The sequence below is a fragment of the Photinus pyralis genome, unplaced genomic scaffold (assembly GCF_008802855.1).
Source record: "Photinus pyralis isolate 1611_PpyrPB1 unplaced genomic scaffold, Ppyr1.3 Ppyr1.4_LG7, whole genome shotgun sequence".
Taxonomy (NCBI): Eukaryota; Metazoa; Arthropoda; class Insecta; order Coleoptera; family Lampyridae; genus Photinus; species Photinus pyralis.
This window is the reverse complement of record NW_022170738.1, coordinates 24,256,329-24,315,295: the sequence shown is the minus strand read 5'-3', so window position 1 is coordinate 24,315,295 and position 58,967 is coordinate 24,256,329. Positions and strand designations below refer to the sequence as shown.

Below are 58,967 nucleotides of genomic sequence, written 5' to 3'. Positions count from 1 at the left end.
TTGAAGGTAGTTTTGAGGTTTTTCGAATATATCTCCAATACTCATGGGAAAAAAGTTTCTTATCAAAATCGGAAGCTCATACATATTTCTACAACTTTGTTTCTATACATTTTTCCAAAACACGCATCGTTTTCCAGCTACGGGCTCTTAAAGGTGAGCAAATTTCAAAAAAGCTCCTTCAGACCACACTAGGATTTCAATCGCGGTTAATTTGCAATAGGTAGGTATAATGTTTTGAACAGTTTAGCAAATTTTGATTTTTTAGCATCATTCAGATCGAGGGGTTCCTATGAAAAAAGAAATCGACTATAACCACATTTGAGAGGTCAAAGAATCCTTATATAAAAAATAAATTTGGATAATTACCCTAAACAAAACAAAAAGTTTTGTAATTAGCCATTGCAATACTCACAAAGAATGTGGTGAGCCTGTACTGCATCCTCGACAGGAGGGTGCTTCGGCCAATCCTATGCGCAAACAAGTACCTACGCTCCATTTTAAAGGATTTGTTCAAAGTTCAAGAAATAGACATTTCAGATTCTTAATTCTTTAAATTAAAAGAAATGGTACTGCTTACCTTTGGGAACGAAAGGACCGAAACATAATATTTGCACAGGACGCAGAGGATCCTAAATCCGACTGACTCAAATAACTTTATTATGTATCCTTTTCGGTAAGTCTTTAACCGATAAGTTCGGCTTAAAATAAAAAGTAACAAGTATATGTAAACGCGATTACATCAGGAGATTAAACCTTAGAAACGCTAAATTTTATTGAAAACACAAATTGTCTCATAATCAGTAGCAAAATTTTTGCCAATCACTACAACGCTATCTTGTATTCCATAGATCAGAAACCCTCTGTTTTTTTTTCATGCGTGCAGTATTCACTTCAGAGTATAATCGGATTAGAAGGAAGACTGGCGCCTAACCTCTTTTTTCTAGAATCCTTCAGTCAATACTCAATATGTAAATGTAACGTTATATCGAATGTTGTCATTAAAATCGCTATGTTTCTATGGATCTTTAAACAATATCCTAGTTTTAGCTATTTATTGATTGCTATTTATTGATTGCACACATCTAATATTCGTTAATAAAGGCTTGCAAGACGAGCGGGAGTAGCCTGCGCGGGTCGCGCTTATTAAGAAGTGGACATAGGATTTTCCTGTATTGTTTTTTCCTATGTCTACTTCTAAGTGACAAAATCTTTTCTGAAGGGTGCCTAATTTTACGCATCCAGAATAATTTATAAAAAATAAAGATCTGCTTGTCATATTAATTAATTTGAATATTATTGCTTTGGCTTCCATAGATATTCTTATTTTCGTTCGTGTGCGATGTATCAACTGATGAAAAAGTTGAAATTGTCAGCTGGTAATGTGTCTATCTCCCTGCTCCTTGCCCTTGGCAAAATATTTAAGAGAGTACTTCAAGCCCGCCTGCAGCCTCTCCTGGATCTGCGGATCGAGCAGTTCGAGTTCCGAAAAGGAACCACACACTAAGTCATAAGGTTCGTGGACGCAGTGGCGGAAAGCTACAACCTGGTACAACCCGCCATCGCACCATCATTCGATAACCAGAAGGCCTGAAGATTTGTGCGTCAGAACTTATCGTCAAATTGTCAATATCGCCTAACGTTCCTGTCTTCCACGTTCACCGCATCTTCAGAGGGTAGGGGAGAAGCTATCCACCCCCACCAGAGCGATGGCAGGAATACCGAAGAAAGTGTCTGTCACTAAGCCTGTTTAGTGTTTAGATCAATGACATTCCGGTCGAACAAGGAGCCCAGACAGCGCTATAGGCCGAAGATCTTCTTATCTACAGCAGTCACAAGCCACCGGACATTAGAATAAGAAGGATGCAGGCATCCATCGACGCCACCATGCAATGGGCGAGTCGCTGGCGACTCAGGTTTAGTCCCTCGAAAACACACACGAGTAAACAGATCGACCGACTAAAGAGCTTCGCATCTTCGGGCAGGATATCGACTTGGCTGGTTAACTTCGATACCTTGGGGTTAAAATATACCGCAACAAACCAAGAAGAAGCGGCCCAGGAAGGTGCTGCAACAAGACACAAGCTTCAGCAATCCCGTCAGCATGGAGGACGCTATCCGATGGATTCCGTGCCTACAAAATCCAACGGGCGGTGACTGGAGTCGGAAAATCGCATCGCTCCAAGAACAAAATACACACTCTCTCAACCCCAATAAGCAATAAGCAAAATCAAGCCCATCGCTACAAGGGTCAGAAAAGAAGACAGCCAAAATCGACAAATAGTAGAACCACATGGCTAGAGCTGTTAAAGAATGGCTCATACCCCAGATCAACGCGCGTATTGGAAAAGCGCCATTCGTAAAACGGCGGTACGCAGTGCAAAATCTGCGCCAGTCGTTGCTACAAAACTTAGCGTGCAACTTTGAACCATTCGGTTCATTAGGTGGATCCCGAAGAAAGAAATCAAGCCAAGCGCGAGCAATCATCTCGTCGTAGTGTAATAAATACCAGCTTATTGAGGATAACTTATGCCCGTACTAATAGTATTGATCCGAGATCGAAGTAATTCTCGGATTGACAATGTGATGTTGAAAACGAGAATTAATCTTCGATCTCGGATACGACTATTATTAGTGCGGGCCCAAATGCTCAAGCGCTATTTAATGTTGTGTACTTATGTAAAGGTGATTTTACCACCTACCTACATACTTCCGTTTTATATCAAGTTGGTGTTTCGAGAAGTAGTGCAGGTAGAATTAGAGATGCACCTGAAAGTTCTTAACATATTAACGTATTGTAATTTCCTTTATTTTTATTATACAGGGTGTTCACAAAAATATAATTAATTTTCTTTTACCACCTGACGCTCATTCATTACACATTGAGTTTGGTTCACATATAAATAAAATTGAATATTTCCTATCAATGCGAAGTATGTTTTTGCGAATGAATGTTTCTTAACTATTTGCTTTACGGGATTGTTCCGCCTCAAACCACGATTTACTAAAATAAAAACATATTGCAGCAAAGGTAAGATGAAGAAGAAGAATTAATTTGTAACATCCGTTGCCAGATGACACCCAGAAATAGTAGGGCTTTAAAGTTAGGGCCTTTACAGTACTACCTTTTCCCAACGAAATTGATGAATAAATATTTTATTTTATATTTGACTGTACGAGATCGGTACAACACTTCGTTAATGATGAGCATAGAGAAGATCTATTTCTCAGTACCACCCACGTAATTAATGCACAAATGAAGAGTTTGCAATACCAACCCAAGCAAGAAGAAAAAAAGATAGAGAAAAGTACAAAAATGAAGTTCCTGTACTGAAGTACAATGTTTTATGCTGATTGTTTAACGAAATGTGTCAATTTTTATAAGTCTCATAGAATAAAGTGAAATAATTATTCTTAAAAAATCACACTGTATAATATAATCATTGAATAAAAAGGTTTTTTATTCAATGATATAATGTAAAGTTAGAAAACTTAGTAGTAGTTTATGCTCCTGCTATAAGAACAACAGCTTGGTGATTTACCATTCTTACAAACGACCTTCGAAGTATTGATTCCATCTCAGTCAATTAATATACCTACTCCCTAATAAAAAGATTATGCAATTTTGCGGCACGTCTCAATAGTCCGTTGACATATGACTGATGATCACTACAATTATTCCTATGAATATACTGAATCATGCCGAGGGAAAAATTACAATAATTGAATATGTACGCGTTGTATAGATATTGTAGATGTTACGTCAGTCAACTAAATAATAGTACTAGGTAAGTACATCGCATTTAATTGACATGCACTGCAAGATTTGAATATCCAAGATATTTGCGTGATCGATGTATCAATGGGAGCGTTTGCTTTGTTATGGATTTTCCGCCCAAAGTTCCCCTAAAATCAAAAAGCAATTCACTTACGATCAATTACAGCAAACTGTGAGTGGGTACGTAACATAAATTGTGATCGCCAATTTAATAGTGGTCGTCGCGTGTTTCGGAAACCTTAATCTATTCGCTCTAATGCATATGGAATATCTGGACCTATCAGTCGGTTTGGAACACGTGGAAATTCCTCAACATTTCTATTGATTTAAGCAATACCATCCCAAGTAAGCTCGTTTAGATTATCCGGTTTCACTTTTTAATACGATGACATATAAGTGTAACTTGAAAGTTTAAAAACTATTGCAACAGACTCAAGCTGGTGGCATCGAAAGCACGTTGTACGATAGTGGTTTTTCTTAACGTTTTCCTTCGCCAGAACTAAGTAAGTAGATCTTTGTTATTCTTTTAACTCTTTTGTTGTTGACTATGGTCTATTAATGTTATATGGACCACTTCCACTGCGGGCTTTTTTGCACAATTAATTATACGCTTATTATTTATTATACTCATCTAACAATGGGGGAAGAGGGCAGTACCATATCAATTTGCATAAATTCTATATTTTTCACTAGTCGAGGTTATCCTGTAAACAAAATTAGATGAACACAAATAACAATGAATATCTAGTCTCAGAAATACAAAATCTGCATTATAATATTATTTTGCATATTTATATAAGGGATTGGAATGACTGCGTATGGATGCCCAAGAAGCAGATTTAAAATGCTATGGTGCATTACAAACGCAAAACCTTGAATGTACTATCGCTTTCATTGTAATGCAATGATTGATTTATCACAAAATTGTAATGCAATACATTTCTTTATTTGTTCATTGTTCATCCCAAAGTCGGTACCTACCTAGTTTTTCGAATCAAGTGAAACATTGTTAAAATTCTGCAGGGCAGTGGACTTTCAAAGGTGGCCACGCAAGATAAAAAGACCATGCGTTGGATTTTCAGTTTCGATTCTACATGGACACTATCTTTAGATTCATATTGCAATTGCTGCAGTTATACACAATGGAGTCAACCCCTCACAAAACCATCATCAGTAATGAGCTATAGAAGAAGGGATGGTGTTCATTCAGTTTTAAAATCCCATAAAGTGTCTTAGGAATAAGTTTTAAGTCTTGAATAGTTTAACCCGAGGTTTAACCTAATGACCCTTTGCACCTCCGTTGATGAGCGATGCATAGATCTCTAACTAATCAGAATAATTGCTATCAGTAATTATGATTTCATAGATGACTTGTTGATGCATTATTTATACTTATACATACATACTGAAAATAGAACTACAATTAGAACCGATCCTCTCGTAGCCTCTTGAAAGAATCCACTTTCAAAATAGTACGATCCTCTGAACTGTGGTAGCTATAACTGCATTTACCTGTTTAGAAGATACACGGAAAACCATCTTTCAATTTTCTCACGTTTCCTCAGTGGAATCCATGCAGCAAGCCACCCCTGTGCTAGATTTTAGTAAACAAAATTCTAATTCCACTTATAATTTCCCGATCGGACCATACAAATTTGCTTTTGTACCCCTTTTTTTTATTGCAACCATACATAACTATCAATATTATCCACGTTAAGGCTGAGCAAGGAGTTTTCTGTACAGGGTGAGTCAACGATTGCGCGGAGTAACTTAATGGCTTAAAGATAAGATTTTTCGGTAGAGTGCTTTTGTATTATGATGTAGTTGAATATTCTCTGCATTTTAAAAATATTTGGAATTATACAGGGTGCGCCCATAAAGTAGGGCGCCAAAATGGTACATTTTTTAAATAGAACCCCCTGTATTTGATTGTATTTTTGAATTTTACGTGTAATGGTACGTCTTTTCTATTATATGGTTAATATCCGAACAACTAGTAGTTTTAAAGATAATTCGATTTGTAGGAAAAATAGGGCATTTGCAAGCGTCAGTGTATTGTCAAAATTCTTACTTCAATTTTGATTCCAGTTTTATGTCTTTTATTCTGGGTTAAGTAAAAGTCAAATAAATACATCTACTATGAAACATTAAAAAATAGCGTACAGGGTGTTTTTTTGTAGATCCAAAGTTGAAAAACTTCATATTAAAAAATCTCACTTTTTTTTAATGAAACACCCTATTTATTTTTTTGTCATCTTTTAGGTCCTCCAAAAACCTTCAACTTTTGATAATAATGTCCTATACCTATCTCTGATAGTTTTCGAAATATCTTGGTTTTCTTGGTTTTTATTTTCTAATCTTAAATAAGTTATAATACGTAATTTACATAATAACGAGGTGGCCATGCAAAAAAAGACAATTTTTATCTGCCTCGTCCAAAGCTAAAATCATATTTATTCATTCATTTTTCGAATAAGTCATTTAAGTCTAAAAACTGGAGACTAAATTTGATAGTAAAAACATAAACAAATACCTTGGTTTTCCTAGTTTATATATTTTAATCTGAAATAAGTTCTAATTTACATAATAACGAGGTGAATAGGAAATAAAAAAGGAAACTAATATCAATGACAGGATGACATTAGGAGTAAAATTAAATTTGCTTTGTAGTAAAATGTGTTCACTTATTCTCCAGTTTTTGAACTTAAAATTAATTGTTTGAAAAATAAATTAATCGATATGATGTTAGTTTTGCACGAGATAGATACAAATTGCCTTTTTTTCCATGGCAACGTCACTATTATGTAAATTACAAATACTTATTTAAGATTAGAATATAAAAACCAGGAAAACCAAGATATTTCGAAAACTATCACAGATAGGTATAGGACATTATTATCAAAAGTTGAAGGTTTTTGGAGGAAATAAAAGATGACAGAAAAATATACAGGGTGTTCCATTTAAAAAAAGTCAGATTTTTTAATATGAAATTTACGACTTTGGACCTACCAAAAAAACACCCTGTAAGCTATTTTTTTAATGTTTCATAGCAGATGTATTTATTTGACTTTTACTTAACCCAGGATGAAAGATATAAAACCTGGAATCAACATTTAAATAATAATTTTGACAATATACTGACGCTTGCAAATGCCCAATTTTTCTTACAAATCGAGTTATCTTTAAAACTACTAGTTTATCGGATTTTACCCATATAATAAAATAGACGTACAATTACACGTAGAATTCAAAAATGCATTCAAATACAGGGGGTTCTATTTTTAAAAAATGTACCATTTTGGCGGTCTACTTTGTGGGCGCACCCTATATAATTCCAAATATTTTTAAAATGTGGAGAAAATTCAACCATATCATAATACAAAAGCACTCTATCGAAAATCTTATCTTCAAGGCATTAAGTTACTCCGCGCATTCGTTGACTCACCCTGTACAACAGCTATCACTTGCGTTTCATTCCCATCCACGACCTTTTATAGATTTTCCAGGATTTCTTCAATCGCCCCCAATGACTTTGTCACGTCTTCTGTCATAATGTCTTTTACAAAATTTTTTACCACACAAAATTACGTGCACATCTATCCAACGCCTGATGTTAGATTTTGGCCCGTTTTCGAGTCTATGTCAAGCAGTGACTGCAATGGGCGTTACGTCGTTCCTTTCTCTTGACTCACGTATGCTAAGTCCCCATTCGTGAGAGACCGAATTGATAATAATCAGCGCTTAATTTAAATATCTGAAATAGAGTCTAACAAATAATTAAATCCAGGGTCAGTAATAAGTAAACCTTTAATGTCTCTTTGCGGAAAGTTGGTTCTGTATTTCCCTTTATTATCTGATACTCTGTTTTGATCGCTCTCAAATAAATACTCATATAAATAAAACTAAAATAAAAACACGGATTTTCTCCCTTTGGATGGTTGAAGATTTGAATCAGGAACAAGGAAGAATTTACCAATCTTTCGCAGTATGAAAATGCCAATTTTCCATTTGTATACTTAAGGTTTTAACAGCTAGTAAACGCACTAATTAATTGCTTTAAACATTTTACTGGTTTAATCCAAGAAATATCCCACATGAACAAGAGAAATGCACAATTTTGGTTATCAAAACTTGAAAGCGCACACACACGAGAACAAACCCAAACGCATTGGCATTGGTTTAATTCAACTTTCGCGATAAGAATCGCACGTACGATTACGCGGGTGTTTAAATCTTCCTATACCTCGATTATACGAATTCGTCTTGAAAATACATGTTACGCGATCTAAAATGCCGCTATTAACTTACATAGATTCGCTTTGAAGTTCAGCGAAGAATCTAATATTACGCGATCTAAGATGTCGTACACGACTTGCATATGACCGCCTGGAAGAATCTTTCTCTCTCACTCAATTTTTCCTAATGTCGGCAATCCCAAAGACCGCAACGGATCCGACGCAAGGCAAGCTTTGGACACATTTTTTATACAGGTAATGAGTATAGCAGTTAATCCATCCCTCATGATCCGTAAGAACGATTTTTTAGAACCGGCAACACTGTGGCGTTTTTGATCTTATCTGCTTGCACACTCGATTATTATCGCACATCGCTTCATTCTGTTGCATTTTAGTTCCGTTCCTTTTTACTATGAAGCGGTATACGTACGAAATTTCTTATATTGGCAAATTTGTAAATTCGAAACCATATCTTTCTAACCTAAAGCGATCACCTGTTACAGTTTAGATTGCTGTGTGAACCACTTGATCACCCAGTATGACCCACACAAAAATACTAGACGCTAAAATATCACGCAGAACTTCAGGGCACACACTCGGTTTGCCTAAATTACACGACCCTAAAACACACATGGCAACAGTGCACTTAATTAGAAGAAATGTCGACCTTCAAATTTGATAACGACGAATTTGACTGACTCGAGACTGTACCGGTTCTACACAAAACTGCGACGACTTACATTTCAAAAACTACTAACCTAAAGAAAGAATATTAGAGCGCGAAATTTAAATTTGATCACGCGGGTGCCAATCTTTAGTGAAAGCATTGTATTGTACTACAAGATACAAAACCAATTAATACCGCAGCCATTAATTTATCTTCATTTTATCACTAAAATGTCACACAGGAACCTTGCCGTTTCATTTGCAGGATGTATAGGATACCTGTTTAAAAACGTGGAAATGTTTTTGTTTTGTTAAATGTAATAGGTATCCAAAAATGCTGGAAACGGTTTCGGCAATATACAGAGAGTAGCAAATGATTCATCATCAAGCGCGACCACATCAAAGCATTGAAGATCTCACGGCATCTATGACTTTGCGCAATTCTTCCTTATTCTTTTAAGTGCCGATTTATCGCATATTTCTAGAAAATTTGTGAATAGATTGCTGTGAAATTTAATTACAAAACCACTTCTTGTTTAAAGAGATGTCCCTTGTATGATGCAACCGAATTTATTCTAAAATTTTATTTTGGAGACATATTTCAGTAAAAGCAAGTTAGTTTCTTTCCTAAACAGACAGAAGGTTAATTGGTTTGATCAAAGCGTAGGCTGAACTGATTGAAGAAACCGTAGCGGCAAGACGCTTAATCAATTTAAGGACAATTCAAAGGACCTACATCGATTTAGTGGTAATTTTAATAAATATCTTAATTGGGTTCTGCGATTACACAGTCAGACTATTTGTACCTGGTATCTTGCCTTTGGAAATTTTACCTACTAACTTGGCATGCGAGTATGTTAAATGTACGGTTTTTGAATTTGAAATGTTCAATATGGGTTAATTTGGTTTGTATGTTAAAGAACTTATAGCTTTACAATTTGTTGTTATTTATGAACTTCAAACGTCTTAATTTTTATAGTAAAACTATTTGCATGTTCACAAATCTTTCCGAAAAGTGAGTAGGTACACATTATATACGTAATAGTTATTTACCTAACAAGTTCGGTAAGTTAATTTTTCCGCATGAGCACTTTGTTTGCAGCACGACCGTAGGGAGTGCTGCATTTAGTGCGAATGCGGGAAAATTCTTTCCGAAAGAGTTAGGTACAATATTTTTTGTAACGAATTGCGTAAAAAAGGTCAAAATTAATAAAGTTTTGTAAATTAGTTTTTTTTTAAATCATGAGTTGGTAACACAATAATATGTTTGGTTGGTAACATAGTTTTGTAACTACCCACTTTTCATCGCACTGGTCACATTTAAAACTTTCAGATCTTTGGTTAATACATATTTTGCCTTTGCAATGAGTGCTACTACTGGTCACGGAATTGCATCGTTTGCACTGCATATCCTTGGAAGTCTTCAGTGTTAACAAATATGCTTTGAAAAGAGTGCTTTTATTGATCGCGTAAGTGTACTGATCGTATTTAATATTCCTAGAAGACGTGTGAACAAATGTGATCTCAAATTTGATTTATCTTGAGTTGCGTAAATACACTCGTTACATTTATAATCCTTGGAAGCTTTGTGTGTGCTAATATGTGCTTTCTTAAGCTGCATATGCCAATAGTTGCGGATATCACTGGTCACATTTTAAGACGTTTTAACAATAATTTACTTTTTCTTGAGTTCCACTTCTGAAAAATAATTTGATTGCGTTATAAGTTCTTGTTTATATATTTACGTAAAACTTAGTGTACGTCTGTTTCCGATTAATCGCACTAAATACCCTCAACGAACGGTTTAGGTAATTGATTTTACAGCAGATGACAGTTAACCATGACATGACGTTCGTTGACTTCAATAAGTACTACCAACTGAAGAACGCGCATAACCCCTTCTCTCCAGCGGAAACTAAAAAACACCGCGATGCGGGAAAGTCGTTTTCCCGTGCATCGAGGATGCTTGGAAACATTATCTTTCCATTCAATGAGTACAAAAAGGTATTAAATAATTACGCAAACTGTGCACACAAAGTCAAGGTAAGGTAAATCTTTCTATTTTATTTCTTCTACTTCTGTATTGTGGGAAGAAAAACAAGTTTTTTTTAAGAAACCTTGTACCTATAACGTCCATACTTGCGCGTACATATTTCGCAATAAGCTATACACTCGGATTTTTGTTCTTGCACTTGAAGTCCTTGTTTTTATGCCCGAAGTTCAATGGTATTTCCTTCTTAAAATGTCCATTTGTTACCTACCATCGCATATAAATAGTTATACCATGGTTATATCGCCAGTTCTGTTAAACTCAAAGCGAGATTCGAGAAATTGTAAGTAGTTAGCTTAATCATTGATGCATAATTATTTTTTATTATTAATTTTTTTAATTGTTATTCTATTGCCTAAATTATAAATATAATTGGTTTAGGTACCTATTTAATGTAAATCCTTTCCGGTTCGTGCTTCCATTCACACTGACAAATAGATAAATTATTCCAGTGAATAACATATTTATAGCAGAGATTTTAGGCACTGTAGCATTTTTCTGTGTAGCGACGTAGAGTGCACCCTTGAAGTTTGAAGAACGGTTAGCAGGAAACATTGCAGGTATTTTAGTATGTAAAAGTCACCTTTAAATGTACTTATTTCATGACTTTTTTATCACCTTCGGTCAGTTCAATTATGTGGTTTAGTTGTGCTGGTCAAATGCTGGGCCAGAATCTTGTCATCCCAAGTAGGAATTGAAAAAAATTTTAAGAAAAAATTTTAGACTGTACAGGGTGGTTCAAATTCGTGCCTCACCATTGGCAGCTCCGTAACGGTGTAACAGTTAGTTAAATTTCAAAATCTAATCTAATAGATCATGGATGAATTTGATTTTGAAATGATTCTTGTATAGTATAGAGTGTGACATTATTTTCCTTTTTTTGCCGTAAAAATCAAATATGGCGTCCATAAGAAATAAGAAAGTAATAGCGGGTAGCTTCTAAGTCTAAGCGTGAATTAGAAAAACTAATAACAGCATAAGGTTCTCTGTAAAAAGTGCACAGGGATGCCCAATTTAGTTATTTTCAAAGATTTTAAAATAGTTATTTACATAGAAGTCAGGAAAATTACACATTACTGGCGAGGAAATAAAATAAAAAATTCAAGATTCTGTAACAATCTTTCCTACCGATTGGTAATTCCGCTTAAGTAACCTTTGACTTGTGCTCTTATTCAATATTTTTACGCTATCTTCTTTTTGTAATCCACTATTTTTAGAAGTAAATTAGTTACTGTAGTAAATTTGTTAGTATATTAGTATAGATTTCTTATTAACAATAATTCTTTGTTTTGCCGTTAGAAACCCTTCTAGTGTTAGAGACTTCTTTTACTTAGTTCTTTGTCTTGTTGCTTTGTACCTTTCTGCACTTAATGCCATCCCTTCCCCTACAATTTGGTCTTACGCATTCGTTGTACCCCTTCCTCTTCGGCAAAGGTTCTGCTTTCGCGTTAATTAGATGCAAACCTTTTTTTTTGGTACGCCATTAAATTTTCTGATTTCGCGGGTTTATGAGATTTCGAGATACTTCCTATAATCGCAAGTAGTAACGGACCGTTTGGAGAACATTACTCGTGTAAATTGCTTCGATATTTCTGATTTTACTTACAGTAGGTACCTGTGTCGTTGCTGTAAAATATACTTATCGAGACCCGATTGGGCTACACCTTTATATTCATTGCGATTCACCGATATTAGCTACCGTTGCTTTCTGAAGTAGTTTTGAAGTTCCCGAGGCATTGCCCGAAGCCGATATTACAAGTTTTTGTCCCGTTATTTGTTTTACTCCGAAAAATCGGCTCATATTAAGCGGTTTTTCGCGTTGACCAGTTCAAATGACCATTGAACGTGGTCAAGAATTTCCTGTTTTCGAGCTCCCGGTCAAAGAATTTCTAGCCTCTACAAGGGTCTCGCAAGATTTACCCGTTCATGACCAGGTTGACCGTACTCCGCCGCTTGTTTTGAGGTTTTGCGGGCGGAGTAGAGAATGCAATACCGGGATCTCGGGATCCCGAAATACCGGGATCCCGCAGCATTTTTACGGGATTAATCCCGCACATAAATGGAGCGGGATCCCGCGGGATTTGCGGGACTGAGGAATTTGTCGACCAAGGGGACGACTCTGTTTACTTTGCTAATGAATCGCATAACGGAGAAGTTATTTTTAAAATAATTGTTAAACTTTTTTCGTTAAAAATGTACTATGATTTTTGAGGTACTTTAGAAGTTCACCTTTTCGTGCTTTACAGGTGAGTTTTTTTTTAGTTCTAAGTTAGGCTGAATAGGCTGAATGTATATACTTTTTTGTTAAATATTGTGATAATTAGCGATTTATTTTAATACAGAAGTTAACCGCACAGCGAATTGCTTATTTGCCAATTTATTTGCGGGATCCCGCAAATACCGGGATTGAGATTTTGCTGCGGGATTGCATTCCCTAGGGCGGAGCCTTCCCTTCCTTTTTCTATGTTAATGGTGTCCTGATCACGCGCCTCTCCATCTACGCTTCCTCCTAAAACGTCTGAAAATGATGGGATTTTGTCCCTTATGTTTATCCCAAATTGTAATCTCTTAGACTCTCGATAGACCGATTCATATTTTCAACTTGTCGGTTTTCCTGCGGCCAATACGGGGTGTGTGAATCTTATCTTATCTCTCATTACAAAATTGTTTAAATTCACGACTTACAAATTGACGTCCATTATCTGCCGCTTTCGGAATTTCAAAATGGCAAAATATCTCCACGTAACTGGAATAGTGATAGACCGGGAGGCAGCGTACATAGTAACTAAACCATAAGCGACAAAAAATTCGACAATACGGGCTGAAAGTACGTTGAAAAGGAACTAATAATAAAATCACTCGTCTGCCAGTCGTAAGTGGCAGCATTAACTTGGGGCGGCGCTGAATAGGTGACTTCTTTAGGTGATCAACCAAATTACCAAACTATAAGGGTCACGGAAAAGATTTGTATCAAGAAATCCCATTTTTTCCATAGTTTTCAAATATGCTATGGCAGACGATTTCAAGTGCAGCGTTGGTAGCGAAAGACGCCCTTCAATGTAGGGAAAAACACCCCTGAATTAAACCATGAGGACCGTATAAAAATTATACATAAAAAATTCCTCTTTTTGTCACTGCTTTAAAATATATCCTGGCAAACGATATTAAGTGTAACTTTAACAGTGGCAGACGTATTAGAAGTTAAAAAATTTAGGTATAGTAAATCACAGCCAGTGCGAGCGTGTGAGAGATAAGCGCGCGAGAGCATAACCAACAGAGATAGCGATCATAGGATACTGACTACTGAGATCTTTCAAACCATTTGATTCTAAACTTCTGATTCACATAGTTCCATCCCCTTCAATCAAACGGATTGTAGACATTTCGGTGGCATTCGCCCAAATTGCGATGAACTAAACCATGAGGACCATACACAAGTCATACATCCGGTAAATGCGTGGGAACCCTGCGCGTTACACACATCAACACCCAAATTTACGAACATCTCTCGAAGATTTATGAATTTCTGCGTGTTATTGGAAAAGAGACCTACTTCCATCTATACCTTGATGGTAGCGTCAATTTTACATTTCCCAAAGCAATAACACCAATATCCATATCGGAAGCGCTAATAATGACTTTGCTACTTGTTGGTAGTTTACCAAGATGGGAAATTATTCGAGAATCTGCCTCTTAGTGGCTGCAGCACAATTCAGTTTTTACCACATCATCTTCCCTTGTCACAAATTTATAGCACTTATCTTCATATGTGGCAAACACAACTTTCCTTCCAAGTAAAGCGCAACAGGTCCTTTTTGCCTATGAACGGTATAAGTAATCTATAAGAGACGTTTTGAGCTATCATTGCGAAATGGTTTTATGAAATTTGCAGGCTGCTTCTGAGTGGAAACAGAAATTGAGTAGGATTGTAATCTTTCCTTATTTTGATCCCAACGATCATGTTCTGCGTCCTTCATGGAAGGGGTAACTATCTGTCAAAAGTAAGATGTACTTCTCTCGCTGACACAGCACAAATCTTGCCGAGGATGTGTTCAGAAAATCGCTCAAAGGTTTACCGGAGATCTTTTAAAAGATGCAAAAAAAATAATTCATCGATTAAAACAACCTCTACAACTGGCAATGGACTAGGAGCACTTGAAGAAATCATACTTCCGAAAAAGTTTCAGCAAAACAAACTTGTTGATTTTAATCATCGATCCATCAATGTTGGATAGAGACAACGGAACTGGAGTCAAAGGATAGTTTAGAACGAGCTGAAGATCTATCTTCTTTTCTCTTCAAGTTTTCTGTTTCTCAGTCTGAGAAGAATTCAAGAAATACCGACAATCTTATCGCGAAATAAACAATTTATTATTTTCCCTAATTTAATTCGTTTGGTAACTCCAAACGGTGCGTAAATCTATAGCTATCTCTGTTCGTTGTGCTCTCGCGCGCTTATCTCTCACACGCTCGCACTCGCTGGGATTTACTATACCTAAATTTTTTAACTTCTAAGAACGTCTGCCACTATTAAAGCTACACTTAATATCTTCAGCCAGGATATATTTTAAAGTGGTGACAAAAAGAGGAATTTTTTATGTATAATTTTTATACGGTCCTCATGGTTTAGTTCAGGGGTGTTTTTCCCTACATTGGAGGGCGTCTTTCGCTACCAACGCTGCACTTGAAATCGTCTGCCATAGCATATTTGAAAAGTATGGAAAAAATGAGATTTCTTGATACAAATCTTTTCCGTGACCCTTATGGTTTGTTAATTTAGTTGATCACCTAAAGAAGTCACCTATTCAGCGCCGCCCCAAGTTAATGCTGCCATTTACGACTGGCAGACGAGTGATTTTATTATTAGTTTTCAACGTACTTTCAGCCTGTATTGTCGAATTTTTTGTCGCTTATGGTTTAGTTACTATGTACGCTGCCTCCCGGTCTATGATCAATTACAGCTAGGATTTCGTCCGGAATGGGCGGCGCTTTCATGAGGTCTGGGGAATGTACCGCCTGAGTCCCTCCGGAAACCGATGGCGTACCATTGGGGTACTCTGGTTCGGATACGAGAAGGCATTCTCGACCAAACCTTCGCTCGCACTCTCCGCTTCAGAACCGTTGGTCCAGGGTGTCCTTCATGTTCCAGTTTCAACACTTGTTCCCTAAGGGATTCAGGGATCACTATTTGGTTTCCTCTCAGAACAACTGTACCAAAGGTTGATAGGTCCATTCGAAATGGGAAATATAATTATTGTTCCAAATTTTCGTTTCTGCTTCCTTCAGATGTTTGTCTGCACAGCTTTCCGTGAATATTTGAGAAATTCGAACAGCCTTAGAGATTGTTCTTTCGATAAGGGTTCGTATGTACCCCTCGCTGTCCTCAGCGGTTTTGAGTGGGTCTGTTTACCAAGTCTTGACAGTGCGTCCACAATACTCTGTCCAGTCTCTACCAGTCTGCAGGTAGAATACTTTAAAATTGAAGAGCTGCAGTCGTAATCACCACATTTCTATCCTCGAGGGCGGCTTCGAGTAAGGTTTGAAAATGACTTCCAAGGGATCGGGGTCGGTCACTAAGTCAAAAGACAACCCAGTAAGAACGTTCTCCCGCCCATACCAGGGCGAGACTCTCCTTTTCCGTGTGCGAGTATCTACTGCTCTCTATTCGCAAGCGCACACTAAAGAGTCTCCGCGTAGCGGTCAACTTTAGAACTATCTGTTTGAGGATAAAAATGGAAGTTCACGTATGTAATAAACGTGAATACACAAAAATAACAAAAAGTAATCATTATTGCTCAGTCCTCAGTGTAGAAATGATTACGCGTGTAGTGTCTCAATGCACGGATTCCCCAAAAATGCTCTGAGTAGGAAAAAATGAAAAATTCTTTTACGAATAGAGTAATAGACAAACCCATAACAAATACAATGAAAGTTTGTAGTGCTCGCTTTACAAAAGAGGATTATATTTCACCAGGTAAGCGCAGTAATTTGATGATGTGCTTCTTTATGAATTTTACTTTTTTTAGACGTTGCACATAAACGTAAATGTTTAAAGAAGACTGCCTGTCCTAGCAGAAATTTACCTCAAATACGGCATCAATCGGCAGTTAATCATGAAACTAAGGCAAAACGTGAAGACCGCTACGTCCGTCGACAACAACTGTTAGAAAAAGCTGTGCGTTTGGAAGCAGCCGACACGCTTCTTTTATTAGCAAACACCGAGGCAAACACGCAAACTAAAGAAGAAAAGCCGGTTAATGAAATGTGTTGTGAGACTGAAAGTTCTTTGAATGTGTTGTATAAGGACGTTTCTGTTCAAGTAAATACGTATTTAGATCAGATCAGCGTGAGTTTAGCATTGCAGACATTATCAACAATGACTACAGAATTAAATTCTGCACAGGAATTTCCAATGTGACGTTGTTCAACGTAATCGTAATCGCAAATACTTAAGTGTACAGTTTGCAACAAGTAATAGGAACTATACCTTCTGTGTTCGCAAGAGGATTTTGTTGACTTTAATGAAAATTAAATGTTATTTTATGTGGATGGTCTGTTAATTTCGAGGTCTGCAAGCACAGTGCTACAATCGCATCATTTTGTTTACCACAAACCACATATTATGTGTTTAGCTTCTAACACTGCCTTGCCTTCCTTCAAAGGTCGAATGCCAACACCCACATACGTTAATAAGTCACTAATACTGATAATGCATATTTCGAAAACGAAAGGTTTGTAAAATACAACTGATCTCTTATGTGATCCATACACAAATGAATCAGCTCAATCAGCTGTCCTCAAACAAGCGGCCATACTTACAAAGCACAGCGCCCTCTCTTGATGTGTGCTATTGCGATGGAGTAAAATCGCAGCAAAATTATGGCCATAGCCGACATTGGCGTAGAACCAGGCGGCATGTATATTATCAATCGATAGGTCTCATTGATAGCTATTGCATACTAAAATTACAAGTATTTTGAGTAGGTCAGAACTTTTTTATTAGCGAAAAACGAAAAAAAATTGCAAAAGTGAAATCATGTTTTTTCATAGAAAACTCGCTATTTCTCCGTTTCTGTAAAACATACATGTATGATTCTCTTTGTAAATTACTCTCAAGAACTAAGCGAAAGAATTTATACCACTCCCAGTCAAATCGAATGAATAGATTGTTGCAAAGTGTAAATTGTAAAATTAGTGCATTGAAAACTTCAGCATGCGGGGAGCTATATGTTTGTTGCTAAAGGATCAGGAAAATTTATTTTAAAAAAATCCCTTAAGGAATATTTTGATGACAGATTATAAACCAAGTCGAATTTGTATGTTATATTTCTTTTGTGAGTTGTGTTTACTGACTGTATTGTCTGTATTTCTATTGTAATGACTTATCCCACAACGTTCAAATTCAAAGGACGAATAAAATTATTATTATTATTACAAAAATCGAGATATATAATATACAGGGTGAGTTTTTTTTTTCATTTTAAGCATTAAGATTTCGGAAACCGTAAGACATAGAGATTCGGTTAAATGAGGAAAGAGTGGTAGTTTTAAGAGCTTATTCAAGATATGCTTTTGTTTTTTAAAAAAAATCCACAGTTTACTAGATATGCGCGAAAAACAGATTTAGTGATTTTTCATTTAACTGTTGTAGAATCGTTAGTATTAGAATACCGATTACAAAAAACGATAACGAAATATTTTTGTTGAAAACTATAAGAACAGTTGCTTCGTGCGAACGGACGGAGAAAATGATAAGGGCTCCTTCCAAGACGAGTTGGAAAAAGCTAAAAATATATACGGTATTGTACCCGGCCCATAACTTTATTTAAAAGCTGTCACGTATCCTATTTGCTGCCTTGGTCTGTATGTTTACGAGGCTTCATGAAACTTTAACGGCAGATATTAATAATATATAAGTAAAGAGGAAAGTATAGTCACTCCAAAATAGAGAAACAGATTTTTCTCTGAAATTTAGATTGAATTATATATGGAAACTGGTAGTATAGTATAAATCGGGAATTTTGTAAAGGCAACGTTCTTATGTACTTTTCTGTATCTTGTAAAACAAGGGGCGGAAGGATGGTTAGGTGTGGTCATTAACTAATGCTTTGTTTTGTGTTTCATGGATTTCCATAAACTTGGACTCCACGACAATAGATATTTCAAACGTGTGCCAGTATGATCAAATTAAGGATATTCGTACCTTCTAGATGGCTCTTTCGGTTAGAGTTTATTTTCCAAAAAATTTCGCAAGATCTTTCTTCGCGAGGTGAATTAGTCCCAATAGGTTATGGGTTACCTGATGAACTTTATAGTGTCTATAATTCAAACATTATGACCAGATTGCAATAATGCTAATTAGGTGTGACTATCAATTATCCACCGGTCCTCGGAACCGGTAACGCTTAAAAACAAAGTCAACGCACTGGCCCTAGAGGACACGTTGATTATAATACTAGCAAAGCAAGAGATTTTGGCTGCCGCGGGACATACGCATGCATGGTATACGCATCTTTTGGTATATGAGACTCATTCAATTAACTTCGTGGGCGTCCTTAATTGTAGAAATATTGTAATTATACATAATTATCTACATCTCATTATGGATTCTTATCTATTATATACATCCATTTTTTAATCAGTTTAAATGATGCCGCCGAAGGCATTGCATTAGTTTATTTCCAAATATTCAGTGGGTGAGATAACCTCGGCTTTTTAAGTGCCGCATTGAAATTCACTTTGAAGGAGTTAATTTTCTTTATAGGTAAGGCGTGCGATCTTATATATATTTAGATTCGGATAACTACTCTGCCTCTTTAGAATAGTGTGTTACTATAAACGTTTATGTAAGTTCACAGATTCATTAGGTACCTATTATTTTATTTGGCATACACTATGAGTTCAAAAACCATTTAATTTTAGCTTTTTAACTAATTATCTACACATTTAGACAATGAAAATTTTGATTTTCATCCATCTATGAAAGGAATTGGATCTACATTTTTGATTTATTAATTCAATTAAATTAAATTTCCGTTATTGTTCAACACAAAAACAAACGTTCCAATTACAGGACAAGAGCTTCCTACCTACCAACGATTCGTCCATTGCAGTTCATTCGACAATCTTCTGAACGCAAGGAAAAGATTCGTATTATGTACGCGCCAATAGCCTCGTACGATTTTTCGAATTTAAACCATGGAAGTAGAAACTAGTGTACGATGTAAAGCTCGAAATTTGATCACTTAATTAAGCGCATCATTTAAATCAGAATCTAAAATTGCGCTCCCTTTCCTTTGTTGCCGAATTCTTTTACACAGTTAAAATTAAGTATAGATGCCTAACACATATTATATCTCTAATTCAACTATTAATGTAAATTGAAAAGAATTTACCTTGTATTCCGATAGTGGGTTTACATGAATGTAATTAACAAATACGTCAACTGCACATTTTTGGTCAATATTGCAAGAAGTGGCCAAACGCGAATTTTCAAAAAGATTGGATGAATTTTTCTTAGTAATAATAGATGGTTAATTTTCGAGATTGCTTTTTATATTTTTTTATGAAAAAGAATAACATTTGAAAATGAACGTTTCATATATCAACTGGATCTTATACAAATTCTAAACAAATTCATTTCTATTCACTTTTTCGGTCAGAGCAATAGTTAACAAGATAATTGAATTCAAATGGGAAAATAAATTACATTTTCCCATTTTTTCTTCGTTTGTTGTTTATAACAATATGTTCCGGGAGTTTCCGGACAGGGGGACTATGATTTTCAGATTCAGCGGATTTTTTTACATAGAATTTTTGTTAAGTGAAGTGACAACATACAGTTTAGATTATTTTTGGAGCTAATTTTTTAAATCTGAAAATCAAAACTTTACGCTCTGGTTTGACTACAGACCAGTAAATATGAATTCCCAAATTAATGATTGATTGAATAAATTCTAAAGTCCATCCAATTCTATTCTCCTTTGTACTTTGAGATTTAAATATTAATTTGTTTCCTATAAATTATAAATAGGTTAAGTGCAAAAACAGATGGCAGTATTTTATTGTCAATCTGAACTTCGCCTTGCACTAACTTTTTCTTTTGCTCATTTTCTTTCCTTTGATAAATACAGGCAATATTATTATTATGGTCGGTATTTCTTGTGAGAACTCAGGTCTAGCCTGGTTAACGAATGGCACGGATTAAAATCAAGTAACGATTATTATTATTAAATACAGAAAAATCAACCCCTATCTCGTAACGAGGTTTCAACCGCAACCTCCTAGCAATTTTTTACATAAGATATTTATACACACGGTATGGATACACCACATTTGAATTCATGCAAATTAATTAAATAATTGGATCGAATTATTTAATCATTAAATGCAATTAATTTCCGCAGATCAGCACAAGATATTAAAATCCAAGAAAAATTGGATCGTTTTTGGGATGGATACAGTTGAACCCTTTGTGACTTGCTCTCTTGCAAACAACTGAGTTAATCACTTGCAATGATAGCAGCCGAATATGTTTACATGCTGCAGTGAAGCGAATTTCGTTCAAACTAAAATTGCGTTACGTATTTTATTTCCGACTATTAAGCCAGTCGTTAAAGACAACAGTGGCAGTAAAATTCGAAAAGTTTGCTAAAGTCGCTTACAAGTTGCAAATTAAATTTGCAACCCTTTGGGATGAACGGCACACTGTCAACAATTGAAAAAGCAACAATCCGCAGTACGTAACTATTCTTGTATAAAAGTTATGCAAACTTGTAAAAACAAGTGACATATTTTATTTATTAAGTTCGACACCTTGATTATTATCAATTATTTATAGAAACAATTGTAAGTCTTTGCACGAAATTTCAAAAGGTATGCAAATTTATGTATCCTCGTTAACACCCTTTCGAATTTACATACCAATTTGCATAGATTTTAGAAGAATGGAAATACATTTACTTATAATTTTATAGTTATTGCGTATTGTTGGTTTTTTTCATTTTTTAACAATGTTCCGTTTATCCAAAAGGGTTAAAAATTAATCTTTAACATAGACCCTACTACAATTCACACCCACAGACTCTTTATAATTGTTCCACGATTCGCAAAGATTTGCTCGAGCGATTTTATATTCTTCAGTACTTTTTGATTCTGGCGATCTCTCTTAAAATCGCACGATTGACTTTGTGCGATCGCAAAAATTGAGCGGAGACCTCGCAAGTGCCTCGGGACGTAATCTTGGTGACAGGCAACACTAGCCTTCTCTACCTTGGTATATAATGTACTATTACTTACCTGAGGACGGATGTCACAGGAATAATGTATGTATCTAAAAGAAGGAACAAAACAAATTGACAAAATTTCATGAAATTTAAAACTATTGTTGCTAAATGTATGTTTCCGTCAGGGACGTTCCCGTTGACCAGGTCCAGGTTTATCCAACAATTTCATGGGTTTTCAATCGCCTTTGCGAAAGTTCAGTTCGCACACGCATGTTATTGGTACATGTATGTCACGTGCTACTTTTTTCGTGGTAGTATCAGTCTATTTTTATTTGGTATTTGTTGACAGTGAACTATAAGTTTAATAGCTGATAATCTTCCAATAACAACAATATGCAGTACCTACATATAGCTGATATCGCTAGATATTGCGTCTATGGTGTGCACTTGACTGTAGTTTGTGCCTTTGTGCGTTAGTTCTTTGTAAAGTAAACGTAGAGTGAATTGCCCAAATGGGCGCGTACAAAATTAGCTTGCACTAATCAACCAAAGATACCGATATTAACTATTGAATACAGGGTGTAACAGGTAAGTGTGTGCCAACAAAATTGGGTATAGTTTTTTCACATAAATAAAGGGTAGAAAGTGCGTCGTTTCAAGGCCCCAGGAGTCCAAAAAAGCGCTTTTTAAATATGTCTGTACATACGTATGTGTGTATATGTGTATGTGCATGCGGCATGAAAAAAATGAAAAAGCTTTTGGGAGCGGTTAGAAAGTGGCAAATATCTTTTTTGAGATTAACAGTAATTTAATTACGTGTAACTTTGTAACGAACGGCCCAATTTGGCTGAAATTTTGTACCGATAGTCTCTGGATTGTGGAAACGATTAGAAAATGGGAAATGCCCTTTTCACTATAAAACTTATATAGTAAGGTTTTCCTTAGTTTGCGCGCACGTCATCGGTGTAATGACGTCATCACTAAATATGTTTGCATACCATCATGTTTTCAATGGAAAAGAATAAGAGCCATACATACAGTGCTGTATTATGGGTAGGACACCCGTTACATCAATGACTTCTGCTGACCAATTACGAAATAGTATATTTCATTAGGAGTCCGGAAAGCAGGCTTTTTCCGTGCGCGAGTGGCAAATTCCCGTGTGAGGCGCAGACAAACACGGGAAGTCATGCAAGCACGGAAAAAGCATTTCTGGACGTGTAATGAACGATATTTTTTATTATACTTCTTTTAAATCGATAACATAAAAAACAACAAACTCGCTAACATTTTTATTTTGTAACAGTTATAGAAAATGCGTTTTCATGGTTGCTCTCAAATCATTTCAAAGGCGATTTGTTTAATTAGTTTATTTCAGATAAGGTTGACGAAACGTCAAAAAATGTCACAAATTCTCAAAGAAGTTTTATCTAAATATTCAAACATCTACGAATTAAAACGCAAAATACTTACATATAGGTAAAATAATAAGTTTTCCGTTGCACGTCATTAATTTTCTGACGTCGTTCTTATTTGATTTAATTAACCTTTCTACATGGTTTAAAGACGAGTTTAAAGGCTTCACAATTTATATGTCATACTTGATCATCAAAACTAGGGATAGTATTTTGCAGTAATAAGTCACTTTTATGTAATTCTTTTATAATCTTGCAGTGTAAATAAATACAAATTACTTAATTTGCAAATTAACAAGAATCGTCTGTGTCACTGTCACTATCTTTCCCTAAATTGACAGTATATCTAACATTTTTTCTCTTTTATACCAATTCATTATTTCACCTTCTGTGTTTGATTGAATTTTTACACATATTTGGTGTCACGACCTTAACTGCTTCTTACCACATATTTAAACAATCAGCCTCTGTTCTCCTATCTCTACCAATATGTTTCAATGGTTTGAATGTCACCTTTTCTTCCATGAAGCATTAGGTGCTTTGTTAACTTCCATATTGTGATATGGCGCATTATCGATAATAATGGCACACGGTTCACTTAATTTGGCAGCAATTGATTTTAATAATAATAACAATAATAATGCCTTTATTGAGTAGCAGCTGCAAAATGTAGAAAGGAAAATGATAGTATTACAGCTCAAAGGGCGGAGTTCAGCTTGTAATAAAAATTACTCGCTGAAACCAATTTTGAAACCAATGTAAGAAATTCGTCTGGTTCATTTCTCCGTGATAATCACCATTTGAAGTTTTTGATGCAAATATTAAATTTGCACCAGGTATGAATCCTTTCTCATTTCCAGCATGCAGAATTATTTATCTGTAACATATTTTTTGCTATAATTATTGTTACCACTATTAATAATAAGCCAACCGCTTTCCATCAGTTTTGATAGCTTTCACACTTCTTCCATTGCTATTTTGCCATGAGCGTTGTATAGTGCCATTTTGGAATATCCACGTTTCATCAAGAAAATCAAATTGGTACAAATCTTTTTCCTTGAAATCTTTGTATTGGTGCAGAAAATGAATTCATTTACTTGTCCCATGGGGTAGTTCCATTAGACCTCGACTGGGATCGTCTTTTTTCCATTTAAATCCAATTTCTTTTAGCGCTATTGGCAATGATACCAATGAACCATGAAAAATGACTTTCACGAAGCTGTTCATGCACAGATTCCAATGTAACATGCGCTCCTGCAACTTTGTGCCACTCTCTACGATAATTACTTAGTAGAATAGGCATCTATAATGTAAAAATTATGCTTTTGTTACCTCTCTTACTGCCAGCAAAGGTAACAAGGGGCCTCCATAGTCACGCTCTTGTTCAAAATACAGAATTAAAGATGCTACCATTTTTTTAGCAGTGCTATCCAAATTCTTCGTCATCGTAATAAATAACGCTTCACAGTACGGCAAAAAGTTGTTCTGAAAAGAACAGTTGGGCTTGTGGAATTGAGAAGCTTGATAAAAAGACAAGAAACTACGATAAACTAGACGATTCGAAGCACACACGTGGTGACAGATAGCAACATAACCTGAAATGCATAGTGCAGAGTCGCGCCAACGCACAGAGTTGTATATAAGTAAATAGAGAGACAGTCTTGTAGCGAAAAATTGACTCCAATTGAACCTTGCGCAGGCCGTTGGTGAGTGTGCGCAGTAATCGACAACAGAACCGGCTTCAAATTAAATGATCCTTAAAGCAGGTTCGGCTTGAGAATAATATGGTTTCTCATTGTAACAAAAATTGAAAAGAAATTCAATGTGTGGTGAATGATGTTGTTAACACTGTGTCTTGAATAAATTAGAAACATTACAATCGTTAAGAACTTTTAATACAGTATACTACAATACAAAGCTGGTAAGGGGCTTAAGGTAAGTTCATAGCTCTCCGTTCATACGTTTCCGTTTGTCCGTTAGCCAATTAGAAGACAGCAAATTTTTAAATCGTACGTCGTCCGTTTACGACGGAAAAGTTGGTTGAAGTTGAACATTTACGTTTCCGTTGGTCCGTTTTTAACAAGAGTGAGGTTATGTTTGGTACGTTTACAGCGTTCTCCTATTCGTTCTTCACGGTAATAACCAGATAGCAATGTGTTCTTACTTTCGTACCATTTTTACATACTGAAAATCACGGAGGGTACAGTACAAAACAAAGTTTAGGTTATGGTTATACTTGCAAATGTACAATGTGGACGGATTGCTATGAACCTTAACAAAATGTACTATCCGTTTGACGGATCAACGCAACGAATGAACGGAGAGCTATGAACCCACCTTTACAACATACAACATCAGAATCGAGAAAAGATTTTTTGAGATTCTGGTATAAAGGAAATCGTATATGCATTGAATTTATAATAAATTCAATGGTATATGTCGTGCGACCGAGTTTAAAGATCTATTTATGCACTCAGTGAGTATAAAAATAAGCAATGAAAGAATAAAATAAGTTGAAATTTTATTTTGGTGCGGGACAAAATTTCAGGTGTGCAATGCCGAAAACACAGTTTGAATACAGGTAGCCACAAAGTCGACAAACTGCAAATGCCAATAACTCAAATATCTCAAAAATGGAGCATCGGCAGAGGGTATGTACAGTGGCACCACACTCAGAAGGTCCCTGACAGGGCGTATCCGAGGACGTTGGAAATTTAGACTGTACATTCTCATGCAAAATTTGACTCTACTAAATATAAATAAGTGGGCACGCGATATGAGTTGCATTACTTCAAGGGGAAACAGTAAAATTAATAATTTTATTTCTACAAAACGTAAACACATTTAAGATTGTTAGATGTTCATGTTCAACACAATTTACAATTCTGATGCACTTCTGCTGTGTAAATAAATATGGACAGTTATTGAAACAATCACATTGAAATTAATATTATAACACTCGCGACTAAATTAACACACAACCTTTAACTTTTTTCATTCATTATCGTCACTTGACCACTAATCATCATCGGAACTGCCGGTGTTCACAATAAATTGTAGATTGTCAATAAATTCATTTCTCGTAGGAATGTATTTGCTTCTAACTAAGAACGTATCACTTCCTTACGATTATTCATTGTTGGTGGCTTATTTATTTGAACACTGACGAGGTGCGTGAGTTTGCTGGTAAATTTGGTATAAGCTGCTTCTCTAACCACTGCATAAAGTTGATATGATTCATATCATCGTAATAATCCCCCGATTTACTGTGCGATCCTCTACAAAACCAGAACGACTACAAGCATACTACGATGTCCTCTGACCAGCCCTATTATAAACTTCCGATACTTCATCTGATTGTTAGCATTTACTCACTCCGTACGATGAGTGAATATAGGTTTCGTCCAAGTATATAACGGGTTTCTTGTCACATTCAGGTTGTTCATTTTCTTTTAATCTTCTTAAATAACGAGATGCCATACTACAATGTCACTTCTTTCCATTACCAACCTACGTTTGTCCCGACACTTCTTGTATCGAAAACCAAGTTTCAACAATTGCTTGCGAAGAGTTTTCCTTCCACCCATATATTTGAACTTTTCTTGCACTTTTCTAGGAGCATTTTAAAATATCCTTTATTTATGTACAGATCGTCACCTACTAAACATTGAAATGGCGGTAAAGAGTATAATGTAATGGGCATGCTTAAATTATTGCTCCAAAGCGTTTGTTTATTTACAAATGAATCTGAAGCATCTGAAAAGTTATTGCTGTTTTGTTTTGTGATTATGTAACTGAATGCACCCAAAAATCGTGCTAATTCCCTTTCACGCACTGCGCATGAGTCCCAACGGCTCCGCCATTAAAAGTCGGTCACTGTAGTTGGAGTTATTTTTCCACGCGCAGGTCGTATGTACTGCCTCTCTATTTACTTATATACAACTCTTTTTTTTTTTTTTTTTTTTTTTTTATTTAACAATTTATTTCAGCAATCAGAATTATACATAATTCTATGAGCTAAAATGCTGACGGCTACTAGATGTCTAGTAATAGAAGGACGTGATCAGGGAGATATCCATTGATACCACCTGTATACAATTAATTTAGTACATATTATCTTTAAATTAGTTCACTTGGCCACCGTTTTTTAAGTCTTTTGTTGATTACGGGTTCTGTAAGCTGCTCTATTATTAGATTTGGATGGTTGTTTATAACAATATGGTGCGTGTTGGCTTTTTTACCATAACTTCCTGTACTGTTGGAACTTGTAGGTCTGTATGTATTGTATGGTTTGTTACATACCATGGAGCATCTGCAATTTGGCGGAGTATCTTGGATTGGCACCTTTGTATGATTTGGATATTTGATTTGGAGGCACATCCCCATAGTTCGATTCCATATTCCCAAGTTGGTTTGATGACTGCTTTATATATCAAGATTTTATTTTCCAAAGATACCCGTGATTTTCTGCCTATCAGCCACTGAAGTTCTCTTGTTTTGATTTCTACTTGCTTTTTCTTTTTTGTGATGTGTTGTTTCCAAGTCAGTTTGGAATCTAGATGTAGTCCTAGGTATCTTACCGTTTGTGTTTGTGGTATTTGTACATTATTTATTGTAACTGCTGGACATGTTTCTTTGCGGAGGGTGAATGTAATATGCGCAGATTTGCTTTCGTTCACTTTTATTTTCCATTTTTCCAGCCATTGTTGGAGGCTTGTTAGGTAGTTTTGTATCTTGTTTGAGGCTATTTGAGGATTTTCATGGCAGGAAAGAATAGCCGTGTCATCAGCAAATGTTCCTATTATCAGATTTTGTGCCATCGGTATATCTGACGTGTACAAGACATACAACAAGGGTCCAAGGACGCTGCCTTGTGGTACTCCTGAATTTATTGGAAAATAGTCGGATTTCTCTTCATTTACCTTTGTTTGGAATTTTCTTTCACTCAAGTATGATTTTAGGATGGTGAAGTAAGCTGTTGGTAAAATACACTTGATTTTATAAATTAGACCAGGGTGCCAGACTTTGTCAAAGGCCTGGCTAATGTCAAGAAATATACCACTACAATATTGTTTTTTTTCAAATGCTTCATTTATGGTGTGTGTAATACGATGAACCTGTTGCACTGTCGAGTGTTTATGGCGAAACCCAAACTGATGTTCTGGTATCCAGTTTTCCGGAGGCAGGTCTTCATTTAACCTATGAAGCACCAATTTTTCGAGTAGTTTTGAGACTATTGAGAGGAGACTTATAGGCCTATAAGAAGAGACTTCTGTTGGTTCTTTTCCCGGTTTATTTATCATTATAATTTGCGCCGTTTTTAAACACTTTGGCCAGTATCCAAGTCGTATAATAGCATTGAAAATGTAAGTGAGCATTACTATTCCCTTTCTAGGTAATTCCTTCAACATTTTTGCAGTTACAAGATCAGATCCAGGTGACTTTTTTGGATTTAGAAGTTTAATTTCTTTCGCTATTTCTTTTGGTGTCAGTGGTTTGATAGGCGTATGCATTACAGGTGGAGTAGAGATACTTTGTTCTATTTCTTGGTCTACGTCGTTGTCTATCGGTTGAAATACGGAAACCAGATGATCTGCAAATAGATTTGCTTTCTCAGTGTCACTTTTTGCCCATGGGTCATTTGTACTTGTTCTTATTGGAGGAGCAGGAGTTTTAGGTTTTCTTGAATTCTTAATTGGCTTCCAAATAGAATTGTCAGTTCTGCTTAGTTTAGATATATATTGCTCAAACTCTTGGTTTCTTACCTCTTTAAGTTTGTTTTTTAGTCTTTGGCTCATTTGGTTATAGACCTGTCTATCGGCTGGTGTGTGAGTGCGCTGCCATTTTGATCTGGCACGTCTTTTTTCAGCTACGGCTTTTTTAATTTCTAAAGGTATATCCCGGGTTGTTTTTCTTGGGTGGAGTACTGGTGAAGACTGTTGAGCAGCTTGTTGCACATGGTTTATAAATGCTTCTGTAGTTGTCTCTACTTCTTCTGTCTCCTTGAGTCGGATTTTTAGATCTATTCTATCATTTAATATACTGCGAAAAGCATCCCAGTTCGTTAGTATATTGTGGAGCCTCTGTGCGCCAACGTCGCATTTCTGTGCCAACTGTATAATTTCAAATAAACTGTTTTTAACTTATAACAACACATCCCATTTAAATATTTAGGTTGGTACGTGAAATTATTCCAGTAATGACGTGCAACGGAAAACTTGTTATTTTACCTATATTATAAAACATTACAACGCCTATAGATTTTCTGAAAATTAGTTTACTTCCCTGTTAATTTGTATTTTAAAGCAATATTTTGGGTATTTATATTCAACGCACGGAAAGAATCAAAGGGACCGGGAATAGTAATAATATTTACATTATTAGTGCGGGAACAGTTATTTTGAAGATGAGCGCGGGAATCAAGCAAATACTGTTCACGCACGTAACATGTATTCTATTTTTTGCACGGATTAGTTAAATCGAATTTATATAAATTCAAATCCTTTTCGCGAGATTTTTGCGACATTATAATTCTATTGAAAAAATCAAGTCCTCTATGCCGATAAAGTAGAAATTTAAAATGTCAATTTATTGTTAAAAACTTCTGGTTTAAGCTTATTTTTGCCCGTGTACTACAGGGAATGATGTAAAGTGTATTTATATTTTCTTTTTTACTCTTCCATCATGCTACTTATTAGTTTATGATCCGCACTAAATAGATAATTTCGTTGAATTTTTAGGCACTAGTGCGCGAAAGTAGATAGTCAATTGTAAAATTGACGTTCCCGACGTTCGTGTTTGATTGGGAAAACGCGATTTAGAACGAAGGAGTGCAAAAAAGTTTTTCCGTGCGCTAGCCTGGAAAAGGCCAGATACCATTATTTCTAATACAGATGTAAATAAGATGATTTCAATTAAGTATTAAGTAAGTAATTTTACCTTTTTTTTGTAATTCTTTTGACGAAATTTATTATGTTTTAAAACCCCGTTTTTATATGTAATTTGTTCCTGTTCTATTATTTTCATTAAACGTTTATTTACATGAAAAAAAATTTAAAAAAATAAAATAGTATCATTTAAACACTCCTTCCTGAATGGTTTTTAGCGCATTTCCACAAAAATAAAATAAAAATGCGCTATTGTGGCCACTTTGTCCGTCCGTCCGTCCGTCCGTCCGCTAACTTTGCGACGCTACTAGTTTTTTATCTTAAGAGCTATTGTTCTACTTTTTCGCTATTTGGTTCGTTATGGTGTCGAGTCTTGTACCAAGGAAGGAATTTTTTCTGTACCGCTTACAAAAAAAGTTATTGTAAAAAAAACAAAAAACCGTTTTTTACATGTTCCATAATTTTACACTTTTGCCGTTTATTAACGATCCTAGAGATCGTTTATAATTTTGCATTGCTATCTGTCGCCTGCCGGTTGGTCTCTCCGTCTGTTCCTTTGTCTGTCTGTCCATCTATCTGTCCGTGTGAACGATAACTTTGTTTAGAAATGTTCGATCGCTTTTACATCTCCGTTAGTTATGAACTGAATTGCATGAAATTCAATATGGGCATAGCTTTAGCCATATAATACGCAATGCCAAAAGTTGAATCGAATCGATTCAAAATTCACAGTGCCCTTTTCGCATCTCGACCATTTATAAACCGAAATGCAAACTTTTTTACCTATAAAAGTATTTGAATGAAATTTGATACATAGGCACTTGGAATAAAGGAAAATCAAACGCCAATTTCAAAATTTGGTTTTGCGCATGCGCAGTGCCAACTTTTTTATTTATGGAAGAATTTAAACGAAATTTGATACATAGGCACTTGGAATAAAGGAAAATCAAACGCCAATTTCAAAATTTGGTTTTGCGCATGCGCAGTGCCAACTTTTTTATTTATGGAAGAATTTAAACGAAATTTGATACATAGGCACTTGGGATAAAGGAAAATCAAACGCCAATTTCAAAATTTGGTTTTGCGCATGCGCAGTGCCAACTTTTTTATTTATGGAAGAATTTAAATGAAATTTGATACATAGGCACTTGGAATAAAGGAAAATCTAGCGCCAGTTTCAAAATTTTATTTTGCGCATGCGCAGTGCCAACTTTTTTATCTATGGAACCATTTAAGTGAAATTTGATACTTAGGCGCTTGGAACAAAGGAAAATCTAACATTAGTTTTAAAATTTAGGTTTGCGCATGCGCAGTTCCAACTTTCTTATTTAGAAAAGCATTGAAATGAAATTCTTCTCATAAACTGACATTGAAGTAGCACGACAAAAATGGATTGCCCATGTGCAACGCTATCTTTCATATTTGTGGCCGGATTTTTACGATTTTAACAGAAGTTGCATCTTACAAATGGGAAATGAATGCAAGTGGAAATGCGCTTTATGTAAATCGTTTACGATTACTTTTTAACTTATTTTAATGTAACACTATTATTATCTTGATTAAACTAGTAATAATTTAACTGTTTACATTAATTTTATGGCTCATTAAGTTATGCTATAGTAATTAAGTTATTGGTTATTAACTTCATTATCAATTAACTAATCAATTTCATTACCAATTACCAGCAGTTCACCACATTTCAATTAATTTAAAATTGGTCTATGGTAGTAGCGTACTTAGTTATTCACGCAATGACTTACGCACTGGCTCTTCTCCTGAAATATGGTTTCGCCTCAAAAAGCCTTAAAAGAGAATAAAACACAAAAATATGTATTTATTGAAATCTTATTTCTTATGAATTGTAACCGCTGAAAGAAATACATTTTAGTAAATAAAATAATCTGGAAGAAGAAACGAGGAAAGTAACTGAAAAGGAAAAACATTAGCGTCACACTCACACCGTTCATCAAGAAAATCCATTGAACTCTTACAAACATTTATTTCAAGTTAATCCAAAGTAACGAAAAATTATACTAATTCGCCTTGAAGTACCTCGAAGGCAAACTACTTGTACACAGTATATCAAACAAAAACGACTGCACTTAATGCACGTCATGTCTACTAACTACAAACACGGTGAAAAAGATTGATATCGGTGGTAACAAAACAACCGAAACTTAAACGGTTGATTTAAAATGTTTCCACAATATTTACAATGGAAATAATTTTTTATGAACAATAAAACAGGCAATCTGTGTATGAGTGGGCTGCTATCCAGATACGTCTCCGGAAACGCATGGACTGCTTACAGAATGCGTTCAAATGTCATCATCGAGACAGTATCACGCCACCGTGCACAAAATAGCCGTTTAGTACGAATTGTTCACGAGCAAATACAAACAAGTGTAATTAAAGTAAAAGGCAAGACGAAACTCCTTCAGTTAGTGATTCGCGAACACATGCACTAATAAGGCTGTGGATATAAAATTTAACAGTATTTGACCAGACTACCGTCGCTTCTTATTTAGCTTACACGGTATGAGTATCTTCCATACTGATAAAGATGTTTTTGTTGCAGATAGCACCAATATGAGACCATTTTCACAACGGTTAAGAACAATGACATGTTATGGACTGATAGGAACTTTTCTATTCACTTCCGGTGTGCTGCTTCTCTTACTATGGAGTTGGTTACTGGATGTTCTCACAGCTTCGATGTTAGTTCTAAAGCCAGACGGTGCACTTTTTGAAGTATGGCGCAAACCACCAATGACTCTTGCATTAGATTTTTACTTCTTCAATTGGACGAATCCGGAAGAGATCAACAGTAAGAAACCCAAATTTACGGAAATGGGACCGTACCGTTTTACGGAACTTAGAGAAAAGGTTAATTTAGTTTGGAATGAAAACGACACGATAACGTATCAGCAGCTAAGAAGGTGGAACTTTGATGCGGAGTTTTCGAGCGGGCGGTTAACTGATAGTGTTACCACGCTTAATGCGGTTACAATGGTGAGTTTTCTGGTAACTTTACTGCTTTGACAGGCTGCATTATAGAGCGCCGCTCACCACATTAAAGACTGGAATTACTTTATGAAGAGAGGCTTTTCACACACTCTATCAGCGGTTGCACCAAATGCTCACATCGTTAAAACCGTCGGAGAACTACTTTTTGATGGATACGATGATCCTTTAGTGGACATCGCGGCCACATTTCCTTTCCTCAGCACAGGAATCCCATCGTTTGATAAATTTGGATGGTTCTATACAGTACGTGATAACTATCTAACTTTAACTAACGTAAATTTGTAGAGAAATAATTCTGATACATTCGACGGCGTGTTTAACATGGGTACGGGGGTTCAAGGGGACTTTGGTCAATTGAAAACGTGGAATTATGAAAATGAAACTAATTACTACAGCGGTGAGTGTGCAAAGGTACACGGTTCCGGTGCAGAATTTTATACGAAACCTCTCAAGAAGGACTATATTGGATTTTTTTCTCCGGATATGTGCAGGTACGTCCAACTCGACTATGAAGAGGATAAGTCGTTAAGTGGGATTTCTGGTTACAAATACTCGGCCCAAGCGGGGATGCTCGACAATGGTAATGCTCGATTTGGTTTCGTGACTGCTCATACTCACTTATAGGCACTCTTAGGCCCGAGAATGAGTGTTTTTGTAATGGTGACTGTGTTCCGTCAGGTATGCTAAACGTATCATCCTGTAGATACGGTACTCCGGCATTTGTATCTCTTCCCCATTTTTATGGAGCTGATCCCACCTACCTAAGTAGAGTAGAAGGTCTTCATCCAGAAAAAGATAAGCATGAGATGTATATTACACTTGAACCGGTAAGTTCGCGCAAATAGTTCAATTTAGGTATTAATCCACTTCTAGACGACCACGGCTCCTTTAGATGTAGCAATCAGATTACAATTAAATATAAGGACTACACCCATAGATTACATAACGTGAGCACCATGGCACTGGTATTTTTTTTTGCAAAATTGTAACGTAATCCTTCACAGATTATACGAGGAAATACCTGAAATTTTCTTTCCGATGCTGTGGTTTGAACAAGTTGTGAGTATACCGGATCATTTTAAGTGGGGACTCTGGATTTTGTCTCACGCCGAAATTATTTTTCCTATAACTGGAGGCCTTATAACAATCTCAGGTGCGGCCATGATTGCTTACGTAACCATTAGATGGGTAACCGAAGACATACAGCGGCGAAAGCTGAAAATTCGAACGATATGCAGAGAAGAAGTGCCTCTAAACCAAAGTGCATGCGAAAGGAGTTTAAAAAGAAAATTAAATTATTTAGATATTATTTATAGCTAGCATACGATAATTTTTGTAAACAACTTACATTGAACTCGTAAATTATACAAACAGTATTTATTTGATGTGCGCCTTCAAAGTTTCCCCAAATCTAAAATGATCCTTCCACTACAACAATATATAGTTTACCGTTGCGTTCGACAACCGAAGGAGTCAGAATGAATTAATACCAACCCCTACTAGGCTCAGGCTACAGTAAATGTATCCTATTACAATGTCCACCACTCCGAACCAGTGCCGAAGACGAAAAACGCTACCCTCCAAAACCACCCACAAAGTAAAATCCAAACGGGTTCTGGTACTAGAAATCACAAACGCAGGTCGCATTCCAGACAACGGCAAAAAACCGCCTCGAAAGGATTGTTAACCGAAGACCATCATCTTTGCACCAAGACAAACGCGGACATTCCTGTCTGTATACAATGGTAACTGTTACGTAAATTCTGCTTCTGTTTTAATAATACGCAAACTGATATTTGCGAGCTGTTTACAGAACCAAAATGGACGACCAAATTCTGAGTTCAAATGGCAATGACTAAAGCTTTTTCTAAATTATTAATTAAACGGTAAGTTGAGCAACGACTCCAACCAGTACAAATTTCTCTAAATTTTATGTTCATGGAATAATAAAACTGATATATAAAGTAAAATACAAAAGTAGAAAGCAAAAGGGAATAATCAGTCCTTTCAGATAAATTAAACATAGTTTACGTAGCTGCTCACATTTTTGGGCAAACTTAATTCAAATTACAAATAATTAAATCACTTAAAGCTAAATTCGAAATTATTTATGATTAAGTGTAAATGCAAGTCGTCTAATATAATGTCTAAACGACGGTCAAGAAACATAAGACAATTATCCTACTTTGAACATTAGGGATTGAAGAGTAATTTCGACATACCCACCTGAGATTATCATGGGATATATACCCGCAAAAATAGGTTTTAACGTAAGGGATTCCCTACATCTGATCGAAAATTACGGCGTAAACGTAGGCATTGTTTTTAACTAGGTTTTTGCAGAATTCTATGAACCTTTCGCCGTTATTGTTACTTCTTCTCCAAAGCCTCCCACAACTTCATCCCCTTTTCTTGTACCCATTCGACCAATGATGGTGATTTTCCTGTTATGATGAACAGGTGGGGCTCACCTTAAATTCTACTGTGGTCTCAATTCTAATCATTTTGTCCTGTAAAATCAAGTCGTCTCTACAGTATTTTATCCAGGCTAAATAGCTCTAAAATAATTTATTTAAAAAAAAAAACGGGCGAAACCGGGTTTTTCCTGGTTTTTCAGGCAGGTAAAATGATTAGAAATTGGGAAAAAATAATTAAAACAGCTGAATTTTTCTGCGGGTGAAATCCCGTGGGTTGAAAGGGGTAGAAAGTGGTGTTTGCAAATTGTGGCAAAACTATTAATTTTAGACAAAAATGTTCAATGTAAAAGTAATAGAGATTAAAATTAAGAGCAACTTTTGAACCTGCAGTATCACATAACCTCCAATTTTCCTAGAAAAACCCGAAAAACTGTTTTTTTTTTCGTTTTTTATTCTTATTTTTGCGAAAAAATGTCGTATTGGTTTGAAATTTGGAGGAAATATACCTTGTTTTATGATTAAAAAGGAGATAATTTTTTGGGCCCGTAAAGTTCAACCGTTTCTAAGATCTCACGATTTTTGAAAATAACCACATTTTTTTCAGGGGGAAGAAAAATTTACTTTTTTTCCTCGTACAGAGGTGAGCGGAGTATCAAAACTTTCGTAAGGATTACATTTTAATAATCAAAAATAAAAAATATTATTCCAATAGAAAAATTTTAAGAAAAACGGCAAAAACTGGGGGAACTGTTTTAAGATATACCGTTTTTGCCTATAGCTTTTTTTGCAACAAAATTAACGTATTGGATCCGCGCTAATAAAAGGTTTTTGAAATCTGTCTTCTCTCCTCTTTAATGTTGCTAAAATATTTGCTTTTGTTTCCTAGTGCCCAACTGCCTTAATTAAAACATTTTGTGGCGTCTGTCTGTCCGTCCGTCCGTTAGCACGATAACTCATAAACGAATGGACCGATTACCATGAAATTTTGCAGGTGGATTCTTTATCAAATTTGCAGATTGGAGTTCGTGAATTGGCAATGTAGCCCAAAAAATAAAGTAGGCCCTTTTAACATCTCCGTTAGTTATGAACCGAATTGCATGAAATTCAATATGCGCATAGCTTTAGCCATATAAAACACAATTCCAAAAGTTGAGCCTAATCGATCAGCATTCACAGTGCCTTTTGCGCATCTCGACCATTTACAGACTGAATTGCAAACTTTCTTATTTATGAAGGTATTTAAATGAAATTTGATACATAGCCACTTGGAATAAAACCAAATTTTACGCCAGTTTCAAAATTTGGTTTTGCGCATGCGCAGTGCCAACTTTCTTATTTATGGAGGGATTTAAATCAAATTTCATACATAGACACTTTAAATAAAAGCAAAACTAACATCAGGTTTAAAATTTGGTTTTGCACATGCTATAGCCATACCCAGGAGCTCGTTTGCTATATTTGTTTAATTTATTATTTCTTTTTTCTGCATTTTTGCCGCAATAAAAGCAATTCGAAGTAAAATCGAATTCTTTTACTTCCTGAACAATTTGTTTTTGTTCACTTCCTGCCTGTTTTACAGTTGATGGGATTAAGCTGGGCCTGTTGATCGTTAATTTACAGGAATTATGAATAAAAATCCTCACGAAGTTTATTCCAGGTTTTACATCTCGAATGATTTGCTTTGGCCGGTAAACCTAATGTTCTTATTGCAGATTTTGCAAGTTTATCAACAGGCCTAACGCAATTGCATCAGTTATAAAACAGGTAGAAAGAATAGTCAGTGAACAAAAACAAATTGTTCAGGAATTAGGAAGCAAGATAATTTGATTTTGCTTTTATTGCGGTAAAAATGCAAAAAAAAGAAATAACAAAGATGTTTTAACTAAAACAGTTGAGCATAACATAACAAAAGAGAATATATAAGCAAACATTAAAGAGAAGCAAGAAGACAGATTTCGAAAAAATCTTTATTATCATCCAACATGTTGATTTATCATGTCAAAAACCGTGTATATCTTAAAACTGTTTTTCCAGTTTTTGGCGATTTTCTCGAATTTTTGTTATAGGAATAATATTTTTTTATTTTTGTTTAAAAATTAAAATATAAGTCTTCCCGAAAATTTTGCTACTCCGCGCACCTTTGTACGATGAAAGAAATTAAATTTTTTCAGCCCTTTGAAAAAGAGGTGGTTTTTTCAGAAATCGTGAGATCTCGGAAACGGTTCAACTTTACGGACCCGACAAAATTGTCTCCTTTTTTTATCATAAAACAAGCTCTCTTTACTAAAAATTTCACACCCCTACGATTTTTTTTCGCAAAAATAAGAATAAACAATTGAAAAAACAGGTTTTTCCGGTTTTTCTAGGAACATTGGAGGTTACGTGTAAATAGTGCAGATACAAAAGTTGTTCATTTTATATTTTCTATAACTTTTATATTGAACATTTTCGCCTAAAATTAATAGTTTTGCCACAAATTGCAAAATACCGGTTTCGACCCCTAATTGAACCCCCGTGATTTCACCCCCCTGCGACAAACCCGGTTTGATTTTTTCTAAAAAAATATTATATAGCCTGAACTATTTAACAAAATATCATTAGTAAGCGATTCGACTGGGTTTTCGTATCGTTTAGCAGCAATTTATTACGGAAAAGTAGGTTTTGAAACCACACACAGCGGTTACATATACCTCGAAGAGCCCCATTCTCTGAATCTACATGTCCGTCGATTTCTTACATAAGAAATAGTAGCGGGCCTAGCGGACTTCCTTGTGAAATGCCCACTGATGAATGTGTCAATAAATGAGATAGCTGAGTGGAATTTTGCATAGATTCGTCATAAGGCAGTCTTCACTTTTCTTATTCTTCTCTTATGCTTTTATTTCCTCCGAATGAAATGACTTTCTTGATTTTTGAAGAAAATTGTACTTATGCTTTTTTGTTAGCGGATTTCCAGAAAAATAAAAAAAATGCGCTATTGTGGCCACTTTGTCCGTCCGTCCGTCCGTCCGGCCGGCTGTCCGTCCGTCCGTCCGCTCGTTTTGCGACGCTACTAGTTCTTTATCTTAAGAGTTCTACTTTTTTCGCTATTTGGTTCGTTATGGTGTCGAGTCTTGTACCAAGGAAGGCATTTTTTCTGTACCGCTTACAAAAAAAGTTATTGTAAAAAAAACAAAAAACCGTTTTTTACATGTTCCATAATTTTACACTTTTGCCGTTTATTAACGATCCTAGAGATCGTTTATAATTTTGCATTGCTATCTGTCGTCTGCCTGTTGGTCTGTCCGTCTGTTCCTTTGTCTGTCTGTCCATCTATCTGTCCGTGTGAACGATAACTTTGTTTAGAAATGTTCGATCACTTTTACATCTCCGTTAGTTATGAACTGAATTGCATGAAATTCAATATGGGCATAGCTTTAGCCATATAATACGCAACGCCAAAAGTTGAATCGAATCGATTCAAAATTCACAGTGCCCTTTTCGCATCTCGACCATTTATAAACCGAATTGCAAATTTTTTTACTTATAAAAGCATTTGAATGAAATTTGATACATAGGCACTTGGAATAAAGGAAAATCAACTGCCAATTTCAAAATTTGGTTTTGCGCATGCGCAGTGCCAACTTTTTTATTTATGGAAGAATTTAAACGAAATTTGATACATAGGCACTTGGGATAAAGGAAAATCAAACGCCAATTTCAAAATTTGGTTTTGCGCATGCGCAGTGCCAACTGTTTTATTTATGGAAGAATTTAAATGAAATTTGATACATAGGCACTTGGAATAAAGGAAAATCTAGCGCCAGTTTCAAAATTTTATTTTGCGCATGCGCAGTGCCAACTTTTTTATCTATGGAACTATTTAAGTGAAATTTGATACTTAGGCGCTTGGAACAAAGGAAAATCTAACATTAGTTTTAAAATTTAGGTTTGCGCATGCGCAGTTCCAACTTTCTTATTTAGAAAAGCATTGAAATGAAATTCTTCTCATAAACTGACATTGAAGTAGCACGTCAAAAATGGATTGCCCATGTGCAACGCTATCTTTCATATTTGTGGCCGGATTTTTACGATTTTATAGAAGTTGCATCTTACAAATGGGAAATGAATGCAAGTGGAAATGCCCTTTATGTAAATCGTTTACGATTACTTTTTAACTTGTTGCTATTACTTTGGCATAATTGTCAGAGTTCGGATTACCGAGATTGAGCTGTACCTATGTACACACATTACACAAAACGCATAGGATTAACCTCATTATTTGTGGAAGTATCTTCCAGAAATAGGAACCAAACATACGTCAATTGAGGACAAACACAAATGTCAAAACAATACGCGCCGAATCAATTTTGTTGTTTTTGGACAATTTCCCCGAACTTTCACTAATTAGAGTAAGAAAGAACGCTCTTCCCTTTTAAAAAATACTGAATTACAACATGAAAAACCCAATAACGTTACTCGTTGTTACGATGAATCACTTGCCACTTTTTCCATTATTATGGTTGCAGAGAAAAACGGAAATTTTGGTACCTTTGCTACATTCCTAACCGAAACGCTTTGGTTCTTTGCTTATTTGTAAGAATGGGTGATTTTGGTCCCATCCAACAATAAATCTTTTTGATATACACCTCTCTGTGAAGCTTGTCAAGCTACTCAAAAGGTAAACCCTAAGTCCTTTATATTCTGGAAAATGTTAAATAATTTACTTTACCATCTATGTGACAATAACTATGTTATCACTTACGTTCATTATTTTCACCATTTGTATGAAAAGAATGTGTAGGTAGGTATAATGAGGTGTTTGGAGGTGTGCCCAACAATTATATTTCAAATTGTTCTAATTAAAATAAATGTAATATAAAATTTAATCGCATAGAAGACTACCTGCCGCGCCGTGCCAGTCAAGGCGAAAAATATTTCAATACTATTAGGAAATGTACTTCCCCATAATATTGGTAAAGATACCATTCATTAACACTAAACGCACCAAATATATTGAATTTCCCGTACTTAAGGTGCGTGCGTAAAATGCATTATTTAAATTAGCAACAATTAGATTATTAGATTTAGTATCTCTGAAAGCTGCGTGGATGTATGTGTTGTTAACATCATCGCATTAGGATTAATGGTCCATAGTGCATAAAGAAGGCCCAATCAATAGTGCTATTATTGTGCGAGTTAAAGGTACGTAACTCCGTTTATCAAATTTGGTTCCTTTGCATTTTTCACAATCCAAAACGGCGGCGTTATTTTCTTTCGACTTCCAAGAACATAATTATCAACCCCAATCCCAATGGAGCCAAATCACCTGGCCTGCCAGAACACAAATTTGATTATAAAATTAACGTACCTAACAAAAATTGTAAGTGAGGGATTTGATTCCTATGGAAGCGCATAAATGATTCATTGTTATAACTAACACTGCAATGGACTAAGATTTGCATTTACTGATTATCTCAGCTCCTTCCTATTTTAGCAGTGAAAAAAATAATCGTTTTTTTCAGAAATAATGAATCCGTTCCTAGAAAAACTGGCAAGAAGAAGCGGTCCCAGTATGATCGCCGCCTCGTTCTTCACATTTGGGGTAGTATTCCTATTACTATGGAATTGGATATTTGATCGAGTCCTCGCTTCGATATTAGTGCTCAATACTGAAAGTCAAGTGTTCGAACCATGGCGTACGTCGCCCGTCCCGATTACGATGGACGTGTATTTCTTTAATTGGACCAATCCGGAGGAAATCTACGACCACTCAAAGAAACCTGCGTTCGCTGAGCTTGGCCCGTACCGTTTCACAGAGCACAGGGAGAAAGTTAACTTTACGTGGAATGAAAACGGTACTGTCACTTACAGACTATGGCGGAGGTGGTATTTCGAAGAAGGTAAATCAGCTGGACGGCTTACAGATAAAATAACAACAATTAATCCGGCCACAATGGTAAGTTTAATGGAGTTTTAATTACGGTGGTTTATCTCAAACATTTATAGGTGGCAGCAAATCATGTCAAAAACTGGAACTATTTCACCAAAAGAGGCCTTTCTCATGCTTTCAGCGTTATGGGATACGAAATTCACACCGTAAAATCAGTAGGGGAATTAATTTTTGATGGGTACGATGAACCACTCTTGAAAGTTGGTCCATTGCTTGGCATCGACCTGCCATCAGCTGACAAGTTCGGATGGTTCCACCCCGTAAGTAAAAACATTGACCCAATTCGTTTCTCAACAGTCCCTTACAGAGGAACAACTCGTACACGTTCGATGGGACCATCAACGTTGATACAGGATACAACGGAAGCTTAGGCGAAGTAAAGAGTTGGAATTACAAGGAAAACATTGATTTTTACACTGGCAAATGTAGACAAATTACCGGATCTGCGGGAGAACTCTACCCAAGACACCGGAAAAGGGATAGCATCTCCGTTTTCTCTACGGACACGTGTAGAAGTATGCAACTTGACTACAAGGAAGATACATTAGTGAAGGGAATTCAGGGTTATAAGTACTCCGCACAAGCTGGAATGTTGGACAATGGTACGACTAAACCGGTGAATTACGTTCATTAATCCTTGTTTGCAGGCACTCTAATTCCAGAAAACAAATGCTATTGCGATGGAAAATGTATTCCATCTGGGATGCTGAATATATCAACCTGTAGAAGTGGCGCCCCTTTGTTCGGCTCCCTTCCTCATTTTTATGGTGCGGATCCCATTTACGGATCGATGGTCGAAGGAATCAAACCAGAAGAATCGAAACATGAGAGTTACGTAATATTAGAACCTGTAAGTCATCTTATGGAATAACGCAATATGTTTGACTCGTATTTTTAGATAAGTGGGATGCCATTGGACGCCGTCCTGAGATTACAGGTGAATGTCAAAATGTCACCAATCAAGTATATAAGGTAATAACGAGCTTCATTATGTTCTATACTGATATCCATTTTTCAGCATGTACGAAGACGTTCCGGAAGTATACCTCCCGGTATTTTGGTTGGAACAAGTCCTGAGTATTTCAAATGATATTTCTTGGAAGCTTTGGTTAATATCGCATGCGCCCACAATATGCCCAGTGGCTGGGGGTATCTTTGTGCTATCTGGCTTTCTGGTATTTGCATATGTCATTAGAAAATTAGTAAATGAAATGTCTCACAAAAGGAAACGAACGATTCAGTTTTTGAAAGAAAAGGAGCCTCTCAATCAAAGTACCAATCTAACCACCAGAAAATTAAGCTATGTCGAAAGCTTTATTCGTAATTAATAAATACATGCATGTAATAGCTTTTTAAAAACCCTTCGACTGTGATATTACTCTCTAAAATTAATAAAATAATTAATACTATTATGATATGTGCTAAATTTAGAATAAGAAAACTTGCGGGCGTTTACTAATTATATATTTCTCTACAAATATCTTCCAGAATAGTAACTTTGATATACATTTACATAATGGACTGAACCATATAAGGGTTTTCTTGAGACAGTTTCAGCAGTGGCGAGATTCAGTTTAAACGAAATTATTAGTGGTGCCTCATTAAAATGGTGAATTTATTGCAAGTAAGTAATTTCGGTTTATGTCTCACATAGTAATAGTAATAGTAATAGTTTATTGTATACAAGATGTTACATCTCATTACAAGAGCCTTCAGAATCGAACAGTTATAGTAAAAAAAAAAAGAAACGGAATTTTAAATCTATAAACAGAAAATTTAAATTATGGATGTAGGTATTGTATCTATAGTATCGTTTAGAAAAAAGAACAACTCTAAATATTAACAAAACTCACAACTTGACCTACCAAAATATTTCTCTTTGATTGCTGGTGAACATGTAATTGAAGTTATTTGAGTTTTTAGACAGATTTGAGGTAAAATTCCAAGTTACACACAGGCAAAAAATATCGCACTGACTGTTGTTACCCTCTCTAAATTCATGGAAATTAGACATACCTTGAACATTTCAAAAAATCACATTTAATTTCTAGTGTTTATTACTTGAACTGAAGATTTTGGTGTTTTGCTTTTCTGGAGTTGCATCCTTCCCTTCACCCCGGCGTTTTGAATCTTCGTCTAGTTGGACAATTTGAGGAGATTGGTTGACGTATTTGATAGTAATATTTCTTTCTCCTTGATCTTGACGGGTTTTTAATTCTTTCTGGAGTGATTTTAAGTGTTGTAACTGGTTCTTGGTCAAATCAGCTTGGATCTTAATATTGTGGTATTCTGTTGGCAGCAGTTTTTTCTTATTAACAAGAATCATCCTTGAGATTTTGGAATCGCAGAATGATACTTTGAGAGGTCGTGGACGACCTGCAAATTTTCCGATACGAGTACACTCGATAACTTTCTCAGTGGCGTCAGGGGCAGTGACACTTATAACCTTTGTTGCCAATTGATGATCCTCAAAGCTATTGGGCACGGAGATTTCTTCTGATAAGCCAAACAGCATAATATTGTTCTCTCGCTTAATCCTGTCTCGAATCTCACGGTAGCTGTTTTCAGTGTTACGGGTATCATGAAGTTGGTCTTCAAGCAAAAGGATTTTTTGTTTTAAATTATAGTTTTCAGTTTTAATTAGTTCGATTTCCTTTATGCAGACAGATAATTGTTCGCCCTGATATTTCAATAGCGCATTGCTGTCCTGGACATTTTTGTTTATGGCCAAGAGTTGACACATTAAATTTTTGAAATGCTCTTCAGTGAAAACGAAGTTTGTTAGCGTACCGGTACCCATTTTGGAGTTCGGCGTCGAAAAATTACAACATACCCAAGTGCTATTCCTACCGCCTGTGCTGGTACAAGCCATGTGTGCAAGACTCCCACATTGCGCGCAACGTACATCCTCTTGGTATTGGATAAGGCGATTGCAAACAGTACAATTTGCCGGCATTGGTAGAATAATAATATTATCAATGAAAAAGAAATAGTAGATATGGTATTCAAAACTTCTATTTATCACAACTCGACGGATTACACTTGTTTTGCTTATCACTTCACCTTTTGGCGTAAAATTTTATATGATTAATAGTCGAATTATTACTTTCAGAGATTTGATTTTAATTGAGATATTTACGAATTCGTTTTATAGTCCTAATGCCATACATGTATACTGTGCCGCGTCCAACTGAAGACTGACTGCAAGTTAACGAAATGAGATCAGAACCTCACTCATACAAAGACTTACAATTTATCGCTTACTTTTCCAGTACCTACATCCTTAACTTACATTCATTCCGAGTACTCCAAAATGATAAAAGTAGAATGTACACAGGGTGATTCATTACTGACCAGCTCAGATGCTCATAATGAGCAAGAGAGTAGTGGTCACATGATACTACAACTTAGTATCATCATTGAATAAAAACACTATAAGAAGCCTAACTGCGTCCAGATTACGCGCGCCGAACTGCGCAAAACGTTTGCGAGCGTTGCAGCAACATGTAATGTGGACGGGTATATGCGCACGAACGCGCCACTGCGTGCATGCACGAATTTGTTCGGGCAAGTGTCGGTACATCAAAGAAATTCGGCTAAGCGCGCGTTTAAAGTTAAGTGAAGTTTGGACGTAGTTGTGCGCATTCCTGCAACACAATGAGTGAAATTGAATGGAGTCGGGAGAAAACACTGCAATTAATTAACATGTATGAAACAAAATCAGAATTGTGGGACGTGAAAAACAGTAATTACCATTTACGAAATAAAAAACATGATGCTTGGAAGAACATAGCAACAGAAATGGAAAGCGACGTTGAAGTAATAAAGGCGAAAGTAGCATCGTTGCTGTCATCGATGAGAAGAGAAAAGGCCAAAATGAAGAATTCTACAGGCACGGGGAAAGGTAGTATTTTGATTTTCTTTTGATGTCCATTTTAGCTAATTGTGTATACATATGCAGGTAGAAACGAAATATATATAAGCAAATGGTTTGCTTTCGAAGCCTTTAAATTTTTGTGGGATAAGGACAGTGTAAAGGGCTCAATAAATACAGAAACGGTAAGTTCAGATTATATTTATTTCCAGCCTACTTACATAGTAGCATTTACCTAAGCATATTTATCTTGAAATGATACAGCACCATTCGACGAAAAATACTCCGCTAGTTCGTTCCGAATTTGTTGTGCATTTAGAGGAGATTTTCGCGGTAGTCTTCTGATAGGCAAGAATGAATTTTCAGGATTACCGTCACGTCGCCATGTTCCTTCTATTAATAAACCATCCTCTTCGCTATCAAATGTTCCAGGCGGAGTATATATTTGATTTGAGTTTCCGCTTCTTAAAAAATTATGCAAGTAAAGAGTGGTTAAAACAACAAGCCGTGCCTTCTCAGGCTCCAGTAATAGTGGTTTTCTCAAAACCCTAAAAACAGCGGACAATATGCCAAACGCGTTTTCGACAATTCTTCGTGCTCGTGACAAGCGATAATTGAAAATTCTTTCTGGTGTACCTTTGTCATGTAAACCTGAATAAGGCTTCATAATGTTGTCATGCAAGGCAAAAGCATCGTCAGCAACAAACACATAAGGAATCCGTTTCTGTCGGCCAGGAAGAATCCGTGGTTCCGGAATGGGAAGTTCTCTCTTTTCGATTTTTCTCCATAATAAACTATTTTTAAAAATTCCCCCATCCGAAATGCGACCCTGACCACCAACGTCACAAAAAAGAAAATTGTATTGACCATCTACCAAAGCAAGTAGTACTATACTGTGAAATGATTTATAGTTGTAATATTCGCTTCCACTCTGTATGGGTGCTTGTAACATAATATGTTTCCCATCTAACGCCGCTAGGCAATGAGGGAAATGCCACACGTCTTCGAAAATTTTGGAAGTTTGTGTCCACTCTTCTATAGTAGATGGCATCTGAAAATGTGAAATACACTGTAAATTCAGTACTATGGTCTATGAGTACACAAGCAGTGAAATCCATAAAAATTGCACTACCTATACTATTCTACACACGCCATTTAATAAAATATTTTTCTAGGACGAAGAAAGCACTACTGATGAAACTTTCAACAATTCAGAATCGCAATGTGTAGACAGAGAACCTCAATCAGTTGTAGCAAATGATGAAATCGAATCGGGTAGTGTAGTTTCCGTTGGGACAAGTCCTCAAATCCCAACAGCAAAACGTAAAATTTTTGTATCTCCCAAGAAAATACTTCCGAAACGAAAATGTGTACAAGAAGATCCTAAAGTGTCTGCTGCATACGATCTGCTTAAGAAGGTCTCAACCACTCCAAAAGACGAGTGTCATACTTTTGGTCAATACATAACAACACAGCTACAAAAAATGGATGAACGCACCCGAGCTGTTACAATACACAAGATTAATAACGTTATATTTGACGCTGTAATTGGAAGATACGATAATGGTAGTGGATCCAATACAAGATCCTCGGCATCTACACCTTCCTCTTCACATAGTTCCGGAAATATTGGGGCCGCCGATCACCTTTTATTCAATGAACAGTATCAGGATCCATTTTCCCAAGACACCCCTCAACCAAGTCCAAACTCACAATCTCAGGATTCATGGGGTGCTGTACAACATTATTACAATACATTCGCGCCTTAAGCAGTGATTACAAATATTCTCGTTTACAAATTTTGTTGTGATGCACACACACACACACCTTTTATGGATAACACTACGAATAAATGCAATATTTCTTACCTTTACGTAGTCTTTCAATGCGTCACACAAAGCTTGGCACACTTCAGTCACTATGGTAGATATGCTCTGTTTAGAAATTTTGAACAGGTACATCAAACTTGTGTATGAATCCCCAGTTGCCAGGAATCGTAGAGTAACTGCCAGTCTCTCTTTAACAGGAATGGGTTGTCTGAATGTAGTTTCTTGCTTCGCTATTTTATGCCCAATTAGATGTATCAGATATTCAAAATCTTCACAAGATATACGGCAAAAATTTTTGAACTGTCCAGTGCGTGACAATGATAAATCGTTCAACAGGTTGCTGCCACTATAAATATTGCGACTTTTAAATAAATTCGTCATCCAATAGCGTCTTCTCTTGCGTTGCTTTTTCTTTATAGCGTCGCAAAGAATAATAAAAGCTGCTGCAGAGATTTGCACATCATCATCCATGGTCACTCAAAAATATTCACCCGTTCAATTGGGAACCCTAGCAAACATAGCCAAGCACACACACAAACCAGAGACAAGACAGTGTGCGCAAAACATTTCTGCAACGCTCGCAAACGTTTTGCGCAGTTCGGCGCGCGTAATCTGGACGCAGCTTAACGCTTATGGAAGAAAGCGCGACAAATCTCACAAATCCCCTTGCACCCGCATTGGTTGTGACCCCCGAACTCTCATTGCGGTAAATAGGAGGAAAGCAAATTCTCATTCTTCTCAGTTCAAGAATCGACTCTATTGACAGTGTTCCCATTATATTCTCAGTTCAAACTCTGTCGCGCTTTATTTCCACGGGGTTAGGCTTCTTATAGTGTTTTTATTCAATGGTATCATGTAGTGGTCATAGCGTCCAAAGTGTCAACCTCGTTGAGTCTATAATATACTCGTACCAAATACATAATCGAATCGAATAATGACACACTTTGTCTAAACTGTGCTGGAGACTGATAGAAGCGCCACTCATGGTCTTCCACTTGGCGCCCCAAAACAACAACAAAAAGAAAGAAATAAACATTATTTTTTACATTCAGATTATAGACATCTGTATATAGACTTTTTTGTCACAAATTAATTTCCAACCAAGTCGGGCTAATCCAACAACAGCTAATCCCCAAAAGCTCAAAATTCAATTCGAAACATTCTTGTCTTTTACAAGAGACCACTAAACAATCGGAGGACACGATAGCCAATAATTAGTAAGTTATCATGGCCAATCATATCAAAAGTTCTAGAATAAGAGTATTAGAGCAGTGCGCTTGCCCCTGTTAAGAGCTTCAAGATACCATCGGTAACCGCAAGGAGATCAGTACAGCATCCGTATCTTGCTCGGACACCAGATTGGGGAGTAACAACTTGTAGCGATTGAGGATCTCAAACAATTGATTTTTTCAACCAATTTTGATAACGTCGGCTAAATAGAAATCAACCGAAGGTCACTGTAACTCAGGGATGCTGTAGGTGCCTTTTTCAATAGCACGGTATAAACATTATGTGCGCAACAACACTCCTTGTTACATCATGAAATAATTGCGTGAGACGCTCAGTTTCTTTCCGACGCGTATTATTTTGTCAGTTTGGTGAATTACCCTTTTGGCCATCGAGTAAACGACTGCACTTATTTAGTTTTATGATTGATAATACGTGAGTATGGCGTATTAGTTACATGCAACGGCCCGTGTGGCGCAGTTGAGTTGAAGATCACCTGCGGTACTAAGGGTCAATGGTTCGAATTCGGATTCGGGCATGGATATTATTTTGTGAATGTATGGTGAGTTGGGTTGGTAGAGCACAAGGTTGGTATATTACAGGTTGCCTCGTAACTATCGACCAATAGCAATCGAGGCGCGAATACGTCACTGGTATCCCACGATTTAAACGAAGTAATAAATGCATGCAGCCACCTGCCACACAGCTAGAAAATTTGATACGGTTTGATGCGTAGCTATTGTTTACAGTTCTTTCATGATGTTTGAATCGTTTAACTAATGAAACACAAATATTCAGTTTTATATTATAAATTTAGTAATTATAAATCGTCGTATAATACAGTCAATCTTCATCTGACGTACCAGTGTTTACCGTGAAAGATAAACAGCTTCGTCTAACAATCCATCGCGTGGTCACATTTTTCTTCCAATTCTCTTAACGTAGTTTATACAGTCTCTACACTTACTTTTCGATTTGTAGATGAGATAGGCGGTATCAACGAGACCATATGATCCTCCTGCTTTGGTCAGTTTTAAACACGTTCATCTTCTGCCCGCCGGCAAGCACTAAATAAGATGGTTCCGTCAAAAAATTTGACCGGTGTCTTATTTTTCCCTAAAGCATCATTTTCTTTCATTCTCCGTAAATATCGTAACCGCCAATCAACAATGTCGCCACGTTCCATCAATAATTGTCGTTTCTTTTGGCATTTTTTTTTGTATTTAAAGCCAATTTTTAATAAATATCTTGGTGTTTCCCAATGTAGGCCAATTTTTCCCTTCATTTTATTAATTAAACTAATGATCGTAGGGACTTTTTTACCGATCATATAAATTTCACCCTTCAAGACGCCTAAATCAGAATTATCCAATGTTATTTTGTTGGAACCCCCATTTTGCTGTTTCTTTGAAGGAGATTTCAATGTCCTATCCTCGGTAAGTTTGGCTTCGCTTCTACAGAATAACAATAAGTATTTATTTCAAAAGAACATCATTGAAATTAACATTACCTAATTTAGTTATGAGTTTTATTGATTTACCGTCACAGCAGCAGCTAGCTCTGTAGCCTTTTCCAAAGGAAATGTCCACATACTGGCAGTTTTCTGTTCTGTGTCAAAGAATTCCACGACCCTTTTAATAATATTTCTAGGTTCTGAATGCACAGGTATTACAGGAGGTTCAATATTTATAACCTTACGCGTATGTCACATCTGTGACATAAGATGTGACATAAGCGGTAATGACAAGATAACGAAATTTGAGTGGCTACCAGTGACGTCACGAGCAGACGACTTGATCCCCATTATTGCAGTTACGAGGCAACCTGTAATATACTAACCTTGGGTAGAGCAGCCTTGGCTGAAACCCCGCCCACTCAAAATTAAAAGCAAAAAAAAAAAAAATCTAGCATTTTTTCTCAAAAAGCATAGCATATAAAATGTTAGATAGGTATACGAGTATAGGCGTTTCCTAGCTTTCTTGGCGTGCTCTTTCCTTTTTTGTAAAACAATTTCAAAATGGAAAGGTGGCACAACTTTGAAGGAGGAAGTTATACAGTTCAACGAAATGGGTCATTTAAATCATTGAAACAAAAGAAGCAAAAACGTCTCTCTGTGACTTTCTATTTGGGGAATCCTCTTTTCATAATAGGAACTACCGACACGACATCTGGACCCTGAGAAGGACTCAGCAGGGTAGTATGGTACACTACTAATCACTCGGACCTGCCACTCGATAGCTACTAGAATCCTCGCTCATAATTACATAAGGCTCGTCTCACTTCGATTCTTTGCTTCGGGTCAAATTCATAAGTGTGTTGGCCTCGGTTTTGCTACGCTTCCTCTCCGGAGTTCTGTACCTTCGTTCGGAGGTTAGGGGCTGACACAAGTGCAGCCCTTAAAGAATCGAATGCTGTCTGTTCGGCGGAGCTCCACTGCCAAATTTTTCATGGTGAGATTTGACAAGGGTCGATATATTTCATATAACTAATTAATAAAGTGTAGTGTGCGTACGTGCCCAAGGTACTTTACTCTTACACTCCCGTTTCGGACAACACTATCAAGTCGTCAAGGTAAACTAGAACTGGACGTCGTCTAGTATAAAATCAGTCGCCAGGTAGCCGCCTACAAAACTGGTCGCGTGTGAGGTGTACACAAATTATGCTATTATATTTTCATCTCTGTGTAGCCCATGCGAAGAAAAAGACATAAGTTCTGCAGTAGGCGTGATCACGTGATTATTTTTATACTAGACCCCGTCTAGTACATCTTTTAGACCAGAGCTGGCCAAACCGTCGATCGCGATCTACCGGTCGATCGCGGCGATCTTCCGAGTCGATCATCTCATCAGCTTACGCTTAACTTAAAACGAGTGCGCCTAAGCGGCCAAAAACCTACCATTTTGATAAAGAGTAAAAAGAAGACTTTTCCACACGATAGTAAGTACCTATTTCATTGGGTTAAAAAGTGACCCCCCCCCCCATTTTTGACGGAAATGCACGTTTTGAGTCACCAAGAATCCGAATCAAACAAAATCTCGATGGTGTTGGTCTGTCTGTGTCGGTCCGTCTGTACTCTCGTTTCCGGCTAAACGGCTGAACCGATTGGAACCAAATTTGGTACACTTATATTCTTAGATATAAAAGGGCAGAATCGCTTGCATATGCAGATGTGCGGGTGGTATAGCAAATGTTTTACAATGTTTAAGGATACATTGGTGTGCTTCATCTTCTTCTCCTTCTTCCAGATTTTGTTTAATTCGCATTTCTGGTGCTTCAAAACGTGTATTTCCATCAAAACAGTGGGGAAGGTGGCATTTTTAACCCCAATGCATTATATCCCTTTACTAATGTGCGGGTGGTAAAAAGGTAGGTAATCTGAAGAGACATTTTTTGAGTGTACATAAAAAATATGCAACTTTCCATCACAATCAGAAATAACTGCCCAACATCAGAAATACGACGGACTAAAGTAAAATGAAAACTCAAACATCATTGTCGGTGAAACACCACAATTTCTGACCGATTTCTAAGTGAAGGCCAGACTGGATCGAGAAGTTGATCCCTGATAATGTTACCTCGGCGTTTCGCAGGCAAATAAATGGAATACATCAGCCCTCCAAAAAACAGGACCCACAGCTAGTCTATATTCGTGAAATTGCATCCATTAGTCTTCAGCCAATCTCTTAAAGATGTGCAAGCGACACCGTACAGCGGCAGTATCTACTATTCCAGAACCCTTAAACTCAAGGGCGTTCAACGGTAATTCTGGTTGGGGCTTAAAATTGATTACACCAAAACTGCAAAAATCGATTGCGCAAAGGGCCGCCTTTTTGTCAATTGGTACAACCGGAAAATTATTTGCGAAAACGCAATAAGATTTTTGAGGTTGTTCACGACCTTTCTACATCTTTTCCGAATAGTATTTCCAAAAACCTGGCGAAAGCCAACCTCCAAAGCTCCAACCTTCTGTATAAAACTAGTTAAGATAAACTGCAATTAGTAACGCAAACCATACGAATTTAACGTTACATTGGAACTGTATCACGTCCGACAAAGCTCAATGGTCTTTATTTATGTTTACTTTTTATGATGCGACCTTATAAGAGCAGGGCCGGCAGGGCGTATCACAACGCTCCAGGGAATTTAAGTCAGCTTAAATCTCGGCTCTAGGAACAGATTGGAAAGGCATTTGAACATGGGTGACCTTTAGATTAGACTTTCCATGCATGAATTTCCAAAAAAAGTCATTTCATCTTCTAAATAACGTTAGTGCATAAACCCGACGATAGCTGAGCAACCTTGCTTTTCTAATAATTAGAGAATAATTATCTTTAAACTGTACTGATGCAAAACGCTTGATTACAACTCATTGAAAGTCGATAAGACCCTACTGCACTTCTGACACGGAGCTTTGGTACAAATTTTGCTTTAAGGGTGGATTTAGCCGAGTGAATCCCATCGCAAGTTGTTTCGCATTGGGTAAGCAATTTTACACCTAATATGACTGCGCTTTTCTAATCCAGACCAGATGTATACTTACTGTGAATTTTTAAATATTCTAAGGGTTGTTTTCGCCTCGTGAATCTGATTACAAGTCAATGAAGCTGTCAGTAGATATTTATAGACTGAAGGGTTACTTTTAAATCTGTGCTTATAGCAAGGTATGTTTGAGCTCGTTCGATGCATTATTTTCCCTCATTTTTGTGTAATCTTTAAGGGGTTGAGTCCTCCAAGAATGTTATGGCTATTTCATTTTGTTACTATTACAATCATTAAAACTTAAATGGAAATATTTTGCATTCTGTTCGACCTCCACGTTTCATCATCCACAAAATCTGTAACCTCAGTACCAAATTGTCTTTAGGGGAGGTACCATTAAGTATGTCAAATAAAATTGGTGTATTAGAGAAATGATTATAACCTTCCAATAAGACCGTTTTCTACTTTAATTTAAAATAATGTCATTGGAAATTAATGACACCAATTATATATGGTTTACGTGATTATGAACGTGATTGTAATTTGATGTAAGCAAATTGATAGTTATTTAGCGGTTTTGTAGGTAATGATGTCTATGTCCATTACTAATCTAAGTCGATTGTAATAGACTATACCTAAACTATAAGTACTAAGTAGTACCTAACCATGTCTGGCGTTGTTCGTCGTAGTAGAATTGAACAGTTGTGAAAAATCAGCGCATTGATATTACATGCTAGCTTTCTATTCTTACACTATGATGCTAGTAAGTTGCATTACATTGTTTTGTAAAGCGACTTCCATGGAAACTATCTAAATACTCTCGCATCTACCACGGCGTAGGTAATGACATTATTATAATAGGTAGGAGTATTAAAAACACTAGATGTGGAGTCGGCACCCGCACGACACATAGATGCCAAGCGACTCCTAATGCGTCATTGCTCCTATGTACATACCTACAGAAATTATCTGAAAATGAATATTGTACACTTCCAAATAATTCGCTACACCTACATGTGTTTCATATGTCATCTTATAATTAGTTATTTCCTGTGACGTCGGTGGTTGGTCTATCATGGTATTGACTAAGATAAAAAGTAACTGGCAATAAATGCGGCGATAAATTACTTTTTTTCACTACTAGCGTCTGATGACATGATTATTAACCTTTTTTCCACTTGTAAAGTAGGCTTTCTCGGCATTTGTAGAAAGTGGTTAATAATGTGGACATTATTAACTAGTAGTCAATAATGAGAACTGTCACGCTGTCACTTTTAGACAACACAACCCGAAATTTCGCTCAATAAACGTTTAGACAAGTTCTTTAAATTGAATAATTGCCACCATCCGCCATTTCCAGAGAAATTACATACCTAAAATTATCACATTTTGAAAAAATTCGAACGAAATTACTCTTTGAAATATCTCAATGACGGAACAAAATACGGCCTGTTTGACTTGTACTTCTACGCACTTGATTGACATGTTAAATTAACCTTACACACCTTACACCCCTCGGCGCAAGCGCCTCGAGATGTAATCTTGGTGCTCAGGCAATAATACTGTACTTCTCTACCTTGCTATATAATGTACTATTACACTTTTGAAATAGTTATTTACATAAAAGTTAGGAAAATGGCACATTACTGACGAGGAGATATTGACGTACGAGGCCCCTTTGGGGTCGAGTACTTTAATTTCCGAGTTTTGTTTTAAATTATACCCGAAATCGTCTTTTAATATAAAATTTCACTTTGTATATAGAACTGTTGATTAATGTCAAACTGTCAGTGATGACCAGGGGCGGATTTAGGCAGGGGCTTTAAGGGCTGCAGCCCAGGGTCCCCGCGCTGGCGGGGGCCCCATGCCGATCACTACAACAGGGATTAATAAAAACAATAAGTCCAATAAGGTGCTAAACTATCTTAGATTTTCAAACTTTATAAAGCATGCGTGTCTCTTTGGCGCGCAATAGTCGGTGTAAATGTAACAGGTCACGAGGCGAAACCTTAGAGCATTTGTACATATGTCATGTCATCTACGTTAGAGTTTCATTTTATGGTATATTTCATAATTACAGTAAGGTCGCGGGAATCCGACGTTCGGTGCAATCCGAGGTCCAAAAGAAAAACAAGATACGAACTTACGAAGCATCGTATACGTTTTAAGTAGGGGAATTTTTTGATATTTAGCTCGCATTCGGAAACGCAACTTTTAATACGGCTCATAATCAAAAGCACTGATCCTTGAACTCGTAGGAGTTCATTGAAGAAGATTTGCGCTGTTTCTTTTCGAGTTAGAAGAGGTACAGATGGACAGACAAAACCATTACATAAGGGAAATTTCTTTCAAAAATTCCTCTAAAACATATGAAAACTCGAATATTCTATTTTCACGTAGTCACCGTGCAGGCAATATTCTACGCTACTCACCCCAAGGCTTCTCACAGGTCTAGTTCTAAAAATAGATCAGTGGTTTTTCGCCTGCCGCTGTGTACAGATCGAGCTTCACTGTTTCTGTGTAATCTGTGCTTTTTGAAATTTGAACCCTACTGTATTTCAATATTTTTCATTGTATTTATACTTAGTGCGTTTGCCTTAGACCTGTAATTTCAATAATAATTTTCTGAAGAAATAATAGAAATGAAGAATGATGTTTTTCGATAACCCGACATTCATTAAGTAGAGGGCCCGCTATAAATATTAGCCCAGGGCCCCCTGAGACCTCGGTCCGCCCCTGGTGATGACAGCAGTCATTATAGACATTTAGCAATATCACAGGTGAGGCCGGTAAAGTGAGGAAGGGCCGGTAAAGTGACAGGTGCGGCCAGTAAAGTGACAAGCGGCAGTAAACGTAGTCTGCTCTGCCTCTGTCATGGAAACTCAAATTTCCTGACAGAAAGTAGGCATGAAATTGAACGTTTCAGATTCAATGGTTTCAGGATGATTTCGGGTAATAGTTATTTACGTTATAAGTCCGGTAGGTTACTTGTAACAGTACGAGTTAGACATTATGGACGAGGCGACGTCAGGAGCCGAGTCAAGAATGTCTTAAACGAGTACTGTTACAAGTACTACCGGACGTATATCGTAACGTATTTTATTTCATACTGTAAGTCTGTTTTGTATCATTATTTCATTTCAAAGATTACAAAATTTCATCATATTGTAAAAATCGCATTACCTTGTTTCTGTGGCAACGGCCGTTGCTATAGTTTGTAGTTTGTTGACAATTGAATTTTTTTCACTGAAAAATTGACGTTATAAACGTTGTGGGATGTTCCACTGTTCCCGATACAATCCTGTCGAAATCTCATGAAGCAACCGAAAAGTTGGTTCCTAAGAAGTCGGCCGCAAGGTATGAAAAAGAGTACTAAGTGTTTTGCCAATTGAGGAACGAACATGGGGCGAAACAAGTAGAGGAAAAAGTCATGTTGGCATACTTTTTGGACGCAGTAAGTTTTTGAATTGAGATTTTTTTGCCTGGGTTTCGGTGTTAAAGCGTCATGGAGCATGGAAAAGCTCATCGACGGCAGAAAAATACATCGAAGGCTCGGTAGAAGGAAAAGTTAAGATTGCCCGTATGATACAACTGATACAAGGCGGCGAAAATTTCATTGGAGTTCTACAGCAGAAGGAATCAAACATTACTAACTCGACATCCAGTAATAACCCAGGCGTAGTCTTGAGGGCAATACAAATTGTTTCATTACTGTTGTACTAAAATCTTTAAACTAAATAATTCATTTATGTTTGATCTAAGGTAGTAGTTTGTTGCTATATAAATAATTTTAGAGTTTGTCATTAGAAACTGATACAATAAAAAACGTTGTTCATATTGATGTTTAATAGCAGTTCTTATTCAATTTAATACCATCAACATGGTAGCAGAGCGTGGTTCTTTCTAAATATTCGTTGGACGTCATTCAAAGAAAATCTTGGTTGCTAGCGTGGAATAGATAGCGCAGTGGATCGATAAAATCGGAATCAATTTTTTTTTGACAAGAGACGACACGAAAAATGGAAATTCAAGGAATAGAAAAACTACGGGGTATTGATAATTGGAGTATTTGGAAATTTGCTATAAGAAATTTATTACGAGGAAAAGTGGACGCGTATGAAGTTTGCATTGGGGAAATACTGAAGCCAGAGCAATTAGCTATTGAAGATAAGGACTTTAATCAGGCAGAATACGATGCAAAATTCAAGGCTTGGGACAGGGGAGATCGCGCAGCAAATCAGATAATTATTAAATCTCTAGAATCAAAGGTTATGGCGTTGTTGGTTTCATGTGAAACGGCACGGGAAATTTGGCTCAAATTGCATTCTATTTTTGAGCAACAAACTAACAAGCTGCGCATACTGTTCAAACTGAATTTTTCAATTTTAGTAAAAATCCTGTTGAAAATATGGTGACTCACATTGCTCGATATGAGGAGCTGGTTCTGCGCATGCAGCAGCTGAATGTGAAACCGGACGAGTCTTCACTTGTAGTAAAGATGCTCGATTCTCTCTCAGATGACTACGAGGGCCTTCAACAAGCTTGGTGGGCGAGATCTGAACAACAGCAAACATTTGCGAATTTGGTGGAAGTGTTGACATCGGAAGAAAAACGTCGGCAGCAGAAAACAGGAAAACAGGAGGAGTTAGTCGCACTTTTTTCTAGTAAGGCCTACATAAAAAAGAAATATGCCAATAATGGTGGCAATAATTTTAATAAAATTAAATGCTACCGGTGCGGACGTGTGGGGCATATCCGGAAAAATTGCAAAAAGGGAAAAGAAGACAGTGAAGAAAAATCGAAAGACGAGGCGTTCGTATGTGAGGCTCTCAGCGCGGAAGATGGCGATGTTTGGATTGTTGATTCCGGAGCTACAGATCACATAACTCGTCATCGTGAGTGGTTTTTGTCTTATGAGCAGTTTGCAGTTCCCTTGAAAATTTATGTCGGCGATAAATCAACAATGGACGCTCTCGGAAAAGGAAGTATAAAATTTCAGGCTTATGTCGACAGAAAGAAAATAGAATGTCACATGGAAAATGTTCTTTTTGTGCCAGGGGCACGAAGAAATCTTTTTTCGGTCACGGCTGCGTTGGACAAGGGCATGAAGTTCAGATCTTCCAGCGAAAGATGTGAATTCACTCGGGATGGAGTTGTAAAAGCATACGGAGTTCGAATCGGTCAATTATTCAGGATGGTGATCCAAATAACATTTCCAAAAGATTATGTAAATGAGGCCAATCTAACGACGAAAATTACACTTCAAAATTGGCATGAAAAATTTGGACATCAGAACAAACAACATGTCAAGAAAATTTTGAAAAACCAGAAAATCGATTTTATCGAGGACGAAACATTTTGCGGAGCTTGCGTGGAAGGAAAACAACACCGGAGTACTTTTGAATCACGAAATCAGCGTGCTACGACGACTGGAACAGTTCTACATGTTGATTTGTGCGGACCAATGGAATGCACTTCGTTGGGTGGTGCTAAATATTTTGCGTGTTTTACTTGTGATTATTCAAGAATGCGATTTGTTTATTTCCTCAAGGAAAAATCAGAAACTGCTGGAAAAATTGTAGAGGTGTTACAAATGATAAAAACTCAACTTGGTAGATCGATGAAAACCCTGCAGTGTGATGGAGGAAAAGAATTCGACAACAGCGAGGTTCGAAAAATATTGAAGTTGGACGGGGTGAATTTGGCGGTGTCAAATCCTTATACGCATGAACAAAATGGATGCGCTGAACGAACAAACAGAACAGTGGTTGATTTGGCAATGCTTTTGGCTAAAAAATTGCCAAAATATTTGTGGGCGGAAGCGGTCAATACTGCTGTTTACATTTTGAATTGCAGTGGACCAAGTGGAGTTGAAAACAAATCTCCTTACGAACTTTTCACGGGGAAGAAGGTGAATTTAAATCGTTTC

General features: G+C 36.5%; 5 protein-coding genes across 6 annotated transcripts; 4 read left to right on the top strand and 1 right to left on the bottom strand.

Annotated features, from left to right (window-relative positions):
* Window positions 1–16,436: 16,436 nt before the first annotated feature.
* On the top strand, window positions 16,437–17,273 carry LOC116176348. Its single transcript, XM_031494867.1, has 2 exons — window positions 16,437–16,700; window positions 16,753–17,273. The coding sequence occupies exons 1-2, from the start codon at window positions 16,601–16,603 to the stop codon at window positions 17,142–17,144; spliced, it is 492 nt and encodes a 163-aa protein (XP_031350727.1). The 5' UTR covers window positions 16,437–16,600; the 3' UTR covers window positions 17,145–17,273.
* Window positions 17,274–19,465: 2,192 nt separating this feature from the next.
* On the top strand, window positions 19,466–34,665 carry LOC116176346 (protein peste-like). The gene is made up of 7 exons (XM_031494863.1): window positions 19,466–19,490; window positions 32,832–33,265; window positions 33,311–33,523; window positions 33,566–33,860; window positions 33,905–34,107; window positions 34,154–34,227; window positions 34,285–34,665. Exons 2-7 carry the CDS (start codon window positions 32,843–32,845, stop codon window positions 34,598–34,600), a joined length of 1,524 nt encoding a protein of 507 aa, XP_031350723.1. The 5' UTR covers window positions 19,466–19,490; window positions 32,832–32,842; the 3' UTR covers window positions 34,601–34,665.
* Window positions 34,666–40,767: 6,102 nt separating this feature from the next.
* On the top strand, window positions 40,768–43,139 carry LOC116176347 (protein peste-like). Of its 2 annotated transcripts, none has more exons than XM_031494865.1 (7): window positions 40,768–40,881; window positions 41,202–41,635; window positions 41,686–41,889; window positions 41,937–42,231; window positions 42,277–42,479; window positions 42,528–42,601; window positions 42,648–43,137. In XM_031494865.1, exons 2-7 carry the CDS (start codon window positions 41,207–41,209, stop codon window positions 42,955–42,957), a joined length of 1,515 nt encoding a protein of 504 aa, XP_031350725.1. In that variant the 5' UTR covers window positions 40,768–40,881; window positions 41,202–41,206; the 3' UTR covers window positions 42,958–43,137. The 2 variants fall into 2 exon arrangements, with proteins under 2 accessions (XP_031350725.1, XP_031350726.1); XM_031494866.1 differs by lacking the exon at window positions 40,768–40,881 and adding an exon at window positions 40,954–41,059 and having other exon boundaries at window positions 42,648–43,139.
* A 2,108-nt stretch (window positions 43,140–45,247) lies between these two features.
* Window positions 45,248–47,376, top strand: LOC116177119. Its single transcript, XM_031495993.1, has 3 exons — window positions 45,248–45,533; window positions 45,591–45,688; window positions 46,679–47,376. Exons 1-3 carry the CDS (start codon window positions 45,287–45,289, stop codon window positions 47,270–47,272), a joined length of 939 nt encoding a protein of 312 aa, XP_031351853.1. The 5' UTR covers window positions 45,248–45,286; the 3' UTR covers window positions 47,273–47,376.
* Window positions 45,684–47,833, bottom strand: LOC116177118. Its single transcript, XM_031495992.1, has 2 exons — window positions 47,372–47,833; window positions 45,684–46,554 (listed from the first exon to the last, which is right to left on the bottom strand). The coding sequence occupies exons 1-2, from the start codon at window positions 47,801–47,803 to the stop codon at window positions 45,739–45,741; spliced, it is 1,248 nt and encodes a 415-aa protein (XP_031351852.1). The 5' UTR covers window positions 47,804–47,833; the 3' UTR covers window positions 45,684–45,738.
* Window positions 47,834–58,967: the final 11,134 nt, after the last annotated feature.

What these genes read in the sequence shown, in the direction of transcription:
- LOC116176347 (XM_031494866.1), top strand. Translation starts at nt 41,207, where the DNA reads ATGAATCCGTTCCTAGAAAAACTGGCAAGAAGAAGCGGTCCCAGTATG. An exon ending in CAATTAATCCGGCCACAATG is followed by an intron (nt 41,636 to 41,685) that starts GTAAGTTTAATG and finishes AAACATTTATAG; the next exon opens with GTGGCAGCAAATCATGTCAA. An exon ending in TCACCAATCAAGTATATAAG is followed by an intron (nt 42,602 to 42,647) that starts GTAATAACGAGC and finishes TCCATTTTTCAG; the next exon opens with CATGTACGAAGACGTTCCGG.
- LOC116176348 (XM_031494867.1), top strand. Translation starts at nt 16,601, where the DNA reads ATGAAAAATTCTTTTACGAATAGAGTAATAGACAAACCCATAACAAAT. An exon ending in AGAGGATTATATTTCACCAG is followed by an intron (nt 16,701 to 16,752) that starts GTAAGCGCAGTA and finishes TACTTTTTTTAG; the next exon opens with ACGTTGCACATAAACGTAAA.
- LOC116176346 (XM_031494863.1), top strand. Translation starts at nt 32,843, where the DNA reads ATGAGACCATTTTCACAACGGTTAAGAACAATGACATGTTATGGACTG. An exon ending in CGCTTAATGCGGTTACAATG is followed by an intron (nt 33,266 to 33,310) that starts GTGAGTTTTCTG and finishes GCTGCATTATAG; the next exon opens with AGCGCCGCTCACCACATTAA. An exon ending in AATTTGGATGGTTCTATACA is followed by an intron (nt 33,524 to 33,565) that starts GTACGTGATAAC and finishes GTAAATTTGTAG; the next exon opens with AGAAATAATTCTGATACATT.
- LOC116177118 (XM_031495992.1), bottom strand. Translation starts at nt 47,803, where the DNA reads ATGGATGATGATGTGCAAATCTCTGCAGCAGCTTTTATTATTCTTTGC. An exon ending in CATTGAAAGACTACGTAAAG is followed by an intron (nt 46,555 to 47,371) that starts GTAAGAAATATT and finishes TCACATTTTCAG; the next exon opens with ATGCCATCTACTATAGAAGA.
- LOC116177119 (XM_031495993.1), top strand. Translation starts at nt 45,287, where the DNA reads ATGAGTGAAATTGAATGGAGTCGGGAGAAAACACTGCAATTAATTAAC. An exon ending in TTCTACAGGCACGGGGAAAG is followed by an intron (nt 45,534 to 45,590) that starts GTAGTATTTTGA and finishes ATACATATGCAG; the next exon opens with GTAGAAACGAAATATATATA. An exon ending in GCTCAATAAATACAGAAACG is followed by an intron (nt 45,689 to 46,678) that starts GTAAGTTCAGAT and finishes ATATTTTTCTAG; the next exon opens with GACGAAGAAAGCACTACTGA.